Source organism: Taurulus bubalis (genome assembly GCF_910589615.1).
Source record: "Taurulus bubalis genome assembly, chromosome: 8".
In the NCBI taxonomy this organism is placed as follows: Eukaryota; Metazoa; Chordata; class Actinopteri; order Perciformes; family Cottidae; genus Taurulus; species Taurulus bubalis.
This window is the reverse complement of record NC_136596.1, coordinates 28130808-28202896: the sequence shown is the minus strand read 5'-3', so window position 1 is coordinate 28202896 and position 72089 is coordinate 28130808. Positions and strand designations below refer to the sequence as shown.

At 44.4% G+C, this 72089-nt stretch overlaps 3 protein-coding genes across 6 annotated transcripts; all 3 read left to right on the top strand.

The window, feature by feature from the left end:
* Nucleotides 1-15502: 15502 nt before the first annotated feature.
* LOC306740754 (ectonucleoside triphosphate diphosphohydrolase 2-like) lies at nt 15503-22566 on the top strand (the record flags this gene model as incomplete). Its single annotated transcript, XM_079222983.1, has 9 exons — nt 15503-15622; nt 17166-17283; nt 17645-17795; nt 17940-18099; nt 18879-19106; nt 19928-20200; nt 21520-21639; nt 21847-21981; nt 22150-22566. 9 exons carry the CDS (start codon nt 15503-15505, stop codon nt 22354-22356), a joined length of 1512 nt encoding a protein of 503 aa, XP_079079109.1. The 3' UTR covers nt 22357-22566.
* Nucleotides 22567-26992: 4426 nt separating this feature from the next.
* Nucleotides 26993-33200, top strand: nelfb (negative elongation factor complex member B). Of its 2 annotated transcripts, none has more exons than XM_079222059.1 (13): nt 26993-27145; nt 28119-28279; nt 28361-28460; nt 28606-28836; nt 28919-29104; nt 29197-29309; nt 29382-29484; nt 30433-30528; nt 30694-30836; nt 31128-31234; nt 31601-31742; nt 31882-31990; nt 32781-33200. In XM_079222059.1, the coding sequence occupies exons 1-13, from the start codon at nt 27044-27046 to the stop codon at nt 32958-32960; spliced, it is 1773 nt and encodes a 590-aa protein (XP_079078185.1). In that variant the 5' UTR covers nt 26993-27043; the 3' UTR covers nt 32961-33200. The 2 variants fall into 2 exon arrangements, with proteins under 2 accessions (XP_079078185.1, XP_079078186.1); XM_079222060.1 differs by having other exon boundaries at nt 32776-33200.
* A 4025-nt stretch (nt 33201-37225) lies between these two features.
* On the top strand, nt 37226-50238 carry LOC306739618 (arrestin domain-containing protein 1-like; the record flags this gene model as incomplete). 3 transcript variants are annotated; one of them, XM_079221653.1, is made up of 9 exons in its annotated part: nt 37226-37343; nt 39364-39474; nt 39823-39873; nt 42415-42569; nt 42688-42870; nt 43639-43815; nt 45487-46015; nt 47645-47762; nt 49287-50238. In XM_079221653.1, 8 exons carry the CDS (start codon nt 37226-37228, stop codon nt 47686-47688), a joined length of 1368 nt encoding a protein of 455 aa, XP_079077779.1. In that variant the 3' UTR covers nt 47689-47762; nt 49287-50238. The 3 variants fall into 3 exon arrangements, with proteins under 3 accessions (XP_079077779.1, XP_079077780.1, XP_079077781.1); XM_079221654.1 differs by having other exon boundaries at nt 47645-47766; XM_079221655.1 differs by lacking the exon at nt 47645-47762.
* Between the last annotated feature and the right edge of the window lie 21851 nt (nt 50239-72089).

Here is a 72089-nt window from a genome sequence, read left to right as displayed (position 1 = left end):
GTGACTGAGTCAAGTGTTGTAGATGAACACACGGCGTACCTTTACCTGGCTGTGACCTCAGCGAGGTCCGCCATCACCCCGTGTCATCGCTCCTCTGAAAGGCCTTTCACAGCCAATGGGGGCCCAGCTAACTCTGCTCCGGGCACACAGGCATCTAGAGCCTCTCAGAAAGCCATCAGTCACATGTTCCACAGACATAATGACATAAACAAACAGGGCCTGGTGTTACTTCAACAAAGAGGAGGGGAAACTGCCATCGCATGGTGGTCGTGGTGATGTGGGGATCAAGACAAACACATGTCTGCTATCATTCTGCTCCGAATGAAAACCATTGAAAATGTTCTGTATGAAGTGTATTTTATTGTAATAATATTGTTGTAATAATGCTACTGTTGCACAGAGTAAAGGGAGGACGTGTGTTACCTGTGCGGGGGGGGTCATAGAGGGAGGAGTGTAACAGGACACTTTCAAAGACAGCACTTAAACACTTAAAGAAGCACAAGTGCGTCTCTTGTTTCTCTCACCTGCGAAGCCCCGGCATCAGACCAGAGCAAGTTGCTGCAGAGCATCACGGCGGCTGCAAGCGCAGGAGTGGTTTAAATGCACCGGCATTAGCTCCCATATCACCCCTGAATCGTCTCCATTAGGCCTTAACGGGACGGCATTAATGGGCTTGGAAGGCTGTGTCACACGTCTGCAGTTGGCGGTGGTGGAGCGGCTTCTCTCAGTGGCTGCTCTGATAACAGCGTTTGATCTGCTTTGGTTGAGTAGAAAGCAAACACTGGTGGGGGTCAAAGGCGTTCCAGTAATGCCATTAGCCCATTCTGGTGGGTCACAAGGGCATGAACTAATGCGCTGATGACAGTGGAGCTTCAAACAGGCGTTAGCACACTATTATGCAGCGAATAATTGCTATTTAATTATACTCTAATTGGGTAAAGCTATTTTCATGATAAACATGTCACCTAGTGGGGGGGAGGATTAAGTACCATGTATCTGCCAAGAGAAAAGAGGCAGTTAAGGTGACATGCTTTGTCAGAAAAGAACAAAGGGTTTCATTTTAGATTTTAAGTGCTGACACAATTAGTCCATTGACATAAATTGTATCAACAGTTTTGATAATGAAGTGTTTCTTTCATTGAATAAGCAACACGAGGAGTCAGCCTCTGTGGTACCTTTAGCTTAATGCGTTAGCAATGTGTTAGCATGTCATAAACCAAACTACAACGTTGACCTGATGACTCCATACATCTTCGGGAAGCAGAATGTTTGTACAGGATCTCATGTCAAGCCAATCCATGTAGAGATATTGTGGTCTGGAGTGGTGTTGCTGCCAATCTCTGATATTTTCTAGACCAAAAAACTGGAAGATAGTTGACAGTTTAATTGATAGCCAAAATGAATATTAATTTAGAAACCTTTCAGTTTGTGAGGACCCCTGGAAGCCTCTGATGTCCGGTCACACAGGTTGCTGTACTGTTCACACCACTCAACTTACTGTCTCGCCATCAGGTGTTGACGTCGTTGTGGTCTCAACTACGCCTAACGTTAAGCCTTAATATAATTAAACAGGATATTAGCTATGGAGACCAAACCTGTTATTTCTTTGGGCATTTCAACATGGAAGTCTATGGGATGGACTCGCTTTAGGAGCGAGCCTCAAGTGGCCGTGTGATGAACGCCAGTTTCTGATATTTCTACGTTGGCTTCATTTCTCGGCACCTGAGGCCACTTGGTTTTGATGAAGTGGTCGGCACACATGTTCACATTGTAGTTTCCACATATTCCCCAAAGCAGGTCAGTCACTGTGGTATGTTTCTTTTCATGCAAACATCCAACAACAACTGCAGATGCAACACACAGCACACACAAGAGGCCGCCAGGGTTCCCTTGTCCAGCGCTCTCATTGGCCGGAGCTCCTCGACACGTCCAGATATTTAGCACGCTAGATATGTGGAACACGTGTGTCCGAGGCATTTGAGAGACTCTGGACGCATCTTCGGACAGTCCACACACACAACCTACGCGGAAATGCCTCTAATCTGGGGATTAAGTTGGGGAGTTTAGGACCGTCAGAGAACACCAGGGCTGAAGTTGTGTGAGCAGTCAATTGTAGTGAAACCACAGGGGCTCTTACCAATGTTTATTCATCCCAATGTCCTTATCAGAATGTTCCTCAAGAGGATGAGCTGCAGGCGAGGCGCTCAGGTTCAGACAGAAGGGAGCAGTCAACAGCGGAGCAGAGATAAAGCCGGAGATCTGACAGCGGATATGGTTACATGTCACTCTGATGGCTCCCAGCATTCCTGAGGACACGTCTGCCTGGACCTCACCTCAGCACTGCCCCCTCTCTCAGGCTGACAGGCTGGGGAGCAGACACAGGGGTCCACAGCAGGGTGTGTGTGTGTGTGTGTGTGTGTGTGTGTGTGTGTGTGTGTGTGTGTGTGTGTGTGTGTGTGTGTGTGTGTGTGTGTGTGTGTGTGTGCTCCAGTCACACTCCAGTAGAAACAGAAGCTCTCAGGGTGCAGACAGCAGCTCGGTCACAGACACAGAGAATCAGACACTGTTTGTCTTTTACACCAACGAAGAAGAAGAAGACATACGAGGAGGAAGAAGTAAGATGTTTCAAAATAGATGATGGCTTCTATTCTGGCAGTGATCATTGAATAAAAAATATTTGATTGTATGATTACAGGTTTTACCCAATAATTGCGTTGCGGATGTTTCATTAATAACTGGAATGAGTACATATGGAGGAGGGAGGTTTCCAGCTCCATCGAGATGGATAAGCGCTCACACACACATCGACACACACTGGGAAATCTTAACCGTGACTAATGTGTTCAGCGATGTTCCTCCCACTTTGAGCGCGTCGCCTCCGGACCGTTCCTCCTGCAGAGCGGCGTGGGAGCACAGCTGAGCCTTGGGATCGTTTTAATGTGCTGGCGCTCACTATGTTTGATTTATAATTATAACCAAAAGTACCAGACCCAAGACCAGTGTGTTGCTGCAGGACCTCAAACACCAAAACATCCACTGCTGCCACAGCAGATTATGATGTTTCAAACTTTAATGCACAATCTGTCATTTACAGTTTATATATGTATTTTACTTTAACTTACAGAACACTTGACTTGTTTCTAGAAATGTTTTCATTATCTTAATGTTGATCATTGTTGATTTTTATCTATAGAAATGTATACATTTGTACATACGTTATCTGTCCAGCAGTGTTTCCTTGGTTCTGTTATTCGTATGTCTAAGTACATCCAGAGAGATAAAAAACAGAGTAGAATTCCTTGTATATGTTTCTGATACTTGAGCAGAAACTTCCCTCTGAATGAGAAGTAGAAGCAGCACTTAACCTCTCCCCTGAAACCTGATGAAATATGTAGAATCACAAAGTCTTCAAAGAGAGAGACAGACCCATCCATTGTCTCCACGCAGCGCTGAGGCCAGAATGTGAGCCTCCACTGTGTGTGTGTGTGTGTGTGTGTGTGTGTGTGTGTGTGTGTGTGTGTGTGTGTGTGTGTGTGTGTGTGTGTCAGGGCTACAGGAGCTAAACCACATCTGGAACCTTCTGCACTCTCCGATGAAACATTCCAGCTGGAGCTCCTGGTGAAAGGTATTAAAGCACAGATACCGACATCATCATGTTGATGAGTCATATTAGTTCAGCTCTATTTATTGTGTCCACAGCTTTCATACCAATGAGGGTAGGCTGTGAGAGAAACACCACAAACTACATCCTGCCAAATTAAATTACATTAAATTCAGTTTATTTTGTAAAGAATCACGAATTACAAATGTTCCTCAGTGGGCTTCACAACCTGTAACCATGATGGTACACTGAAGCAACACCTCTTTCCTCAGATCAGTTACACATGGGAAGTAATGGATGATATCATGGCCTTTGAGGGAATGAATGAATATATACTTTATTAATCCCCAAGGGGAAATTTGGTGTCGGAGTAGCAGCAATTTACAGACAAACAAAAAAACAACAGGTATGAAAGATATATACAAGAATAATAATAAAAATAAAAATAGCTTTGATGAAAGATATGTACAGCAAAAAAAAAAAACAGCATTAATTTAGGAAATTAAATGAAACTACAATAGAATAATAAACAATAGAAGTTAGTGATAAAAATATATCGCAATGACCAAACAACAATATATCAGAATCAGAAACCGTTTATTTACCAGGTGTGTTTACACAAACAAGGACTCTTCCTTGGCGGAAAGTGCAGACATTAGACAAGACAATCAACAACAACAACAACAACAGTGCAACAGATATTACATTAAGTATAAGATAAAGTGCTCAGCAACAGATACCATGTAAAGTGTATGTTAAGTAAATGTTCTATCAGAGTCTTCATAGCGTCGGCCCTTGACAGCATTGCCTGCTTGCTGCTATCCAGCGTTCACTAAAGGGTTAACCAGCCGACTGTTCCAGTCCAGCCCATAATACCTGTGGGAATGAAAGCAGAGTGAATGTTGCCGCTCCGTTATTACACACATCTGTCTCTAGTCTCTAGTTGTGTAAGCCCCTAAGAAAAGTGCAGCAGCATGCAGGACAGTGGTGAACTCCCACACATGCACACACACCCTTTCTAACACATTCCGGAAGCCGCTGAATGACACCCTGTGAGGTACTGTATCTGTCAGCCAACACACCCACTGCAGGGTCTGACCGCCTCAATACACAAGCGCACCTGAACCGTGAAAGGAAGGTGAACATTAAGTCTACTTTGGGGCATTAAGAAACCAGCCTGTGGCTTATCTCCCGGCTGGAACGATGCCTTCCCCTATCTGACACACGAGGAGGCAGGGAAGCCCTCCTGAATGGGAAGCAACATGGCCCTTTACAAAGACCTGTTAGGAACAATTAGTCCTGAGTGCCCGGGGTTTGATTTGACCGTCTAATTGCCGGTTCGGGGTTGAGAGAGTGTGTGAGGCGGCTGGGAAGGCCGGGGAGCTGCGAGGCCCCGGGGGAGAGCCGCTCACACAATGGCAGCCTCTCCTTCACATTCAGCTTCCACAGAGTGGCTGTGCTCTAAAGATTTAATCCCACATTCAGCCCCGACGAGAAAAGTCATTCATATTGAAAAGGTGGGCACAACACCGTTTCAGGTGCCTCCCGTCTACTTCCTACTCTGAAAGGGGTGGGAAAAGGAACGCCAGTGTAATATGTGAACGTTGTTCTTCTAGCAGATGGACCAGGACACCATCCTGACTGAGTGATGAGTGGTTGACACACACAACAGTAACAGGATGGCACTGTGCTGCAGGACTGCAGGAGGCGGGTCGAGCCTCATACTTTCAAGAAGTCCATCCTCACATACCTACTCTTAGCATCACCTGCTTTCTGCTCCTTTAATCACGGCCGGCATTCCTTCATGCAGGTTACAGCAGTCTGTCCTGCAGGTAAGAGGGGAAAACAAAGGTGAAGCCATGCATGCAAGCTGTGACTGAATACCACTTCACTTTGAGCATGTGCATGACATAGATGCATTCGTATGGAACCCAGACTGACTCACTGGTCTTGATGTTTGACTTTAAACGCCTGTGTGCATGGCGTGCTTCTTTCATTTAGAGAGAAGTTAAGGTTTTGGACAGTTTGGGTCTTATTTTTGTAATTTGGTCATTTTACTCAGCAGATCTGTGATAGCTGCAAACATTCCTCAGATGGGTGAAGTGAGATTAGTCTAACCCCAACGGTAACATGATAACCAAGCTGTTGACAACCTCCATCACACAGCGGCTTCCTTCATCCAACTGGACCGATCCCATAGTGAGCAGCCTCACTGTGAGGATCTCATGAGGGATCATGAACCATGTTGGGCGCTTCACTTTTACCATTGAACAAAGTAGTTTAAAACCCAAAGTGCCCGTGCCCCAAAACGTGTTCATTTAAAGGAGATTTCTTGTTATGATCACATTCAGTTGTGTGTTTCCTTGAGGATTATATTCATGTTTAAAAAAAAAAATATTGTGACTTTTTTTGGACGAAGTCGCAATGTCACAATTAAGTCCCACGTTGGTTTGTGGACCGTTTTAGTGCCACCATCTTGGTTTTGGGCTGCAGAAGTGACACGTAAGCGGTTTGCGAAATACAAAAAACACTGAATAATGTTTAGGCGACCAGAATGTTCAATTAACTTCCATAAAGTGAAAACACACCGTGAAGGGGTTAAAGCTGTAAGACGAAAACACAGACAGCTCTCAGATCTAACAACGCTGTGGCAGAGACCTGTCAATCACCTCGTAGCCCCGCCCTAAAGCATCCCTTGTATTATGGTCTGTTTGACTCCAAATGACCATAATTTACTAAATGAACATCATGCTGTATTGAAGAAGACTTGAAACTAGAGATTGAGACATAAACTCATGTTTACAATGTTTACTGAGGGAATACATCAAGAGAAGTAGAGTCATTTATATAGACTTCTATACAACCAGAGGAGTCACCCCCTGGTGGCCAGGAGAGAGAATGCAGCTTTAACACATGAAGCATAGACTTCTATACAACCAGAGGAGTCGCCCCCTGGTGGCCAGGAGAGAGAATGCAGCTTTAACACATGAAGCATATACTGCTATACAACCAGAGGAGTCGCCCCCTGGTGGCCAGGAGAGAGAATGCAGCTTTAACACATGAAGCATAGACTTCTATACAACCAGAGGAGTCGCCCCCTGGTGGCCAGGAGAGAGAATGCAGCTTTAACACATGAAGCATATACTGCTATACAACCAGAGGAGTCGCCCCCTGGTGGTCAGGAGAGAGAATGCAGCTTTAACACATGAAGCATAGACTTCTATACAACAAGAGGAGTCACCATCTGGTGGTCAGGAGAGAGAATGCAGCTTTAACACATGAAGCATAGACTTCTATGCAACCAGAGGAGTCACCCCCTGGTGGCCAGGAGAGAGAATGCAGCTTTAACACATGAAGCATAGACTTCTATACAACCAGAGGAGTCACCCCCTGGTGGTGAGGAGAGAGAATGCAGCTTTAAAGTACTTCAGCAATGCCTTCACCTCTCAGACTCCCGGTCTGCTGAATGTCAGTTAGTTTGTGATAAAACACAATTTTGTTTACGAATATGTGATAAATCACACATAATATAAACTGAAGTGTTCATGGTAATAAAGGGGTAATCCTAATATTTTGCATTGTACTGCCATACAATTTAGGAACTTCTGAGAGACCAATTAAAATATGTAAATGTAATGTAATTGCGGGACTACTAAAGGAATATATGATCTAAAAGAGAAAAATAAACATCAAAGAAATTCAAAGTCACTTGTAGGATCCAACAGTAGTGTGTTGTACATTTCCCAGCATGTAACTCAATAGCATCTCTACCGTTAGACCCTCCCACCCTGATAAGCATCCACGTCCTCAGACAATCCTTCTTTGTTCTCGTCACGTTTCAGAACCGAAGGTTGCTGCCGGACTCCCAGGCTGCTGGCTGGAAATCCTCCTCTCCTTCAGAACCAGAACCATTTATTAGTACGTTTGACTCTGTGGAAGGTGCACAGCAATGAACATGGACATGGAGTAAAACAATGAAATAATAAAAATAAAAATACGACAAACAGATATCAGTACTGTTCCAGAGCTCAACTGGTGGTCAAAGACTCCACAGGGTACCTTTCATTTCATCTCTCACCACATAAAAAACACGAGGCAACATTTACATCAAGCTACCCTATTACTGAGCTGCTATACATGTACAAACACATCGTTATAGTGACTGTAGTTCATCCCCATTGTCGTTGACTGAGTCAGTAACTTCTACACTGTGCTTCACTGTAAATGACTTCCTGGTTGAAAGGTATTATACAGATAAAGCCTCTCACAGTCTGAAGGGCTGCTGAGCGGTTCCCCCCAGTGCTTACTGCACATCACCATGAGAAGAAACCCTTTGATCCATATGATGGTGTCATAGTTTCAAAAGGTGTGTTTATAGCACCTCATCTGATTGCTCATGCATCTGGTCTCTTGTGTTATTATCACTGATAGAAATTATTACTAAAATATGACAGGACTAATCCTTTAATTACAGTCCAAGAATTAATTAGGAGACCTATTATTTGACTGTTATGGAATGAATGTCCCACTAAGCCGTCCCTCTCTTGACATAATCTCCTCCAGGTTCTCGCTGCAGGCCATATGTAGCCCAAGGTGTGCTGCGTTCACAGAGCAAGCCCTAAAGGCCTCCATCACCTCAGTGGACAGAAAAGGTCACTTCAAAGCAGCGACCGAGTCACAGGAGCAATAGAAGCCGGGACCGACAAATGCAGCGGCTGTAAAACTTAACAAGGTGTGAATGCCCTCTGAGTGCCCTGCTCCTTCATCTGCAGCCAGGCTGTGGAGCTTCTCAGGGCTCGCGCTACACTGCAAAAAATGTTGATTCTGACTAGATGTCGTCTTTTCAGTCGTGATGAACGACTTGACGCACTCCCATTCACATCCATTAAGCTATTGCTCATTGTGGGGTTAAAAGCTTGGCTAAATGGAGGTTTCCTGATCAGATGGAATGCTCAGAAGATGTCACCTCATCACATTTAATCATCCACTCACACCTCCAGCAACGTGATTAACAGCCGTTATCTATCCGGAACGTCCACTGGTGAAAACTTTGAATGTGTGAACCAAATTGTTTTCAGCAGCTGTTCAACTACAAATGTCAACCTAATGGTGGCGCTAGAGGAAACATCAATGATCACCAACGGAAGTAGGATTCATCCTCTGGGGAACCTGAATATCTGGACAAACTTTAGTGGAAATTCACCCAATAATTGTTGAGATATTTCAGTTTGGACTCAACACTGACTGAGTGACATCACTGCAAAGGAAACGTAAAGAGAAGTATAAACTGGTTAATGATAAGTGTCATAAATATAAACTGGTTAATGATAAGTGTCATAAATATAAACTGGTTAATGATAAGTGTCATAAATATAAACAGGTTTATAGTAAGTGTCATGAATGTAAACTTGCCAACAGTATTGTCACAAATGTAAACACGTGAGTAAGTGTCATAAATATAAACAAATGTATGGCAGGTGTCATAAATGTAAACTGAATGATGGTAAGTGCAACAAATATAAATTGGTTTACGGTGAATGCCATAAATATAAACAGGCTAACAGTAACTGTCATTAATATAAATGTCTCACCTCATAGAGGAGTCCCGTTATATCTATATGATGCCATCATTAGCTAACATCACCACCGTAAGCTGCGGCTCATTCTGCATCAAAATAACGCCTCAAATGTTTGTTTTATTGCTCATGTATACAATTTCTTCATGTGAAGAGGATGAATGTGTTATTTCCTCTTTAACAAGTAGTCCAGGCAATCTGGCCAATGTAATCATCCAAAATGGGAAAAAAATGCAACAGAATGTATTTGGGCACTAAGGTCTGAATAAGGTCTATAAGAGGTCCTGAATAAAAACAAATTTCCATGACCATTGCATCCAATCAAGTCGTAACCTATTCTAAATGATTCCTTAAGTCCAAAAACCATATAATAGCATTTTAAACAATTCAAATATCTCTTGTGATGGTGGAGATGTGAGACTATAGGCTCGTTCGAGATGAGCCAGTTCTGCGCAGAATCGATCGGCGGCGATCGGCGCGCAATGCATGCTGGGTAGATTTGTGTCCGACTTGCTCCCGACTTGCTCTGACGTCATGCACACGTGGTCAACGATACTCTCACGAGACCAAGCCGACCGTCGATTTCAGAGGCAGGCGCTGCAGTGGCTCTCCTCCGACTGCTTGGCCCAGTGCATGATGGGAAACGCCTGGCTCTCGCCACATCAGAGAGCTGATTGGCTCTTAGATCTGACAGCAAACACCACGTGCTGTAGAAAATCCTTATTTTATCTGTAGTTGTAATACTTAACGCTGGATTATTGACTATTCGTCTCATGTTTTATCTAAAAACACATCTTGTGTGGTTGATAATACAAAATCGTATTTTCATAACACATATCTAAACCAGTAGTAATGTATTTCACAGGCAGACATAAAAATACCAAATGATGCAGCTACACATTCATTTCTACATAAATATATATTTATAAACACATATAATAAATCCAAACGTGATATGTAAACTACAAGTAGACAAAAGTTTGGAACTAACAGGAAGTACTTTTTTCCGTGACTTCCTGTGTTTACTTTGAAGGCAGCTGACAACTGTCCGACTTGATTGCAGTTTTTTGTCAACGCCTCCTGCTGCGGCTGCTGCTCTCGTCTGGATTCCAGGCGAGGCGCAGCTCTAAGGAACGAACCTATTATAGATGTATGGCGGCCATCTTGGATTTTTGCATATTTAACCTATTTCCACAGCAGTAATGTCTTAGGACTTTTAATATGCTACCCAGGACACTTCATAGAAGTAAATGAATAGAATAAATTCAGTTGCATTTTTTTCCATTTCAAAAGTTGGTTTGCTGGACTAAAAAGCAGCTTGATATGGTCTTCAACGTCACAAAGGTTGAGGGCCTTTTTTTTTTTTTTTTACAGTGCAGCGGCTCCTGGGGGAGGAGCGAGTGTTTGGAGAGGAAACATCAGCTGGCTGCTCAGACCACTGGGCCTGGACACTTCTGATTTATCTGTGTATTCCAAAATTATGCTGCCGACCTCTTCACCTCACTGCCATTTGTGTCACCCCCCAGGTTCTGTTCAGGCAATCACCCCTACCCCCAAACCCCCAAACCCCAGGCCTCAGAGGCCACCGCCCACCACAAGCTGCCGCGTCATCAGTAAACACATACACCTGGTGAGAGAGCAATACGAGTCGTGCTCCTAGTCACACACTCAGAGAAACCACGCTTTCAACTAACTTAATGACATCATGGAAAGGATTTCCACACCATTAAACTGCTTTCTTTAAGCAATAAGCAACTATGTTGGTCCAATATAACTGACTTGAGTCCGATCAACTCAGTTTATTAGAGTTAGTCAAACCTAATGTACTTGTGTTTACAGACGCTAGCTAGCTAACTAACAGCTGAAGACATGTATGCACTTAGATGGACCTTTATATGATAATGGACCTGCTTACCTTTAGCCAACGTGTGTCTTCTCAACAGTCTTCTTTGTAAAGACCTTTGCCTTGACACTCGATTCTCTCAGTTTATCTCAACATGAATGGATCTAATAAATGTCTTTGAACTTCATGCAAATCCTACATGACTGAATCACGTTCACATTGGAAACATGAATGAATATCGTTCTAAATACATGTTTCACTGTAGTAAATGTAACAGCCAACCAATCTCCTTTTTTTTAGTGCAGAGGCTTTATGTCACCTCTACTCAGCCCTCAGGACCGGGCAGCAGGTTTCCTCTCTGGTGTTTTGTGTTAGCTTCATAATGCTAAACAACAACACGCGCTACTGAAACAGCTTCTAGCAGATTTATTATATATGATGATGAAAGGCCTTTTAATATCAGATCTAGTTTAATTTCTCAGTCTCAATCTTCAGTGTGGTGAGTGTGTGTTGTGTTGTAATAAATGATAGAACAGTTGGGACATTATTTAATATTTAGTTCATGGAGTTGTATCAGTAAACTCACACCAACATGTTTAGGAGAACAATTCTATGTCCTGTTGTAACGGCCTTTCAGAAACTAGACTATAGCACCCTCTAGTGGATGTAAATGTTAAGACCACACCATCTGAGAAAGGAGCCACCTATAATAACATAAACCGGCACCAGTACTGAAGCTGTCAGACGCTTCCATTCAGTCCAGAGGAAAGCAGAGGAGACAGAGTCCACGTTTTCTCTGTGTTGCATTAAACACACACAGGTTTCATCCACGTGTTTACCAGTCATTTTCCTTTGTGGGACCTACCAGTAAGGACACACTAGTAAGGACCCACCAGTAAGGACACACCAGTAAGGACACAGTAAGGACACACTAGCAAGGACACAGTAAGGACACACCAGTAAGGACACACTAGTAAGGACACAGTAAGGACACACTAGTAAGGACCCACCAGTAAGGACACACTAGTAAGGACCCACCAGTAAGGACACACCAGTAAGGACACAGTAAGGACACACTAGCAAGGACACAGTAAGGACACACCAGTAAGGACACACTAGTAAGGACACAGTAAGGACACACTAGTTAGGACCCACCAGTAAGGACACAGTAAGGACACAGTAAGGACACAGTAAGGACACACTAGTAAGGACACAGTAAGGACACACTAGTAAGGACACAGTAAGGACACAGTAAGGACACACTAGTAAGGACACAGTAAGGACACAGTAAGGACACACTAGTAAGGACACAGTAAGGACACAGTAAGGACACACTAGTAAGGACACAGTAAGGACACACCAGTAAGGACACACCAGTAAGGACACAGTAAGGACACACTAGTAAGGACACAGTAAGGACACAGTAAGGACACACTAGTAAGGACACAGTAAGAACACGGTAAGGACACAGTAAGGACACAGTAAGGACACACTAGTAAGGACACAGTAAGGACACAGTAGTAAGGACACAGTAAGGACACACCAGTAAGGACACAGTAAGGACACACTAGTAAGGACACAGTAAGGACACAGTAAGGACACACTAGTAAGGACACAGTAAGGACACAGTAAGGACACACTAGTAAGGACACACTAGTAAGGACACAGTAAGGACACAGTAAGGACACACTAGTAAGGACACAGTAAGGACACAGTAAGGACACACTAGTAAGGACACAGTAAGGACACACTAGTAAGGACACAGTAAGGACACAGTAAGGACACACTAGTAAGGACACAGTAAGGACACAGTAGTAAGGACACAGTAAGGACACAGTAAGGACACAGTAAGGACACACTAGTAAGGACACAGTAAGGACACACTAGTAAGGACACAGTAAGGACACAGTAAGGACACACTAGTAAGGACACAGTAAGGACACACTAGTAAGGACACAGTAAGGACACAGTAAGGACACACTAGTAAGGACACAGTAAGGACACAGTAGTAAGGACACAGTAAGGACACAGTAGTAAGGACACAGTAAGGACACATCAGTAAGGACACAGTAAGGACACACTAGCAAGGACACACTAGTAAGGACACAGTAAGGACACAGTAAGGACACACTAGTAAGGACACACTAGTAAGGACACAGTAAGGACACAGTAAGGACACACTAGTAAGGACACAGTAAGGACACAGTAAGGACACACTAGTAAGGACACAGTAAGGACACAGTAAGGACACAGTAAGGACACAGTAAGGACACAGTAAGGACACACTAGTAAGGACACAGTAAGGACACAGTAAGGACACACTAGTAAGGACACAGTAAGGACACAGTAAGGACACAGTAAGGACACACTAGTAAGGACACAGTAAGGACACAGTAAGGACACACCAGTAAGGACACAGTAAGGACACACTAGTAAGGACACACTAGTAAGGACACAGTAAGGACACACTAGTAAGGACACACTAGTAAGGACACAGTAAGGACACAGTAAGGACACAGTAAGGACACACTAGTAAGGACACAGTAAGGACACAGTAAGGACACACCAGTAAGGACACAGTAAGGACACAGTAGTAAGGACACAGTAAGGACACAGTAAGGACACAGTAAGGACACAGTAAGGACACACTAGTAAGGACACAGTAAGGACACAGTAAGGACACACCAGTAAGGACACAGTAAGGACACACTAGTAAGGACACAGTAAGGACACAGTAAGGACACAGTAAGGACACACTAGTAACCAAATCACATTGTTATGAAGACATAGAAAACCCTTTTCATTATTTGTTTGCATATCTTAGACATTCCAGTTCCCTTCACTTCCTCAGTTGTGAGGATTTGCAGCTTTTCTTTGTCTTGTGTCAAAGTCAGATTTAGTTATTTTTAGTTTGGTTTTTGGTTGTTTGTCATCTTAGCCTTGTTCTGTGTTCCCATGCTGAACAGGAGTATCTAGTGAGTAGACTGCTACACCTGGACTATTTATATCCCTTTTATCTAAAAACGTCTTCAATATCTTCTCCTCTTCTTATTGTCATTCTACAACAGGGTTTCACACACACACACACACACACACACACACACACACACACACACACACACACACACACACACACACACGGCAGCAGGAAGTGGTTGGCTGGTTTCTTTCTTCTGGAGCAGCGGCTCACCGTGTGACGATGCCCTGACGCGCCGTAAAGCCACTCATATGGAAACGATATGCAGAAGCAGTATCTTGAGTGACAGAAGCAGTTTACCCGCTTCAGGAAGGCGACGCTGAGCACACATCAGTTATAGTATTGTTCCAGTCCCAAAGTGAACGCTATAGCTCCAAACATGGAGGTCTGATCACAGGAAACTATTGAGCTGTTCTACTAAGTAACAGTGATGAGAGGACATAGGAGCTGGTGCCAGAGCGCTCTCTATCAATAAGACAAAAATAAATCATGGTTGATTCAGGAAGATCAGACTTACCCTCCTGTGTTACCAGTTTCTGTTGAAATGGTCAACACCTTTACATGCATGGTCACATCTCTGAACTGCATCCAAAAGAGACGGGACAGGAAGTTACATGAGCATCAACACTGAACTTCTACCACTGAGAGGGTATCTGGTGGTTTTGGCAGCAGGAACGATGTCATTGGCACCAAAGTCTCACCACATCATGAGGACAGCAGCGCTGCTCTCACTCCTTCCTGTAACACACGTCAGCGTCACGTCTCCGTTCCTCTCCACACATCCAGACACTCATGATGTTCAGTCTGAAGAGGAACTGACCTGAAGCCTGCTGGGACTCTGACATACAACAGCTGACATGTCCCAGCTCTGCCAACAGCCAATGAGCTGTCATTGTGAAATGTTATAGTAGATATCTAGTTTAATTTTAGTATAAATACTGAATTGCATTGAACGTTTAGAGAGGATTGAAGAAGATATGCCATTAGAAAATAGTATATGCCACAAAAATACTTTTGCATTGTGATATTTTGAAATAACAGAAAACTGGAAATGATCATTATTATAGAATAAAATGAATGATGATATAAAGTGGATTCATGTTCAGAAAGCACGTGATAGTCCCAGTGATGGTTGACTGCTCATATATATACTGCTCTCTCTCTCTCTCTCTCTATATATATATATATATATATATATATATATATATATATATATATATATATATATATATATATATATATATATATATATATATATGAAAATATGGCTCAATGAAAATATGGCTCCATCAGCAGCCGGATCTCTTATATCTACGTTAAGTGCGCGCGCGGTGCGGGCAGGAGACAGGAAGCGAGGCTTCTTACCAAACCGTGAATGCATCAAGACTCAGCCCAAACCCTGCAGTCAGCTTCTCCTCGCGCTGTGTGTCTGAGGCTCTGACTGCGCACTCTCCGCACTCTCCGCACTCTCCGCACTCTCCCGCGCGCTCCCGCACGTCTCCATCATGGCTCCGCGCTGCAGCCCGCACGCCGTGCCGGCGCTGGCGCTGCTGCTGCTGGCCGTGGCCGGGATCCTGCTGCTGGTGCTCCCGTCCAGAGAGAGCGAGACCCCGCCGGAACACATGGTAATGAGATAATCATATTATATATATATATATATATATATATATATATATATATATATATATATATATATATATATATATATAATATGATTATCTCTACTTAATTTAATATATATTACACAGTTGTTGTTGTTGTTGTTGTTGATTGTCTCGTCTAATGTCTAAAGTTATGCACCTTCCTCAAAGAAAAAGTCCTTGTTTGTGTAAACATTCATGGCGAAGAAATGGTTCTGGTTCTGATCACATCTCCTGTATTATGGACTGAACAACATTTTTAATGTTCTTTGACTGAAAGTGACTTTTTGAGGACAACATCTGATATTTGTTTTCAAGCCTTCCTTTGCTGTGCACACCATGACGTGTGGTTCATAAAAGTGTGTTTTTCCATATGCAGAGGTTTTTATTCATGTAATTATAATAATACACAAGTTACAGTAAGAAGAGAGTTTAGATTAGGTTTACTGTTATTATTCTAAAGTGTGTTTATTATTATTATTATTATTGTTATTATTATCACTATTGTAAAGTGTGTTTATTATTATTATTATTATTATTGTTATTATTATTATCACTATTGTAAAGTGTGTTTATTATTCTAAAGTGTGTTTATTATTATTATTACTATAGTAAAGTGTTGCTGCGGGTCCAGAGAGGATCCAGAGAGAGATTGCCATGTTCATAAAATGGCCAGTCATGAACCATGTGTCCTGATATGAACTTCCTAATTTGAACTTGAACCTTCTTGACGTGCGATAGACGTTTATCCTCAATCATTTAAAGGTGCGTTGCAGGAATAAGTGATTCAGAGCAGACAGAAACAAAGAGTGTGAGGTTCCTATGCTTTTTCTTTTATTCTTTTGAGAGCATTACTCATGTGCTCTTCCTTTTGTTCATGTCGCAGACACTTAACAATGTTTTTAAAAGGCTACAGAAGTTGGTCTCATTTGTGTCTTTACCCTTTGTCTATAGAATAATGCTTCAATAGAACGTGATGCTCTTTGAAGTTGACATTAAACAAGATAAAGGGAGACAACGTCAACATTGCTGAATGAGTTAAGGCACCACAACACATAACGTCACAGAAAGTCAAATAGCAAATCATTAGTTCGTACTTTGTAGTCTCATGCCAGGAAATATGTTTAGAAAAGTGGGTTAGTTAGCCGTGAATGTCATGTGAAGAAGAGCGTTCAGCGGATGTCTGGGTTGAGTCACTTCCTGTCGATGCCACAGTAACTGGTGCAAACACAGTGGTTACAACTGCTACTGCAAATACCATCAAATGTACATTTCTCCTGTGGCTGTGGCTCAGTGAGCAGGTCGTCCTTCAATCAGAGGACCGGTGGTCCAATCCCCATCTTCGCTAGTCCATGTCCGTGTGTCCTTGGTGCGAGACGCTTAACCCCAAACTGCTCTAGCTGTGCCTCCGGCGTGTGGATGTTAGTCCTGATGGGCAGGTCCGTCCGGACTATGCAATGTGGATCCTGTTTTGATAGAATGAGATATGGATGTATGTTTATGTCATGTGGTGCTTTGTCTGTTTCAGTATGGAATAGTTCTGGATGCAGGCTCGTCCCACACCTCCATGTACACCTACAGATGGCCGGCTGACAAGCAGAATGGCACCGGTATTGTTACCCAGCACAGCGAGTGTAATGCAAAAGGTGAGCCGCTCCCAGTGGCTGTGAGAAGGCATAATGTATTTATTGAATGGTTTATTTCCAAGTGATCTGCAGCTCGGTAAGTGAGGAACCAGAACAGAGCCGTTCAGTCCAAGCTGCAGTCTCACTTTTACTTCCACGTCTTTCTACAGAAATTCATATCATAACTGTGCCATGCTTCACTTCCTCACCATAATGTTTGGGCATTTTTAGTTCCCCAGTTGTTTCTGTTTGTTTCCAGAGTTTCCTTAGAAACAGCATCCTTCATCCAGAAGCTCCTTCTTCCTTTATGACAGGGAAGTTCAGTGTTTGAGGTCAGGCTGAGTTCTTCGTAAAAGTCAAACTATGTTCTCTTTCTGTCAAGGTGGAGGGATCTCCAGCTATGCAGGGTCTCCTGGTGGTGCTGCGAAGAGTCTGGAGGTCTGTCTGGAGCAAGCTGTGAAGGATATCCCCAAATACAGGCACCACCAGACTTCACTCTATCTGGGAGCGACTGCAGGCATGAGACTCTTGAAGTAAGTTCTCTATAGTAAACTATATAGTGCACTAATAGCCTTACCACACTCCCCATCAATGATGCATTAATACATTGAAATGGATTGTAATTGGAATAGTTTAATATGCATTTCCTTCCTCATTTAAATCGCTATTCTTTACAGGATAGTCAATGCCACAGAGTCCCAGCGGGTACTGAAGGAAGTGGAGAACAAACTGCGGTCTTACCCTTTTAAATTCAAAAACGCAACCATCCTGGAAGGACGGGAGGAGGGCGCTTATGGCTGGGTCACGGTCAACTACTTACTTGAGAACTTTGTGAAGGTGAGCTTCCACTTTTCTCTTCAACACATACAACGTCACAAACACTGTTACATTCAAACCTCATGGTGGAGGAATTCAAAGCGAATTCTAAGAGGACCCCAGTTCAGACAACTGAGGGAGCAGACTGAGGCATACAGAGAAAAGAAGAAGAAGAAGAAAACGGAACTAAGAACAGTATGGCACGAGAAAACTCAGGCAGGAAATCTGACAAGAACTCAAGCAGGAAATGCAGATGGCGTGACAAGTGATGGAGGGAAAGCACTCAGACTAAATCCAAAGGGAGAGCACATGTAGGAACAAATCATTTCTCGCCATACGTTGCCGGTGTGAGTTGCTCTTAACGCTGGTGATGTGCTCAGTGAATCGTTCACATGACTTGTCGATCAATCCCATCTAAAGTTATTATAGCTGTCCCAAACACAGACTCTAAGCCTTTACTCCCAAACAGATGCGTACGCGGACACCATGGACTCGTGTAGTTCTGTTCATATTGTCCCCTTGGAGGACGCGCTCCACGCATGCCGATGGGTCAAGACAACTGGTAGCGTAGCTTATTGTAGCTTAGCGTAGTTTAGCGTAGCGTAGCTGCGGACAGTCTGTCACCTCATCTTGCCCTAGATTCAAGTTGGTTGCACGTATAAAACGTCCCACACACTGGGGCTTTGGAAGTATATATAAGTGTACGTTCTCCTCGGATTTAACTCTGTTCAGTAATGGAATATTTCTATTTTCCTACATGGATTCAAATTGTTATGCCTTGACCTTTTCTTGCCATTCAGTACGGTTTTGTCGGGCGATGGCTGAATCCAGGCAGAGACACAGTTGGAGCTTTGGATTTAGGCGGAGCTTCCACTCAGATTGCTTTTGAGACCTCGGAAGAGGTGGAGAACAAGGACAACGTGATGGAGCTGAAGCTGTACGGACAGACCTACAGGCTGTACACCCAGAGCTTCCTGTGCTACGGACAGGACCAGTTCCTGCAGAAACTGCTGGCTCATCTTATCACGGTACTGTGAAAAATATGGCTGTTCTTGAAAAACATCAAGATTTGTACAATTCTGTTTCATCAACTGTGAGGTCAGAGTTCAAGATCAGCTCAATAAAATCATACATGGACATATAAAGTCACTGTCTGGCTGCAGTGCACATGAGTGGCCAGGGTGAAGTGTGTACTCTCCACGGCTCCACCAACCTGCTGCAGCAAACTCAAAGGAATAGTATGAGACTTTGGAAAATAGGCTTTGTTGCTTTCTTGCAGAGAGGTAGAAGTCCATTTAATATGAAGCAAGGGCCAGCAGCCGTTTAGCTTAGCATAAAGACTAGAAACAGCTAACCTACCAACACCTGCACCTTTCTGGAGTCTCCACTGATTGCCAGGCAATCTCAAAGTGATGACTTAACTCCAGGAAGTCCCTGCTCACGGCTAAGAGATAGTCTGGTACCACAAATTGTTATAACACACTTTGGGATGTACTACCAATCATACAAAATGGCATTTCCTAAAACAACCTAGTACTATAGAAGCTGAGAAATGATCTATATTGTTATATGTTAAGTGCACTTCATTATTTGGAACTGGTTGGTTGTCAATCCAAACGTAAACCTGTTTATTATAAATTCTAAAAGGTTGTAGATGAGGCTGTCAACGTAAACACAAGCTTTTTACTGAAACACATCATGTTTAATTCCACACAGGAAGTATAAATACTCTGAACTGCTCGCACATTGTGAACATGTATTGATTCAGTTTACTTGGAACTATACTTCATATTCTGCCTATTCTATTTACCAGAAGACCGTTTCCCTTTGATCTGTTGGGCTCTTCCAGACTGCAGGTGTGACGCCCCAGGTGGCTCATCCCTGCTATCCACAACAGTTCAACGTCTCCATCAAGCTAGGGAAGGACGTCTTTGATTCTCCGTGTACGCGGAGCTACAGACCAGCCCGGTTCGACCCCCAGATGAGTGTGACCGTCGTGGGCACAGGAGATTACCAGAGCTGCCTGGACAACATCACACAGCTGTTCTCCTTCGACAACTGCACTTACTCAAAGTGCTCCTTTGATGGAGTCTTCCAACCCACCCTGAAAGGAAGCTTCATGGTGAGGGAGGCTTTTAAACAGGAGACCAAAAGACCATCGCTTTACTCACAGACCACACATCTGATGTTCACCTTTGGTATTCTTTTTTAATTCCTTTTTTACATAATTGAACGGTTTTGCTGAGCTAAGTGTTGTTAAAGTTTCAATGTTTGTTAATTCATCACAGCACACTGTATATCTACTTAGCAGCAAATGTCAATATGTTACATCGTCACCTTCCTAAAATAATGCCCCAAGTCATTTTTTCAGGTTTTTCAGAAAACACAAAAAACTTGACCAAATGTAATATAGTGCACAAGCTGCCTCTAGACACTGAAGTACAGGCATACTGTAATACCGGTCAAGTTATGATTACTAATATTATGCTCCAGTGAGATTTTCATTGACAAAAATGCTTGCTTGTTAGCCTTGCTTGTTAGCCTTGTAGCGTTATGCTTCGTCCACGCAGCATTAGGGCTGTAGGGATGTCAGTTTGAAATATTTCAATAACTATTGGATGGATTGCCATCAACGGTGCATACATCCACATTTCCTTCAGGAAGAATAATAATAACTTTGGTGACCCCTTAACTTGTAATTTAGCCCAATTTATCAGGTCACAATAATTGTTTTTCCAATACATTGGTTTATGACCAAATATGGGCAAATCTGATGAGGATTTTAGCATTGAATTTTAGTACTACCTGTAAAATATCAGCATGCATTGTCTTTGTGAGTATATTTGAATGCTAGCATTAGCATTTAGCTCAAAGCACCACTGTGCAAATGTACAGGCTCACAGATTTGCTAGCTTAGTCTCGGTAGGTCATTCCACTGTAAACCCTGTCGTTGACTACTCAGACATGAACCTGGGAGTGACCCTGGATGGGGAATTGTCTTCCATACATGGACGTAGTATCTCCTGTAGAGTCCTCCTGCACAACATGAAGGATCCACTTCTTTCTCACGGCTGTAAGGAGTCAGTCCTGGTGCTGATCATCTCCAACCCCCTCGACTCTGGAACCCCTGCGTCTGCCATCAGACCTCAGAAAGAAATCCAGAATGCCGCTGTCCATCTGGTGTTTAACTTCCCAAAGGGGTCCCGCACCACTCTTCTTCTCCAATCACACTGACCAGCACAGCTTCCCAGTATAGATGGCAGTATGTTGTATCCCACCCAGTATTTGCTGCCAATTGTTTTGTTACTATATTATAAGATTCATTATTTGAACGACTGTAAATCCAAACAAGATGTTTTCCAATATGTTCGTCTGAAAACTAATCTTCCCTCCAGAAGAATGTGAGACTCTGATTGACTCAGTTTCCCATCATCTCCACAGGCATTCTCTGCCTTCGTCTACACCAGTAACTACATCAAGCTCCTCACCAGCATCCCCATCACGTCCCCCAGTCGACTGAAGGAGGCCGTTCGACTCATCTGCAACATGACCATGTCTGAGGTACTCTTGAGAGCGCATCCCTTAATGAAGGACTCTCAAACATGTGCATGTTTAAAACCACCAAATACGTCATTAGACTCAATTCAAAGAAATAAAACACAACGTATCTGGATGTTCTAGAAATGTCTTCAGTGATGGGAGACAAGACCACGCAGGTTGAGATCTCATTAAAATACAAATCCTAACCCAATGCTTTTCAACTCATAGATGACTAAAAAGACAAAGGAGAAGGAGAAATACATGAAGAATACATGTGCCGTCTCCAGTTTCGTCCAGGTCCTCTTACTGCAGGGCTACCGTTTCGATGATCACTCCCTTCCCTCTCTCTCTTTCCAGAAAAAGGTCAGAAGTGAAGTAAATCGACTAAACGTGTTTATTTATCATTTGCTGGGATATGAGTCGGTGTTCAAACTGTTGACAACTATCAACAGCGCTGTCTGTGGACCTAAACCCACAGGCGTGTCCATGGTGTGTTGTGGTTTCAGTGGGTCCCCTTGTGTCTTTTTGCAGGCTGGAGGAGCGTCTGTAGGCTGGGCTTTGGGGTGCATGCTGGACCTGAGCAGTATGGTGCCAGCAGAGAGACTAGGGCTGATGAAGGCTCTGCCGCCAGGGCCCTGGGCTGGCCTTCTCTTCCTCTTCATCACCCTCCTCCTCGTGGCAGTGGGATACCTGCTGATGATCTACAGAAACACAAGAGCTAAAGAGGGCATGGTGTAAGAGAGGGTCACACACTTCATATTCCACTTGGAGAATGCATATGTCTATCTAAAATAAATGTATGTGTGCACTGCACCACTGTGTATGGAAGGGAAATCAGCAACGCAGTAAAATATGGTCTCCACTATTTTCTTTGCAAATCTACTCAGCCTTCTGCTTGCTTGTTGAGAGCTTGTGTGTAACTTCAAACTCCAGAATAAACCAAGTTATTTGAAATTGTTTTGTTTTCTTTAAGTAGACTCAAGACGTCCATTAGGGCGGTGCTTTCTCTGGGCTCTTGAGGGGACGGCTGTTGCTCCAATGGGAAGATCCGCAATCCGATGCCCCGTATGTTGAAGCAAGGCACCGAACACTGAATATGTGAACGTGAATTAGTTAGTCCTGACGGGTCCCATAGTAGCCCCACTCATCAGTGTATGAATGGGTGTTCTAATGAGTTCTCAGTTGTGATCGTAGCAAGCTCAGTATTTTCTTCTTTTAGTTATTCATTTGAATCAGCTGATTAATGTCATGTCTTTGGTATAACCAGGACTAGTTGGCCCACTCTCCGCTCCCCAGTTCTGTCCTGCTGTCAAATCATAGAGTGTTTGAGTCTCTGGCAGACATTTTGAGCCCTTTTTTAACCCTTTTTCCGTAAATCAATTCATTTCAGTTTATTTTATACAGCCCAACGTCACAAATACAAGTTTGCCTCAGATTGCCTTGCAATCTGTACACATGACATCCTGTCCCGGGACCTCACATCGGATCAGGAACAACTCCCCCAATAAAGATCGTAAAAACCCTTTAAACCCTTTAGAGCGTTAACTAGTCTCTCTCTCAGAGCGTTAACTAGTCTCTCTCTGAGTGTTAACTAGTCTCTCTCTCAGAGCCTTAACTAGTCTCTCTCAGAGCGTTAACTAGTCTTCTCTCAGTGCGTTAACTAGTCTCTCTCTCGAGCGTTAACTAGTCTCTCAGTGTGTTAACTAGTCTCTCTCAGAGCGTAAACTAGTCTCTCTCAAAGTGTTAACTAGTCTCTCTCAGAGCGTTAACTAGTCTTCTCTCAGAGCGTGAACTAGTCTCTCTCAGAGTGTTAACTAGTCTCTCTCAAAGTGTTAACTAGTCTCTCTCAGAGCGTTAACTAGTATCTCTCAGAGTGTTAACTAGTCTCTCTCTCAAAGCGTTAACTAGTCTTCTCTCAGAGCGTTAACTTGTCTTTCTCTCAGAGAGCTAACTAGTCTCTCTCAGAGCGTTAACTAGTCTCTCTCTCAAAGTGTTAACTAGTCTCTCTCAGAGTTAACTAGTCTCTCTCAGAGCGTTAACTATTCTCTCTCTCAGAGCGTTAACTAGTCTTCCCTCAGAGAGTTAACTAGTCTCTCTCGGAGCGTTATCTGCTCCCAGAGTGTTAACTAGTCTCTCTCAGAGCGTTAACTAGTCTCTCGCTCAGAGTGTTATCTAGTCTCTCTCTCAGAGCGCTAACTAGTCTCTCGGTGTGTTAACTAGTTTCCCTCAGAGCGTTAACTAGTCTCTCTCAGAGCGTTAACTAGTCTTCTCTCAGAGCGTGAACTAGTCTCTCTCAGAGAGTTAACTAGTCTCTCTCAAAGCGTTAACTAGTCTTCTCTCAGAGCGTTAACTAGTATTTCTCAGAGTGTTAACTAGTCTCTCTCAGAGCGTTAACTAGTCTTCTCTCAGAGCGTTAACTAGTATCTCTCAGAGTGTTAACTAGTCTCTCTCTTAAAGCGTTAACTAGTCTTCTCTCAGAGCGTTAACTTGTCTTTCTCTCAGAGCGTTAACTAGTATCTCTCAGAGTGTTAACTAGTCTCTCTCTTAAAGCGTTAACTAGTCTTCTCTCAGAGCGTTAACTTGTCTTTCTCTCAGAGCGTTAACTAGTCTCTCTCTCAAAGTGTTAACTAGTCTCTCTCAGAGTTAACTAGTCTCTCTCTCAAAGTGTTAACTAGTCTCTCTCAGAGTTAACTAGTCTCTCTCAGAGCGTTAACTATTCTCTCTCTCAGAGCGTTAACTAGTCTTCCCTCAGAGAGTTAACTAGTCTCTCTCAGAGTGTTAACTAGTCTCTCTCTCAAAGTGTTAACTAGTCTCTCTCAGAGTTAACTAGTCTCTCTCAGAGCGTTAACTATTCTCTCTCTCAGAGCGTTAACTAGTCTTCCCTCAGAGAGTTAACTAGTCTCTCTCAGAGCGTTATCTGCTCCCAGAGTGTTAACTAGTCTCTCTCAGAGCGTTAACTAGTCTCTCGCTCAGAGTGTTATCTAGTCTCTCTCTCAGAGCGCTAACTAGTCTCTCGGTGTGTTAACTAGTTTCCCTCAGAGCGTTAACTAGTCTCTCTCAGAGCGTTAACTAGTCTTCTCTCAGAGCGTTAACTAGTATCTCTCAGAGTGTTAACTAGTCTCTCTCTTAAAGCGTTAACTAGTCTTCTCTCAGAGCGTTAACTTGTCTTTCTCTCAGAGCGTTAACTAGTCTCTCTCTCAAAGTGTTAACTAGTCTCTCTCAGAGTTAACTAGTCTCTCTCAGAGCGTTAACTAGTCTTCCCTCAGAGAGTTAACTAGTCTCTCTCAGAGTGTTAACTATTCTCTCTCTCAAAGTGTTAACTAGTCTCTCTCTCAGAAAAACTGTATTCACCGCTGACATTCTCATGAAAAGTCATTCCCCACAAAATATCAAAGTTTACACCAACATGTTTGGTAACTGTCAAGCTTGAAATGACAACTAACGGTCGCGCAATTTAAATCTAGCTGTTATTTTTAAGTGCCACTGATATGGAACGCTCTAAATGTAAACAGGCTGTACAGTACTTTACGGCTGAATAAACTACACCTCGTGACTCACTCTCAACCAATCAGAATGCTTGATTTGATCTACCTGTATTATAAATATTATATATTTATAAATGAGTGATGAATATATATATATATACATATATATATATATATATGTATATATATACATATATATGTATATATATACATATATATATGTATATAATATACATATATATATATATATGTATATTATATTTATATATATATATATATTATATATATTATATTTATATATTTATATATATATACATATATATACTGGTGGCACCTCTCTGACTACTGGTGGCACGTCTTTGACTACTAGTGGCACATCTCTAGGGGTCTAGGGGTCAGACTATTGCCACTAGTCAGAGAAGTGCCAGTAGTTGTCACAGGAGTCTACTGCTTAACTTATAACCCGCTTCACAAAGACAGGGGGTTGAAATGGAAGCAGGTTTTCGTGCTTTTTTGGAGATCTCAGAATATTCTGCCTTGGTTTTAATCCAGAACACCAGCAGAGTTGAAACATACTTAAGTTTCATTTCTGGGGTAATGTAACCTCCTGACATGTGTCAAGAGGTTCCGTCTGAGGTTTTGCACAGACGGATGTATTCGGTCAAAACATTTCAACAACAAAAATGTCATTCACTCTTTCTGTGCGACCAGGTACTAAGGGAACCACGGACCGGTACCGGGTGGAATGAGCATCCCAGTAATTTTCAACCCAACTCCTTGTCCTTGGTCATGGAGCCACAGCAGAAAAAACTTCATCATTCTCAAAAGTCTGACCCTTTGCTTTTTTATTAACAGCATGTACTTGTACTTTTACATTTAATATCAGAAAATTACTTTTGATACTTAAGTACAGTAAATATCAGATACGTTAAGACTTTTACCTCAAATTCTAATAGGTGACTGTCACTTTTACTGGAGTCATTTTCCAGTAAGGTATCTTTACTTTTAGTTTGGCTTTGGGGTAATTTATACACCACTGCTGACACCTAATACTACATATAAGGAGAGCATAAGTGGAGATATTATTCAACTTGCACATGTACAATTTCATAAAGTGTCAATAAGAGACGGCAAAATACATTTAAATACATTTAGACTAACATGTCAGTGGTTCGGAACGAGTGCCGTTCGCTTGCCGCTGTCCTGACAACTAAATGACGCCTGCCACAGACTTACCACCAGTGGCGGGCCGTGGATTTTTTAACTTGGCCTGCAGTGGATCAGCAGTTAGCAGACCGACAGGCAGGAGGAACATACAAGACAGCAGCTGTGCAATGAGAAAATAAGCTAATAGGGAAAAATATTTATAATGTTGTAGTGTATTTGTGAAAAACAATTACATTATAAAATATATATAACTTTTAATTATTAATTTAAAATTAAAAAATACATTATAAAATAGCTATAACTTTGTGATTCTGTTTAGGCCAGCAGAGAAGGCTTACAGGCCATGACAGCCACCACTGCTTGCCACAGACTTGCTACTGTCAGTAATCACACTCACTGTCTCTCCTTTTCTTTCCGCAGAGCATGAACAAAGCACCGAACACACTGTGGTTGGTTAGTTATGGTTTGGTTTGTTGAAGCTAGATATATGTATATATATTTTTGTTGTTTTTGTTATTTTATTTAGTAGTGTTATTTGTTGATAGGGCAAGTGGTAGACATCCTGATCCACACTCCCTACCAGTAGGTGGCGGTAATGTACTAAAAAAACTTAAAGAAGAAGAAGCACGGAACACATCCTCCGCGGGTGTTTCTGACGGACTGTTTACGCAGCTACAACACCGGAAGTCTCCTTTTTGCGGCACAGAGCGTAATGTGTTGGAGTGTTGTGGAGCATCCTTCCTCCATCACGCCGTGAGTCCGCAGAGGGCACCATGTTCGCGGGGCTGCCGGAGCTCGGCATCTCCAACGGAGAGGACCTGAAGGAGACGCTTACCAACTGCACCGAGCCGCTGAAAGCCATCGACCAGTTCCAGGTGAGCGCACGGGTCCTCTACCGTGACGTGTGTTCATGGCGGAACATTTAGGAGTAACGAAAACCACTTAAAATGTCTGAGACTGCTCGTGCTTTTATCTTGAAGAAAGCCGCGTCGCTATTGGACGTCATGAGTGACGTCAGAGTGGTAGATGGAGAGCTAACCGCTGTACAGCGACTACAATGAGAGAGACAACGATGCTCTGAGCAACAGAGGAAGAGGAGAAAATAGCAGTCGTTGTTATAAGTACTTGGAAGCTTCGATTTAAACGGGAACAGCTTCCGGTTCCTGTGTCAAGAGTTTCACAATAAAAGCAGCCGAGGACGAGCCGGAATTCACTTTAGCAAAAATCTTCTTCAGACAATGGAGCCAGAAGGTTAGTTTAGGGTTAGCACTGTTGGAACATCAGTTTAAGTAATCCCAGTTTAAACCTCTTCACTCAGACAAGGGCTGGTGGGATGTGATCCATACGATCCCTGGAGTGATGAACTCTGCTAGAGGATGTTGTGTTTTCTTATGTACCCTTAAAGTGATATCAGAGCTACCATTAGCATAGCAGCCAGTCTGATCTACAGCCAACAAAAGACTATATCGTTTAACATGACGACACAATAAAATAAAGCACTTAATTTTAGAACAATGAACTGAATATCCTGCAGCTTTATATTCAGGTGTGAAGTGATGTCAACCAAAAAAAAGACAAACAGACTTCAGTCAAACTAAACTCCAAAGCAAGTGGCAATGTACCGATGTTCAAGATGCGAGATTAGCCGATGATAATCTCAGATGTGCACACTTTCTCTGTAGATGCCACATTATTCTAAGCCATTTGAATGATGTGTCACACGTCTTAATTACGTTGTGTTCTAGCTGATATCAGCCATTGCAAATAAGCATGGAAACCTGTATTCAGCTGTCTCTGACCAGCCAGAACTCACCCCCGGTGAGTCTTTAACGCCACACGTGTCCGCAGATGGAGAACGGCATCCTGCTGCCGACCCTGCAGTCGGCTCTTCCCTTCCTCGATCTGCACGGAACGCCTCGGCTGGAGTTCCACCAGTCCGTCTTTGACGAGCTTCGAGAAAAGCTGATGGAGCGAGTCGCCACCATTGCAGAGGGCAAGGAAGAGGACAGGTGTGCCACTGGTGGTTTTGAACATTGAGTAATGCTTTGAAGGAACCAGCCTGGATGCTACTGTGCTTTGTTCTCCTTCAGGTACGGGAAGCTTGAAGAGCTGCTGGAGAAGAGCTTCCCTCTCGTCAAAATGCCGTCCATTCAGCCAGTGGTGATGCAGGTGCTGAAGCATCTACCCAAGGTACGTGTCTTCAGGGCCACTGCTGGTTATCTGAATGGCCGGTGGGCCGGGTCTCTACTCAAAATATTTGATCTGAGAGGAATCCAAAGGCTTCGAAACTTTGACCGTTGTAGCCCTTCATCTTCATCACATCTTCCTCCTGCAGGTGCCAGAGAAAAAACTGAAGATGGTGATGGCTAACAAGGAGCTGTACAAGGTGTGTGCGGTGGAGGTGAAGCGGCAGATCTGGCAGGACAACCAGGCTCTGTTTGGGGATGAAGTGTCCCCTCTGCTGAAGCAGTACATCGTGGAGAAGGAAGCGGCTCTGTTCAGCAGCGACCTCTCCATCCTGCACAACTTCTTCAGCTCGTCTCCCAAAGCGCGGCGCCAAGGCGAGGTGGGACGTCTCTTTAACATGAACCAAAGTCTTTGAGAGACGTGGATCTCTGTGGCGCCGCTAAGCTTTCCTCGTGTTCCAGGTGGTGCTAAAGCTGACTCAGATGATCGGGAAGAACGTGAAGCTGTACGACATGGTGCTGCAGTTTTTAAGAACCCTCTTCCTGCGAACGCGGAACGTCCACTACTGCACTCTGAGAGCCGAGCTGCTGATGTCTCTTCACGACCTGGACATCAGTGAGATCTGCTCTGTGGACCCCTGTCACAAGGTAAGGACCGGCGGTGACAGGAACCGAACCACTGAAGCGCTCTGCGCTCCAGCATTCATTCTCTTCTGTGTCTCTGCCGTGTGCCGTGACAGTTCACTTGGTGTTTGGACGCCTGCATCCGTGAGAAGTTTGTGGACGGCAAGCGAGCCAGAGAGCTGCAAGGTTTCTTGGACGGAGTGAAGAAAGGACAAGAGCAAGTCCTCGGGTAACGGACGAGAGGCTGGTTTCTGAACGGAGCCGTTGATCATGGATGAACTTACCTTTCTGTGCGTTGCAGGGACCTGTCCATGATCCTGTGTGACCCGTTTGCTTGTAACACCCTGGTTCTGAGTGTCATGAGGAACCTGCAAGAACTGCTGAGTCAGGACGCTTTACCCAGGGTGAGCATAGTGGGCACGAGGACTCTGTTCTAAACCCTCTATAACTTTGTTCTGCTTCACTTTATCCAAGTCAACCTTTGCAGAGAGAATGTTCACATAATGTGCTATAATTTGGGTTAGTGAATGTTCACATATTGAGCTATGATTTGGGTTAGAGAATGTTCACATATTGAGCTATGATTTGGGTTAGTGAATGTTCACATATTGTGTTATGATTTGGGTTAGTGAATGTTCACATATTGAGCTATGATTTGGGTTAGAGAATGTTCACATATTGAGCTATAATTTGGGTTAGTGAATGTTCACATATTGAGCTATGATTTGGGTTAGAGAATGTTCACATATTGAGCTATAATTTGGGTTAGTGAATGTTCACATATTGAGCTATGATTTGGGTTAGAGAATGTTCACATATTGAGCTATGATTTGGGTTAGTGAATGTTCACATATTGAGCTATGATTTGGGTTAGTGAATGTTCACATATTGAGCTATGATTTGGGTTAGAGAATGTTCACATATTGTGTTATGATTTGGGTTAGTGAATGTTCACATATTGTGCTATGATTTGGGTTAGAGTTGGACATTACAGATGCATCATTTCAAAGAAATATTCATCCTGAAAGGCAGACCTGAAACCTTTTTTCTTCATTTACTCTTAACCAGTGACATATAGACTGATATTTACACATCTGAACAAAATCTCACACGTGTACCTTTTATTATAACACCAACATTATTCAAATAGCCCTAGTGGTTGCAGAAATACACCCTTTTTAGTTCGGGGATGATATTTTCGAGGAAAGGGCCTAAAAATAGGTTGTTGTTCAAATGGTTTTAAAGAGGACCCAAACCCCGATGTCTTCCTTTAGGTCCATCCATCCAGCTCTCCCTCTCTTTCCACTGTAGAGTTTCCCCCCTCATTGTAATGTTGTATTGTTTTTGAGCAGGACAGTCCAGACCTGATGCTGCTGCTGAGGATGCTGTCACTAGGTCAAGGCGCGTGGGACATGATTGACAGCCAGGTCTTTAAAGAGCCTCGTCTGGTGCGTCCAGTATACACCTCCTGTGTTCTTCATCGGTTCATAAGCTCTCATCAGACCATCGTGTAATGTATTGTGTGTTTTTCAGCCTCTTCTGGTGCGAGGCCAGATGAGGGTCATTGCATTCAAACCATTGAAATAAACAGACTTTCCCGTGTTCCTCCTCAGGACGTGGAGGTGGTGACCCGCTTCCTGCCGGCCATGATGTCAGTGGTTGTTGATGATCACACCTTCATTGTGGAACAGAAGCTTCCCAGTGAGGAGAAGAGCGCGATGTCGTACCCCACCGCCCTGCCGGAGGCCTTCAGCAGGTAAAGAGCTGCAGGAGGAGAGAGGAGGACGTCACCAAGGCCGGACCAGTGTGCAGCCTAGTTATCATGACTACTATAGAGGCAGCTCTATAATAGGACACTGTCATGTGTGCAGCATTTAAGTCCAAGACAAATGTCCCAACTGGGACAGTAAAGTACATTTTGTTATACTATAAGCATCACAGGTGACAATTAAGCAACAACAGACGACTTATTTTCAGGGACGTCCCATCCTCAAGGATCTACTTCCCGCTGTTGGCCAATGATGATCAGTGTTGTCTTATCCCTCAGGTACCTGCAGGAGAACAGAGTGGCCTGTGAAATGGGTCTCTACTACGTCCTCCACATTGCCAAGCTGAGGAACAAGAACGCCTTGCAGAGGTTACTCCCTGCCCTCGGTGAGTATCGCTCCTAACCGTAAGGATCTCTGAACAGGCATCACCAAAACCACAGCCTCTCAAAGGATGCACCCCGAGCCCAAAATGCAGAAACAATACTGTACAATTACTGTAGGACTCGTCAAAGGAAACGTAGACTAGTCTGCGTTACCTTGACTAGTCAAAGTAATGGTGACTAGTCAAAGTAATGGTGACTAGTCAAGGTAATGGTGACTAGTCAAAGTAATGGTAACTAGTCAAAGTAATGGTGACTAGTCAAAGTAAACGTAGACTAGTCACCATTACCTTGACTAGTCAAAGTAACCGTAGACTAGTCAAAGTAACCGTAGACTAGTCAAGGTAACGTGTCTCTGCCGTCCCCCACAGCGGAGACCTACAACGACATGTCCTTTGGGGACATCTTCCTGCACCTGCTGACGGGACACCTGTCCCTGCTCTCTGACGAGTTTGGATCAGAAGACTTTTGTTCAGTTATCTTCGACGGCTTCCTCCTTACTTCTTTTTCCAGGTGAGCTGATTCTAGCCCGTGACTACAGGCATGCAGGTGGACATGCACTCGTAGCATTACCTTCTGCTTTGTTCTTGTTGCATTTGGCTCAACCCTCTCCTCCATATGACCGTTTAGCTTCTGTCTAAATGTCTTCCAGTAAAGAGAACGTGCACAGACACGCCCTGCGGATGATGCTGCACCTCCACCACAAAGTGCTGCCGTCCTACATGGAGACCTTGATGAAAACGCTGGAACCTCCAAAACAGGTTGGCTTCATTTCTACATTCAGCGTAGAAATGAAAGAGTTGTAGTGACGGGTGACCAGGAAGAGGTCTTTGAATCCTGCACTTCCACAGAGCCAGAGCATCATAGCCCGACAATTACAAATCACAGTCTGCACACGTAGACATCCTCTGTCCCGGGACCTCACATCGGCTTAGGAAAACCCTTTGAGGGAAGGAAAAGAGAAGACGCCTTCATAGAGCAACAGAGGAGGATGACAGGAGAAGAGATGTCATGTGACCAGAATGAACAACGCAAAGAGTTACAGCACATTACATGAAATATAATGAGTAGTAGGATGATGATTACAACTACCAAAAATAACAGCAACAGTAGATCTAGTAGAATGATAATGATAATAAAAGCAATAATAGCACTGCCAATAATAATAGTAATGACACTAATACTAAACATTTACCCACTTTTTACTGTTTACACCCATGTGTGTTGTCTTGAATGTCTTTTTATGTGTGTGTGTGTGTTGTCTTGAATGTCTTTTTATGTGTGTGTGTGTGTGTGTGTGTGTGTGTGTGTGTTGTCTTGACCGTATTGATGTGTGTGTGTGTGTTGTATTGATGCCTGACGCTCTGTGTGTGTGTGTGTGTGTGTGTGTGTGTGTGTTGTCTTGGTGTGTGTGTGTGTGTGTGTTGTATCGATGCCTGACGCTGTGTGTGTGTGTGTGTGTGTGTGTGTGTGTGTGTGTGTGTGTGTGTGTGTGTGTGTGTGTGTGTGTGTGTGTGTGTGTGTGTGTGTGGCCTGGTGTCCACAGAGCAGCGATCCGGTGAAGGAGCTCTACACTCAGCTGACGGAGAAGCTGGACGCCCAGAAGAAGAGCCCCCCGGCCCCGGAGGAGGCTCCGCCCCTGGACCTGGGTCTGCACCCGGTGCCGGCTGCGGCCTCCACCCCCACCACGCCTCTCTGAGCCGGCAGAACCCCAGAGTTCTCCTTCACTGACTGAATGTACATGCAGCCTCCGCCCGGCTCCTCTCTTTCAAAAGGACGTTTTACTACTTGTGCTTTGCTCTGTGACTCTTTTCACGGCGGTTTATAATCTTTAGATGTTTGTCTCTGAGAGGCTCTTCCAGCTCTGACATCGCTTTTTCTAAACTTTGTGTTCTAGCATTATTGTCATGATGTGCATATTCTCCTCATGTCTTTTGGCTATCGGTGTGTGGATTGTGACAAACCTGTAAATAAATGATTCTTTAGAAACACAAAGTGGTGTCTTTGTGTTCCAGATGCACTAAATGTCCAGTGTCTATAGACCTCAATGGGAAAGTGTGTGTGTGTATAAACCTCACTTTGGGTGTGGTGTCGGGGTATATACATACATACATACATACATACATACATACATATGAGACAAATACTACTTCTTTTATCTGTTCATTTCTCCGTTCCATAAGAAACTAAAGAAGTGTTTTTTCTGTAAAGAGGGACCAAACATGTTTGGCCCTGTTGTGTTTCCATTGTGATACAGAAACAGGTGTCTTCATTATGTCAGACTGTACATCAGGAGCAGCTTGAGGCCTCGTGTACGTCCTGCTGCGTTAAACAATCTGCTTCAGACGGCTCCTAGCTGCTGGACATAAAGAATGTCTTGCAAACGGTGAACATGGTCAAACTCCTGAATCCTGTGAATCTTTCCTGTCAGGCTTTGCCTCAAGGGAGCGACCCATAATGCATAGCGCTGTGCTATTATAATGACGATGACAGTGTATATTGCGCCCCTTTCCCACAGCATCCAGCTCCCTTCCACCCTACACACACACACCTCACTTCCTGTCCAAAGCCCCGCCCCCAACATGTCCCTCACAATAAACCATAAAGGAAAGAACTGAAGAAGACAGGGAGGCCTGGGTCCGGATGGATCAGCTCAAGGCGTCTGAAGTCCTGTGCAGCCGGCGGGTTGGTAGAGTGCCACAGCTGGGGAACACGCTCTACACGGAACCAGACCCCAAGACCCCAAAACCCCGAGGACCTCCACACCTAAAGGCTCTGATGATGCCTCTTCCTCGACTTCTTGTGTAATATTCTAAATGCAATATCCCCTCATAACTTTATTCCACCTCTCAAAATGTACAATATTCCCATTTAACTCTCCCCTTTTCCCTCTTTTCACAATCCAGGAACACTCAGGACTAGCCTATTTATTACTGCTATTAAAAAAAGGAAACTGTATCTCATACCTTTCTTGTACATATTACCACCTTGTGTACATTTACCACCACATGCAAGTGTTTTCATATTTTATATTTGTTCTCTTTCTTGTTATAGTGTGTGTTTATTTCCTAAACTGTTGACTCAGAGTCCTGCACAACCTCGTCTTCACACCTCAGACTTCACCACAACTCAAAATGGGTGAATGACGTCATGTAGTGTTAAAGTGTTTGAGTGGTCTGAAGACGAGAACATATCTATATGAATACAGTTCATTTTCCATTTACCATATCAACATTTCATATCAGGACTTCCTTAACTACAAAGACCGATTCAACCTTTTGGTAGCATTGGCTTGTTCAGTCCACTAGAGGGCGCTGAGGACTGGACTGTAGAATGAAGTCCAGCAATGGTGAAACATTATTATTATTATTATTATGGTCACTTTGTGTGCTTGACTGACTAAACTATTTTTTAAGTTATCTTACTAGAGAAAGCAGATGTTGACAAACTGCACCATTTGCAGTTTGAAAGGTAATAAATCACAATATGTTATTATATGCTATATTTAAGCAATAAGGTACGAGAGGCAGTACTGTGTCGTGCAATAATGTACAGTTCAAGGGTGTTGTTAGGCCCGACGCGCAGCGTAAATAAACTACACCTCGTGACTCACTCTCAACCAATCAGAATGCTTGATTTGATCTACCCGTATTATAAATATATATATATATATATATATATATATATATATATATATATATATATATATATATATATATAGGCTATATATATATATATATATATATATATATATATATAGGCCTATATAGGCCTATATATAGGCCTATATATATATATATATATATATATATATATATATATATATATATATATATATATATATATATATATATACATACAAAGCGCTGGGCGGACGTCATATATATATATATATATATATATATATATATATATATATATATATATATATATATATTATATAGCTGGATGCTGTGGGAAAGTGGCGCAATATACACTGTCATCATCATTATAATAGCACAGCGCTATGCATTATGGGTCGCTCCCTTGAGGCAAATATATATATATATATATATATATATATATATATATATATATATATATATATATATATATATATATATATATATATAGGGACGTGCACAGACATTTTGGGTGGCAGGTGCTCAGACCAAAAAAAGTGCACCCATCGCCAAAATTATTTATGACATAAAAATAAAAAACACAGTAGGATATGTTTAACTTATATATTTATTTTTGTTAACAAACTAACTCAAGTGATCAAATTGAATACATAAATGAATAAAAGGCAACTTTCCGTGTCCTCTCCTGACCAGGAACAACAGCAAAGGAATGTTGAGCCTCTGATCTCTGGCGCACCTTGAAGCGTCTCCTCACTTCTCCTCAGACCTCGGTGCTCGCTGTGAGAATCACACATCGTCAGCGCGAGGCTGTGCAGCGGTCCAGGCTGCGGTCCAGGCTGCGGTCCAGGCTGCGGTCCAGGCTGCGGTCCAGGCTGCGGTCCAGGCTGCGGTCCAGGCTGTGGAGGCTGCGGTCCCTGCTGCGGTCCAGGCTGTGGAGGCTGCGGTCCAGGCTGTGGAGGCTGCGGTCCAGGCTGTGGAGGCTGCGGTCCAGGCTGCGGTCCAGGCTGCGGTCCAGGCTGCGGTCCAGGCTGCGGTCCAGGCTGTGGAGGCTGCGGTCCAGGCTGTGGAGGCTGCGGTCCAGGCTGTGGAGGCTGCGGTCCAGGCTGCGGTCCAGGCTTTCTTCCTGCACAGCGCTGGATTAGAGCAGTGACTTCACATGCTGGTGCTCGTTTCCGTGCAGAGGACGAATACCAAGTTAATCGCATTTTTGTACATTTTTTCTAGCTGTGAATTCTCGTGAGATGTATAAACAGAAATTCAACATACTTTCGAAATTGTCTAAAAGGCATTTATACAACAACCAGGGTAGGAAATTTACATATTTTTTAGGGGGCAAGTTTTGCCCCCACTGACTGAAATCCAGGGGTATTTCAATACAAATTGGGGGCACTTTTTGAAACTTGTGAAAAAACATTGAACCTTTGTTCAAATAAATACATATACTTATTTAGGCTTACCGTAAATGAGCAATTGTCATCAAATGGCAACAATCCGACTATTAGGCAGTAGTCTACAGATTCAAAGTGTTTTTATTAGATTTTTTGAACAAAAGAACAAACAGAAAACATAAATCAGACAATCATATTACATTTTATTCTTATTTCTTTGTGGTAATTTATTGTTATTACATTTTTTAAACGACTATTAACAGTTCTAACTTGTTTATAGTCGTATAGTCGTTCGTTCGAGCTGCTTCTCGTCTGGAGCCCAGGGAGCAGCAGCGGCAGGAGGAGTTGACAAAAAACTGAGATCAAGTCAGACAGTTTTCAGCTGCCTTCAAAGTAACACAGGAAGTCACAGAAAAAATGACTTCCTGTTAGTTCCGAACTTTTGTCGACTTGTAGTTTACAGATCACGTTTGGATTCATTCATATGTATCAAAACACATATATCAAACACATTTGGGGGGAATTGATGACCGAAAGAGTAATTTTTATTCTTAAATATTAATGGGCGAATTATTAAAATGTTAAAGATTGCGACATTTTCCAACAGGTATAAAATGTGTGCTATTACCTGTGTTTAAGGAATGTCTCTTTCTAACAAGGCGCAGCTACACAACACATGCAACCTGTCTGGAGGAGCTCCAGATGCGTTTCATATCCACACGTTTACATCAGTGTCACAGAAATAATATTCAATATTTTAAAGTGAATTTCCCTGTGGGTTTCCATGTTTCCTGAGACTTTTCATCAGGAATAGACGCTCAATGTTTATATTTGAACTGAAAAGATTTGGCTCTTCATCTTCATCATCCTCGTCATCTTAGACACGTCGGTGACGTCAGGCAAAGGGCGGGGCCAGACAGGTGAACGCGCATGTTGTCGCGCGCTCAGGTGAGCTGCAGTCACTCTGCGCCGCGAGCAGGACAACATGGGGAAGGTGCAGCAGTTCCAGATCACGTTCCAGCCGAACAAAGAGGTGTACAGCCCGGGGGACTCCATCTGCGGGGCCGTGGCCTTCACGCTGGGACAGCCGCTGCAGTGTAAAGGTGAGCGGGACACCTGGGGGCCGCTGGGCGGACAGGTGAGCGGACAGGTGAGCGGACAGGTGAGCGGACATGGCGCCCGGCGGTGAACGCGGAAGTAAAGGTTTCACCAAGATGGAGACCTGGAGCTGCGGTGCGGCCTCTGGGCAGGAGAGAGCTCACCTGGACGGGAAGCTCACCTGTGGGCATGACGCTGTGTGCTGATGGGTGGAAAGCGCTTTTTGTTGATGTCATCGTATGATAGTTACTCTACGCCATAACGTTGTTGTGATATTCCTGTGGGTCGCAGTGAGATTATTCATAACGTCACAGCTCCTCCCACAGAGATGTTTGACCACACATCAAACATGGACTTTGATTTTGGGGGAATTGAATTCTTTAAAACGCTATATTGTTTGTTTGTGTGTTTTATTCAATCATTACAAAGTAAAGCCACGATGAAATATACAGAACAGAAAGACTGAAAGGGTAAAAGCATAATGCTTATATATTCCTATCCTAAATTAATATCAATTAAATCAGATAATTAATTCAATATAAAGGCAAAAATAGAATAAATAAATAGGTATATATATATATATATATATATATATATATATATATATATATATATATATATATATACTTAACATAAAGCGTTCTCCTCCGTCACGTCCTCGGGCACATTGTGTATTTCAGGTGTTCAATGTGTATTTAAATGGTTATTTTGGTCCACATGTTGGATAAGTGTATCAAAACAAAACACTTCATTGCACACACATTGTGTCAGAAATGAAAACATGTTGGAGACGTAGTCTGAGCCTTAATTATGTCACGATGTGAACTCATGGACTGCTGCTCATTCACATCTCTGTGCGTCCTTCATTACATTTAATGAGTTGCTGCTGGAAGTTATTACTTCATTAGAAGTGACGTTCTCCTTGATGTCAGAGTCACGGCTCTCTCTGTGTTGACTTGCTGAGAGCAGCTTTGGGGCGTTTCTGTGTTCCTGCGGCCCGGTGGCGTTCCTCTTCAGGTGGAGCCGGTTAGACGAAGGAAACGAGCAGCAGTCTGAATCATGAGGTCATGAAGTGGGTTGGGCCCTGAGGCGTGACTGCCAACTATTGACTTGCATCAAACATGTTTCAGTCGCCTGTGTTGTTCACCTCCGACACAATATGATGAGGTCACTAGAGGACCCTGAATTTAGTTGTTATTAGGGCTGTGCAAGACCGTTGATATAGCTAACTATGTTTTAATCCTGTTTCAACCGGATCTAAAAGAAGTTATTTTTAGATTGAAGCTCTTCGTCGGCCAATGTCCCAACATGGCGGCTCACACTGTGCAGTGACTACTGAGGACTCACAACTTTACTACATCTCTGTGTGTTGTTTTGGCATCCATATCAAGTTAAGAGAGGTCAGACACTATGGGAACAAGACTGTGCAGAGTAATGTGATGAGTCCTGATCACATTGCAGTGGTTTGTTGCTGCAGTCGGGACTAAATCTGGTCCAAAATCCAAAGATGCATTTCGTCAAGTTGTTGTATTTCTGTAATAAGTTCTTCCTTCTCGCTGAAGACCAGCAGGAGTCAGACTGCAGTGTTCTGTGAGGCTGGACGGGTATTCTGTGAACATGACGTTGTGCCTTTTAGGATCTTTTCCCCACGACGTTTCATGTTCAGACAACAGTTTGTGACGCTGTTGTAACATTTCAATCAGCTGTTTGGCTCTAACTGTGGAGAGAACGACTCACCTGTCAGTACTTTAGTTACTACTGGACTCTGTCACCTGTCTGTAGGGTCACTGGGTTGTGGTGGGCTTCTCTTCTCCTCTTCCTCTCCTCTTCTCTCCTCTTCCTCTCCTCTTCCTCTTATCTTCCTCTTCTTTCCTCTTCCTCTCCTCTTCCTCTCTTTGGTGAAACTCACTGCCCAGACAGGAAGCGAGTGTCTGCCTCGTCACATTGTTTGCTAATGAAGTGGTTTCAGGGTGCAGCTGCTTACAAAATGGCTAACACTCAACATCTGTGTATTCTTCTTTTCAGCCGTCAAAGTGAACTGCAACGGCTTCTGCGGCATCACCAGTAAGGAGAACGACACGGCCTGGACAGAGGAGGAACAGTATTTCAACAGCACCGTCTCTGTTGCAGATAAAGGTGCGCTGCCGGACAATAGAAACGCGTTCTACTGATCCATCGATCGCCCAGAGTTTGACCCATCCTGTTGGTATTGGATGGGTTCATATAGAAGAGTCAGGTCACGTCGCTCAGTGGGATGTAGCCTTCACTTGTGAGTTGGTTTACCACAAGAGATGTCACCATACACAGGGAGAAAACTATCACACACTCAAAGGTTGTAGTCACATGTCATAGCAATGAAGTGATAGATAGTGGGAAAGATAATTGAAGTGTAAGGACTGGAGTAGGAAGGTTCCCACGTCTCCTGTGTTCACTGCAGCGGCCCGGAGGCTCAGCAGAGTGATCTGTGCTCTTTGTCTCCGACAGGAACCCTCAAACAAGGACAGCACACGTTTCCCTTCAAGTTCCTCATACCAGGTAAGTGTGTGTGTGTGTGTGTGTGTGTGTGTGTGTGTGTGTGTGTGTGTGTGTGTGTGTGTGTGTGTGTGTGTGTGTGTGTGTGTGTGTGTGTGTGTGTGTGTGTGTGTGTGTGTGTGTGTGTGTGTGTGTGTGTGTGGACAGACTTGTCCTGGCATGTTGATATTTACTCTCCTTCTCTTGTGGTTCAGCAGCAGTGGGGATTTGGCTCTTGTTCATCTTTCACTGGGGCTTATGAGTGTTGTGTGAAATATTGCACTGACGTAAACCAGCCAATCAATACAACAATGGAGCCAATGACCATGTGCAATAGGTCACTTATTTTAAATAACCAACAATTATCACCACTCTGCAGTTCCTCTCAGCTGCCCGCAACAGTTGAGCCTTTTTTAGCTCATTGTTTTTGTTTAAGGGCCATTGAGCTGCTTTGTTTCTCTCATTAGCAGCAGCTGTCTTCAGGTAAAGCTTTGATGAACTCACTGTACAACACCTGGTCCACATCCAACTGCAGACACACACAGCTATTGTCTAGCTGGAACACAGTGGAGCACTTAGCAGCTAAAGAGTCATGTTTCTCTCAGGAGTTGGTGGAATGCTCATGTTAATCTGTGTCTGCTGGATGGAAATGGACTTTACTTTTATCGCACTCTTCCTTCAAAAGAATCTCAGAGTGCCACACATATAATAAAAACAAATAAAACCGATTCAAAGATAGTTAAAGCAACCCATAAAAATAAGAATGTAACAGCTGACGATAAATGAACTCGAGGTAAAAAATGCCTTCCTGAATAAAAAGATTTTTAGGCCAGTCTTAAAAGAGTTCGCTGTCTGAAGTATCCTTTGAATAAATGAAGTGAGGGTGGTGTCCCTTATGCCGACGTTTCTCCTCAAGATTTCCATCTGCCACCACCACCTGTCACCTGATCTCCAGCGTGTGTTTTCCTCTGTGAGGCGCTGCCTGTTGACGTCTGACTCTGAAACAACATGACATCATTTAGACTGTGGGGAAATATTTTTCCAATAAATGATTAAAGGTAATTACAAAGATAACTGTGCTCCATGGAAAACATAGTTTTGGTCTTTTGGAAATACGATGTGTACCTTGTGATGTCTGAGTAACTTCCTAAAAGACTTTAGTACCAATCCGTCCACTCTGAGTTTCTTTAACTCTTCTTTTAAATGTTGTTCGGCATTTTTTGTCACATTGTGATCGTTGGTTCACTTCGTGATCGTTGGTTCACTTCGTGATCGTTGGTTCACTTCGTGATCGTTGGTTCACATTGTGATCGTTGGTTCACTTCGTGATCGTTGGTTCACTTTGTGATCGTTGGTTCACTTTGTGATCGTTGGTTCACTTCGTGATCGCTGCATACTAGTACACATTGTCCCTCACTTCCTGGCTACACGTTGTTGCCATGGTTAATTATGCGTGTTTACCTCTGTTAGGCCACTGATCTGCTGGAATTCATATTTCCAGGTAAAGCTTCTCCTTCCTGATGAGTAGCAGCACAGAAACTGAAAAGCAGCCCAACCGGTCTCTCCACTGGTCTTACATCTGACGTGTGTGCTTTAAACATGCAGGTGTATCGGGACACTTTAGACACCAATGCTTTTCTACGGTTTTTTGTTTGTCATTTTGGCCTTTTTGGATGGAAGGGTCTCAAGGCTGGAATGAACCCTGGAGGTTGTGGTTATACGTGCCGTCACCGCCTCACAAGGCCGTCCAAGTCTGTTTTCTTTCATGTTTACATGGAAAAAGTCAAGAACATAACTGGTTATTTGTTTTGAAAGGGTATGTGTCATAGGGGCGTCTGGAAAATGTTTTTGTTGTTCAGCCTAGTCACATTGTTCTGTACTAAGAGCAGTAATTCATGTCATCACAATCCTGTTCCCACAGCTGGGTTTTGTGCGGTGCCTTAGCAGGTGGAGACTTTCTGTTTCTGAGTATGATGTCATGGCTCGCATTATAGCGGTTTATATAACAAAGTTTCATATTACATGATATACATGCATGCATGCATACATACATATTAGTTGAACCTCACACACTATCAACAGGGCGGTTTAGAAGCAATCTAACGGCACCATACATTACATTTATATAACCACAATAAGATATATATTTTAGGGTGATCGTGTTATAAATGTGAAGACATTAAAAGCGTCATTCCAAAATATCAATATAAATTTGAAATGTAAAGATGGCTTAGTCTGCATGCTGTGTGTTGAGAACGTTTACCTTATGATCACCAAAACCAAGCCTCACGAAAACATAAAACCTTGCAAACATCCCATAATATCTGAGATGCCGATTGGCACTGGACTTATCTTATCATATGTCCTCTGTGTGGCAAAATATGAGAGGTAATTTACTTTATCATTTACGGACATGGCAGATTTGTATGTTTAGATCACAGACGACCTCCGTTAATAAGACACATTATGAAAGGTCTCCAGGTGAAACTAGTCGTGTAATGACAGCTTTACTCTGTATTTGCTCTATGTCATAACACTAATACATATTTGACTTCTTTCCCATAGAATCTGCACCAACATCTTTTGAAGGCAACTTTGGTCGCATCGTTTACAGAGTGAGAGCTTTCATCGACACGCCCAGATTTGCCAAGGACTACAACACCGAGAAAGCTTTCTTCCTCCTCAGGCTTCTGAACCTGAATGAAGTGCCGGACGTATGGGTGAGACATCATCATGATCATGATGATGATGATGATGATTATGATAATTGTGTGTGCGTGCATCAATGTCAGTCGTGTTAAAAGGCTTCGCGTGGTTTCGCTGCCCTTCTCCATGCAGGGAATCTGTACTTCTGCAGTGAAGCAGCAGTTCACCTACATGCTGGTGAAGACGGGCACGGTGGTCCTGAAGGCCCAGTCCGACATGAAGGGTTACACACCGGGCCAGATCATCCAGGTGCTGGTCAACATCCACAACCAGTCTGGGAAGACCACCGGCAACATGGCCGCCAGCCTCATGCAGGTAAAGTCTCTAGTTCTGACCAAACCTGTGAAGAGCCGCTTACCTTCAGGCTTATGGACCCAAATGTACTGTGTCAAATCTCCCAATATAGGTAATGATACAATATGTTACACTTATTTGTAATGTGTTGCATTTATGATTTGATTACCGTTTTATTTTCATCTTTTTCTGTTGCGGATTACCAATGGATCAAAAGGCCATGTTTATTTTAAATAAAACACGGGAAGAATTCCCACCAACTTTATGAAAACATTAAATACCTTTTTGTAATTACCATAAAAGTCGGGTTACAAGCCGCTTCTACCTCCGGTGGGTGTCCCCGCTGTAGCTAGCAGCAGAGCTAGCTAGCAGCAGCGCTAGTTAGCAGCAGTGCTAGCTAGCAGCAGTGCTAGATAGCAGCAGTGCTAATTAGCACTGCTGCTAGCTACCCGCTGCTGCTGCTGCTACTGCCCGCGTCCCCTCTGCCCGAGTCGGGTGTCGAGCCGGGACTGGTCTCGCTACCTTCGGTGGTTGTCAGGGTGCTAGCAGGAGTGCTAGCTGGCTACGGCGGGGAGCTAACGGGGACAGTGACCGAAGGTAGTAGCGGCTTGTAACCCAACTTTTACGGTAGATTGAAATAAAAAGTTTTAGTAGAAATGCAGAAACGCTTGAATCACTGAAGCTTCAGATAGCAGCCGGTACCCGGTCTGTCTCTTGTGTTCTTTAGATGAAGTGCCTTTGTGTCACCTTGTACTCGCTCAGGAATGTTTATGTCACATGTGCTTTCAGAGGGTTACCTATGAGATGAAGAAGCCCACCCACGATGTGAGGACGATAGCGGAGGTGGAGGGCGGAGCGGTGAAGGCCGGTAAGGAGTCGGAGTGGAAGGAGCAGATCATCGTTCCTCCTCTTCCTCAGTCCTCCCTGGCTGGTTGTGATCTCATAAAGATTGAATATTATGTCAAAGTAAGATATTCTCATCCTCTGTTACACTTTCAGCACCATCTTCTTGAAAAGTAGTCACAATGAGCACATGTCAGCCCGTTCTCATTAGGGAGTCACAACGATGAGGCTTTGTCTGATGCACACGCTCACGGCGCCTTCAGTGTCCGGATGAGACGTCTGAGGGACTTCTGTCATGTCACATGGACCGGATGAGCATGTCGGCATTTTATATCCACATGTCCGAGTCTCTAATGATTTCACTTTGATCCAGTTTTAGGCCGTAGCTTTATGATACACTTCTAGATCTTGGTCCTTTTTTAGCTTCATCTTTTTACTGGTAAACGTGTTTTAGTCATTGGATGTGGATGTTAAAGTTATTTTAAGTCTCGTGTTCGGCTAGTACCCTCACGGGAAAATTAGAGAACACGTCCTTTGTCTCAGGACCTTCACATTGATTCAGGAAAAACACACTATATTAACACCCTGCCTCATCTCAGGTTGCCGTCACTTAGAATAGTTGCCCCCTTCTTTTGAAATGTTCAAATCAGGACCATCACAGCACAGAGGCAGCTTTACTTACAGTAGTAAGTAGTAGAATGATAATGGGACACATCTTGACCCAAACAAGCCTTGAGATCGGTGCTACTTGGCCCGCCTGCGACACCTGATACGATGGACCACTGAATTCTTTTAACTTGATTATGTGAGCCTGCCGGCCTGAACCAGTGAACCAGTTCATTGTTTTTAACTGGTTCACCTCATAACGTTGTCAAAGACACTCCGAGGTTACTTGTGGTGTACCGATGACTCGGCTCTATTTGGCAGCATCTTCTGGTGACATGAGGCCAATTAACTTTTAATTAATTTCAGATACAAAGGCCTGCATGATTTTACAGATCACCCGGGACCGAAACCAAAGTACAGATAATTGGTTCAGAGGCTCAGGGAGAGAAACTGACTGCCACAATGAATGCAATGGGACTCGAGCAAAACATCAGAGTGGTTTCAACTCATGAACAGATAAAAAACAGCATATTATCATAAATCATTTATTTATATTGCGTATTATTAAGTGGGATTTGTATATAGTGTCTTATGTACTTTATTTTACTGTTTTACCATGATCAATGTATTCAATGTTCAATCTTCATTTGGTGAGCATGAGTCTCTCCATGTTAGTCTTGTTTTTGTATAGTCAATCATTTGTAACGCACTTTGAATTGTATTTGATTAGTTTGAAAGGTGCTATAGATAAAAGTTGATTTTATTGGTTAGAGCTCTTTCGGCCATGCACCTCCTTGTGTAAATATTGTGCAATTTCTACATGTTAGTTTCATAGTTTATATCCGTGCCCGAATAACTTTTTCAAAAAAGTCACAATGGAAATCTGACTGTCAGGCCTATTTTATTATTTCTGTAATACTTCCAACAAGTCTGACGTGAATGCACATTACTGTGTATATGTAATGTTCATCTTAACATACAATAAACAAAGGGAACGTTATTATTCAGGAGCTCAGAGACACTGGTCCCTGGTGATGTGTAGACTGTATAGTGCTCTCTAGATGTGCTGCTGACACCATATACTGTGTTATGGTACATTATGACTTTTGGTTTTGAAAGAATGAGAATCAAACACAAGGGTGTGTTCCTCCAGGAAATATAAGCTTCTCTTTTCCTCTGCTTCATCAGGTCAGTCTAAAGTCTCCAGACGTCATGTTGGCGTTACCCATCCACATCGGGAACGTCTCACTAGATGAAAAGCTGCACCCTTCCAAAAAAGCAGCTCCTCCCTCCACGGTTGCGGCCGAAGATGCTGGAGCGTCTTCCTCCACTCCGAACGCCTCCAGCAGCTCCCCGGCTCTGCCTTCTCGCCCGGGCCCAAAGCCCGCCCCCCGTCCCACCCCCCGCTCCAGGATGTCCTCCCACAATTCCCCCAGCGCTCCTCCAGCCGAGGCCCACCAGGGAGCCGAGGGCGACGGCTTCCCCAACAAGCGGCAGTCTCAGCTGGTGTCGCCCAACGCGTTCAGCTACGCGCCCGGCCTCTTTTTCCCTCAGAACCAGCAGCACAATGGACCTGGCGCTGCAGCCGGTGAGCCTACGCTCAGCGGGTCGCAAGGAGCCACGGCACCGTACCCTTCTGAGAACGCTGCCGGCTCGGTGGCAATGCCGACGCCACTCATCCTGCCTCCAGACTACAGCACCTCCACTTATCCACAAGGTCAGTGGGCCGCCGTCGCTCTGCAGCATCCTGCTGCTCCGTGTAGACGGGATGAGGTTGTTCCGAGAGAAGAACCGGCTGTAACATGGTCATTATTAGCTCTACGTTTACGGGGAAATGACAAGTAATACAGAACACAGCGAGGCATTATCACAGATATACACGCAGTGAACAATTTCTACTTTAAAACCTGCACAGTCTACATGGGCCACAGTGTCTCAGTGGTAGAGCGAGGTCGTCCTTCAATCAGAGGGTTGGCGGTTCAATCCCCAGCTCCGCTAGTCCATGTCGATGTGTCCTTGGGCAAGACACTTAACCCCAAATTGCTCCCGTAGGCTGTTCCTACGGTGTGTGAATGTATGAATGTTAGTTAGTCCTGATGGACAGGTGGTTCCTTCATGGTAGCTCCTCCCATCAGTATGAATGTTAGTTAGTCCTGATGGACAGGTGATACCTTCATGGTAGCTCCTCCCATCAGTATGAATGTTAGTTAGTCCTGATGGACAGGTGGTACCTTCATGGTAGCTCCTCCCATCAGTATGAATGTTAGTTAGTCCTGATGGACAGGTGGTACCTTCATGGTAGCTCCTCCCATCATGGTGTGAATGTTAGTTAGTCCTGATGGACAGGTGGTACCTTCATGGTAGCTCCTCCCATCATGGTGTGAATGTTAGTTAGTCCTGATGGACAGGTGGTACCTTCATGGTAGCTCCTCCCATCATGGTGTGAATGGGTGAATGATGTCATGTCGTGTTAAAGAGCTTTTAGTGGTCAGAAGGAAAAAGTACAGTCCATTTCCCATGATAATCTTTGGCTTACCTTATGAAGTGACCGCGCGTCATTCCAGAGCTTCTGTATCTTTGTCCACCACTGCAGAGCTAAGTAATGTGTGGCAGCTTTGCTGTCATAGATTAATGATATTGTGCTATTTTAACTAATGATTGGGCCATTGAGAGGCCCATTGTAAAGTGCTTTGGATAAATGCAGTGCATCTATTTCTGCACACTGACATGACACCGTCTATAGTCTTCCTCTTCAGCTTTGGATATTTGTAATCCATTTCATTCCCACAGCTCCTTCAGCATTGCACAACACTGGTTTAAACCTTTTAGTCCCTTCAATGGGTTAAGAAAACTTACATTACAAAACTGTATATTTCCTATATTTTCCACATAGTAAGTCAATTTTGTTAAACTTTCCCTCCATTCTTACAAGATCCTGACAGGATCTCACTTTACTTTAACTGTTGTCACTTCACTGGTGATGGACGCCCAGATAAGAGGGGACCAAAATGCTGATATATACTTGCTATGAGGAATTAATTTGCCCTGGGTTTTGACTCTCATGCGACACACAGGTTGATACCAGACTGATGAAGGTTGTTTGGGCTTCAAACTTTATTTAGTGTTCAAAGTTCATCTCGTAAATTGTAGTTTGTGGCGAGAAACTCCAATAAATCCAATTGTTTGAAGGAGATGTTTTCTGACACCAATTGCAATTCCAAATGGTGAACATAAGAGTAGAAAAACCACAACATTTAAACAAGTAAAACAACAAAGTATAATCCAACTAGTAGCTGGATAAAAGCAAACTAACGGTGTTTTGAAGTGTTCTCTCTGCTCCCCTCAGGTCCTCCAGTAGAGCGCTCTGCAGGTTGGGGCCATAGTGGCTAAAAGCGGCCTTGCTGTGGGTTTTAGACCAGACCCAGAACCACTAAGAGGAACTACCACAGGACCTGAGGGATCTAGTGGGTACAAACCTTAAGACCATGTCAGACAAGTAGTCGGGGGCGAGAGCATTCACAGGGTTCCTACGCTCATGGAAAACCTGGAAGAGTCATGGAGTTTTAAAATGGTTATTTCCAGGCCTGGAAAAGTCCTTGAAAAAAATGAAATCCCAAAAGTTTAGTAAAAGTCATGTAAATGTGTTATATTCATGTGTTCATGACGTTCATTTACGCTGAGTTTGAAATAATGAATATGCTTTTAAAAGAAAGACTCAGAATATAAGCAGGCATACATACAGGCATCTATATAAATGTTTATTCTTTTAATCAAACTATTGTCTCATTCATTTGAGTCATTTAAGGTTTACTGTATGCTTTGAATTCTCATTTAATAATGAGAATTCAAAGCATACAGTAAACCTTAGTTTAAATACTACATTTTCTCACTTTTTCATGTATACGCCCAGATTCCACTAAATGTTTGGTCATGGAAATTTGGTTTAAAGTCATGGAAAAGTCATGAAATCCATTGGTCAGAATGTGTATAAACCCTGCATTTAGTGATTTGTAGGCTATTCAAAAAATCTTAAAATCTATATATATTAATCAGTGTTGGTATCGCTAATTTTTTTTATTTTAATTGTAATGTTCTCCTAAAGACATGCTCCACATGTCCATCAGCTAAAGACCAGATGGTGGAGCCAGAGGATTAGGTCTAGGTCCTTGTAGTAGAGAGGAAGGCCCTTGTAGTGGAGAGGAAGGCCCTCGTAGTGGAGAGGAAGGCCCTCGTAGTGGAGAGGAAGGCCCTCGTAGTGGAGAGGAAGGCCCTTGTAGTGGAGAGGAAGGTCCATGTAGTGGAGAGGAAGGTCCATGTAGTGGAGAGGAAGGCCCTCGTAGTGGAGAGGAAGGCCCTCGTAGTGGAGAGGAAGGTCCATGTAGTGGAGAGGAAGGTCCATGTAGTGGAGAGGAAGGTCCATGTAGTAGAGAGGAAGGCCCTCGTAGTGGAGAGGAAGGCCCTTGTAGTAGAGAGGAAGGCCCTCGTAGTGGAGAGGAAGGCCCGTGTAGTGGAGAGGAAGGCCCGTGTAGTGGAGAGGAAGGCCCGTGTAGTGGAGAGGAAGGCCCGTGTAGTGGAGAGGAAGGCCCTCGTAGTGGAGAGGAAGGCCCTCGTAGTGGAGAGGAAGGCCCTCGTAGTGGAGAGGAAGGCCCTCGTAGTGGAGAGGAAGGCCCTCGTCGTGGAGAGGAAGGCCCTCGTAGTGGAGAGGAAGGCCCTCGTAGTGGAGAGGAAGGCCCTCGTAGTGGAGAGGAAGGCCCTCGTAGTGGAGAGGAAGGCCCTCGTAGTGGAGAGGAAGGCCCTCGTAGTGGAGAGGAAGGTCCTCGTAGTGGAGAGGAAGGTCCTTGTAGTAAAGACACAGCATCAGTCAGGATGTAGAAGTCTCCGCTCATTCGGCTCACATGTGGTCATCTGGTGGATTCTTGATAACATCACATGGAAAATGTGATATGTACTTTGTGTAATAACCAGCGGATGATGACTGTCTGTTACAGAGGCGCCTCCTTCCTATGATGAGAGCTGCAACACATGAAGTGGATGAAGAACCAGCAACCTCCCACCAGGAGGTCATCATTTCATCAACATGCTGTCCTGCATGTTAAGAGGTTGTAACAAACTTGGACAAAACTATTGAAGACAGGAATGCGTACGCAACCAGCTATGATGAGGTTAATTTAAGTCTCAATCTTTTCTAAGTAGGAGAGTCAGCATGATTGAAATGAAGTGTATTGGACCTCTGTTGCCCAGTGAACCATCCTTCACTCGTCTAGAGGAGTTATTCCATCAAACCTCGGCCGAGCAACCGTCTGTCCATTGATGGTCAACTTTTAGCACTTTGAGGAAAAGGAAATAGGGGAATTTGCTAAATGTAATTTCACTTAGATGGCGTCTGTGATGTCCAGTTTAAAGGTTTTATGAAAGCTTGTGTAAGACCTCTCATCTTAAGTCTAATATACTTTTTTTCAGAAGCAAATAAGAAATTAAGCTTTTTGGAAAGCGGTGAAATCATCTCTATTCTTCTGGGATATTTTTCATTTATTTTGAGTTTGAATATCAGAGATTGAATGGTTTGTTTTGGAAAGAGCTTTTTTATATGTCTTTGATCAGTTTTTAACTTTATGATCATGAACAATCCAGTTATTGCTATGTATATCTTTGGAAGAACATAATGCATGATCAGTTTAGCCTCTGACTATTCTGATCTGTTTGCTTCATGCTGTGTGCTGATGAGTGTTTAGAGAATGTCGCTGCAGTCTTCTACTCAGTCTGTCACTCTGGTTTCTTTTAATAGTTAAAAGTGCAACGCTCTGATTTGAGGTTTTTTGGCAATTCTTGATGTAGTTTGCATCATGTAGTTAAATCAATCCAACAAGACAACGTTTTATTTATTTATACTTGAGTGTTTTTCCATCAGCTGTCTGGATACAATAAATCTGTTCAAATCACCGTGTGTGTGTGTGTCATATTTCTGACTCTGGCAGTGAGAGATTGTTTCATGAGCACAACGCTGCCTTCCGATGTTTTTAAGTTGTGTTTTTAAAGGGATGTAACTTAAATAATTGAAACTGTGCATATTGGTAGCATGTCTGGATATGTTAACGTACTTGTTTGGAGCTCGGGAACAATAGTCCATCAAGGGAGAGTAGGGAGAGAAGGAAAAGCCCAGGTTCAAATCCCGACCCCGGCAGGATCAAGGTTCATGGTATTCATAATAAAAGTCCTTGTGTCCGTTTGAATTTATTCAAGATAATGACTTGTGGAATTAACTGTTATAGTAGTATCAAATACAAGTTCCCTACTTTACTAGTGATGTTGACTTAAAAGCTGTATCCAATGCAATTACCTGTTAATACTAGGGATGGGTATCGTTTGGATTTTTTCCGATACCGGTGCTAAACCGATACTTTTAAAACGATACCGGTGCCTGAACCGATACTTTTTTATTGCCAAGGCAATTTTTTGTCTTCAACTTGAATAATATATTAACTGTTTAAAGGGAGGGAATTGTTTATGTAATCACAGAGCTATACAACTATGAAGGGAGATGTTTTATCCACAGGGGTGTAGAAGAAGGGTTAAATCTAGGAGAACAACAGCCGAGCCACAGCTGTAATGACACTCAGGCCCACTTACGTAAGCGTAATGTTCTTCTCTGTACACAGTGCATGGTTTTGGCAGAAGTTAAGCCTATCTGGGAAGTCACGGTGACCGGGCCCACGGCCTAGCTCCAAGTAAGGAGACACGAGGGGGGGAATGCAGGCCTCGATAACATCATGCACTAACATCTGGAAGCTGATTGGTGGATATGGACAACAACACTCCAAGTAAGGTTAAGGGGTCACAATAACATCGCTTTCCAAGAAACGGATGGCTAGAGGGAGGGGGGCCACGGGTCACGTTGCAAGAAAAAGTAAGTGTTCAGGCGAAAGGCTGTTGGTTCTGGCTCAAGTGTCAACGAGGGACTGATGAGGCACAATTGGGTGGTTATGACGAGGTGATTTTGGGGAGCGCGAGTCAGTTGGGGCATTGCAGAACGAGGGGGAACCTATACTCTTGTGTCTGTTGCCAGCCGGAACCAACCGTTTGTTCATGAACTTGCTGTTTGTGAATAAATTGACGTGGAACACTTCATCGACCTGTGTCTGTTCGTCTTTGATTCCTCGGGATTTCCTGAGTGAGCCATCCGTAATCTTAAATTTGGTAGTTACTGTAATGGAAGATTTTCCTGTATCATATCTGTTAAAAAGGAATGAAGTCTCTGAATCAAAGTTGTCTTAAGTCTTTTTATTCCTGCAGGAAGGAAAAGTATGTCACAGCTACTGGCGCAGCCTGTAACACAGAATTCTCAATGGAGCAACAGTCATCAGCCCATTTTATAACACCATGAGGTCTCCGCCTCCACCCCCCCAATGAAAGAAACCAGAGTAGCTGAGTCTGTTCGAGAAACATGAACCCCCCCCCCCCCCCCCCCACCCGTTTCCCACCAACAAAACTTACATTCCCTTTGTCCTGAGGATCAACACCTTATCTGTTTACGACCCCTTCATATACAAGTGGAGGAAGATCAACAAGTTCTCTGACCCCAGTACTTTCCCATCTCCTGCCTCGGCAATTTGGTCCCTCACCTCTGAGGGTCATCTAAGGTTCAATGAAGACTATTAAACCCACCACATTACAACACTATATTTTCCCATTACATTACTCAGAGTCGAGAGCGTTATCCATCGGCCGGGTGGGGCCTTTTATCAGCAAAATAGGCGTTTCATTTACTACTCCAGTATACTATAAATATAACTGAATACATACAAAACACTTGACTTCAAACCTTTTAACTTCAAACTATAAACAATATATAGTTAAAAAAAGAACAGATACAAGCATCAGGTGGCCTGATGGGACCGTGTGCAACAGAACTCAGAAACTGTTAGATTCTACAAACTGCTGCTTTACTGGACTACACGTCATCATTCATATCAACTGGAGAGATTTGTTCCAGCAAGCCGAGGATGGACGTTCAAAAGCTCGTGTCTGCAGCGATCTCTGTGTGCGCGCAGAGTGTGGTGTGTGAGCGCTGGAAGCCCCGCCCCCTTGAGCCCCGCCCTCTTGAGCCCCGCCCCCTCGAGCCCCGCCCCCTTGAACCTCGCCTAGTTAATACACAAGTTAAAAAAAAGACCCTTTATTCAAGTTACTAACTATCCAACAAAAACACCAATATATTTTAATACAAAAAACTATCCTGGGAAAAAAAAAAGTCATAAAAGTCATAAACACAAAAGAGAAACCTTAGACCAGAATTATTATTCTTTTCTCACGGTCCTCTCAGGGCTTCCGTACTTCTTCCTTCTGGTCGAGCGTTGTTTCATCAACAGTTCAACAAGGAAACAGGAAATGAACATTCATATCTTAATGTGTTTTACCAGCTATGAATCTAGTAGTAAAAGTCAGTTTAAAAAGTGCCCTTCCTCTCTGAGGATGAGGTGTTGGTGCTTTCATAGCGTTCCTTCAGGGCAGCACCTGTGGCATCAGGGACGTCCATGTCTTCCCCAGGTCTTTTGGAGTCCAGGTGGATCAGGACTCTGGTTGGCCCGATTGTTGGATTTCAGACCCGGGGCCCTTGTGGTTGGGCGGCTGGTTGCCGGACCTCGACGGGCTCGACAGTTCGGGTCCCGTCCCGGACCCGACAGACTCGCCGTGCGTCCCGGCTGAAGCCGCTCCAGCCGTCTCCGCCGCGTCGGACGTTTGCCGAGACCGGGTCCGGTCCTCCGCCTCTGCAGCTCCTCTGCGCTGTGGGCCAACATGATGCTCACCTTCCTCTGATGGGCCAGCGCCTCGTCCTTGTCGTTCAGCTGCGTCACGATAACAACCAACTCTTTATCATTCATTTACTACTTCATTATGTTCCTAAAACCCTTTTTCAACTTTCACAGGTAAAATGCTGAACTACAATCATAGTCTGTCCAATATACCGTAAAAGTCGGGCTACAAGCCGCTCCTACCTCCGGTCAGTGTCCCCGCTGGAGCAAGCTAGCTAGCACTGCTGCTACTGCCCGCTCCCCTCTGCTCAAGTCGGGTGTCAAGCCTGGTCCCGCTACCTTCGGTGGTTTTCGGGGAGCTAGCGGAAGTTAACATACAGACCACATGCTACTTCTTCCTCTGAAGAAGCCCCACATCACCAAGACGGTATGAAGTGAAGGAACATGGCGACGAGGTAGAATCTGAAGACGTGGAGGAAGTGGAGGACTGCACTTATTATGATGAAAAGGAAGAATCAACTGATGGAAGAATCGGCGGAAGAGGACCCAGCTAGCTGGCTGCGACAGAAGAATATTTCCAGTCAAAGGAGGAAACATTGATCTGGTCTTCCATCCCTCCCAGTGACGGACGACGCATGTTGACAGCAGAGAGAGAGAGAGACAAGACACCATGGACCAACCGCATGTACAAGGTCTCGTATTGATGACATGAAGTCCTCTCTTGACCTGTTTCTGCCCACGTCTATTGAAGAAAAAAATACACAAAAGGAGTGATTTTTTATATATATATAGTATATAATAACTTTTATTAGGGAACTGGAAGGTAGTTCTTGGAAACGAGCCGCCCTCAAAGTACCTACATCTTCTCCGGCTGTCAGGCCTGGACTAAAATGAGGACCCAGATGCAGAGGATATACGTACAAGCGCACTTTATTGTTTTCTGATCCTCTTTGAAGAGTGAAAAAGCCATTAGGCTATGAAAAAACTCATACTAAGACCTAGCATAAATTGCTCGCGGACGATAACCTTCCTAATAAGAGAATACTCCAATAACGGGGACGACACAAAACCACTAGAAACAAAGAAAATCCTAAAACATAAAACGCTCCCGAAGGAGGGAAGAAAACAGGCTACAGAAACACAAAAATCAAATCAAAGCTAGACTAGAAAACTTTAACAAACGAAAAATTGCTCTCAAAGGAGGAAACAGAAAACAACTTTCGTGGCGAAGCACAAAAAACCTTTGGAAAATTCAACTAGGACTATGGCTACGGGCTTAGGTGCACGGACAAGGACGAAACGCTTTGGCACAAGACAAAGGGGAAACGCAGACTACACACTGCACATGAGGGTAATGGGGAACAGGTGGTAACAATCAGACGGTGACACATGAGGAAGGGCAAGTGACCTGAAACGAGAGGAGAGTTAGGCTTCAAAATAAAACAGGAAGTTACGAGACCAAACCCCAAGACACAACAACCTGTGACAGTACTCCCCCACCCCCTTCTAGGGCCGACTCCTGACGGCCCAGGCTGGTCAGGGTGGTCTCTATGGAAGTCCGTGATGAGTGTAGAGTCGACAACGTAGCGAAACGGGACCCACTGCCTCTCCTCAGGACCATATCCTACCCAGTCCACTAAATACTGTTTACCTCGGCCCCGGTTGCAAACCGCCAGCAACTGCTTGACCTTGTACACCGGACCGCCTTCTATCACTTCTGGGGGCGGCTGGGACCATCGGACTCTCCTTGGCGGGCTTGACCTGGCTTACGTGGAAGGTGGGGTGAACACGGAGGGATCGGGGCAGGCGAAGGCGAACTGCTGCACGGCCGATGAGCTTGGTGATGGGGAACGGACCCACGAACCGCGGCGCCAGCTTCTTGGACGGGACTTTAAGGTGTAGATCCCTGACGGAGAGCCACACTCTCTGTCCTGGCTGGTAGGCGGGGGCGGGTCGTCTCTTGCGGTCCGCAGTCTTCTTGACTCGGTCCCCTTGGCGAATCAATACCTGCGTGGCAGCTGCCCAGATGGCAGTGGCGAACCATGGCATGGGCGGAGGGTACAGACACCTCTGGCTCGTTGTCTGCAAAAACAGGGGGCTGGTAACCAAACACACACTTGAACGGCGACATACCTGTGGCCGAGGTGGCCAGTAGGTTGTGGGCATACTCGACCAAGACTAGGTGTTTGCTCCATGTCGAGGGATTCTGAGACACCAGACACCGGAGGCCAGTTTCCAGTTGCTGGTTGAGACGTTCGGTCTGGCCGTTGGCCTCTGGGTGATAACCCGAGGTCAGGCTGGCCTTAGCTCCGATGAGCCGGCAGAACTCCCTCCAGAACCGGGAGACGAACTGGGGACCCCGGTCTGAGACAATGTCTTTGGGAAATCCGTGAACCTTAAACATATTGATCATCATGATCTCTGCGGTGTTACCGAGAGAACGGAAGTCCCGTGACGAAGTCCACTGAGATGTCGGACCACGGTCTGGAGGGGATGGGAAGTGGCTGCAAAAGACCCATGCGTGACCTGGAGGACGTGTTGTTTCGAGCGCAGACCGAACATGCCTCTACATACTCCCGGACCTCCGGCTCCATGGAGGGCCACCAGAACCTCCGGGCGATAGCGAACATCGTTCTTCGAAGTCCCGGATGGCAGGAAAGCAGTGAGGTGTGGGCCCAGTGGATCACCTGTGGGCGCAAATCAACCGGGACAAACAAACATTTCTCTGGGCACCCACTAGGTGACAGAGCCTCACCATTAGCCTGCTTAACCTCATTTTCTATCTGCCAAGTCAGTGCTCCAACCGCACAGGTACGTGGTAGGATCGTTTCTGGGTCTTTGGAAACAGGCTCGGGGTCGAAGAGACGAGACAGGGCGTCTGGCTTGACGTTTCGGGACCCCGGCCTGTATGAGAGAGAAAAGGAGAATCGGTTAAAAAAAAAAAAATAGCGCCCACCTGCCCTTTACTCTGTCCCACTGATCTTAACCCAGTTGGTAGAGAAGATGTCATTCGGCACAGCAGCATGCAGGTCTCCAGCAAACATGTCACTTTTGTCCAAAAATGATTTCAATGGTCCATATTCAATGTGGTCTAATGTCTCCCAATTATATCCTTGGACATTTGATGTTTTTTTGCGAGAGATTTAGTTTTTCTATTCTTGAAGTTTTTTAGAGTGTTTTTAAAAGCCTTGTGTTTTGCTTCGAATCTCATGCTCCATCGCGTGGCAGCGCTCGTTACAACGATGCCGCGAAAGCAATAGTGACCCTCGAGACGGCAGTGCTGCGAGACTATGAAGACACTGCATGCCGTGCCCGCGAAACTGACGGCGCTCGAGACCGCAGTGCCGGGAAGCTAGTAACATTAGCGCTCGACACGAGCAGTGACACAAACCCATTAACCGTCAAGACTGCTGTGGCGGGAACGTTTCTGTCCTGTCATGTTGTATGGTTGCATTTCTGATTTCACAATATTGTAGCATACATTTTCTCAATACACAAAAAGACTAATTATTGTTTTGGCCTGTTGTGAAATATGCTGGACCGGTGACTTATTTCTCCTCACTTCAACCTGGTAACGGTCATGTTTAAGAACGTTTCAATGTGAGATAACGTTAGCTAACATTTAAACATTAGCATTAACCTATACGTCACCATCAGTTGAAAAAGAAAGACCGCGAAATAAACGATGTGTAGATAACTCAGTCAGGAGTGCATTGTGTTAACTCACAGAAACAACCCAGCCCCAGAGCTATTTCAGCACTGTGAGTGCTGAATGAACACCAAAACAACACTGATCAACTCAACATATTTAACACCGGAAAATTAACACTAAGTAACACTACTGATGTTGCTGTGTAGAAAGAACCCTGAGGTCAGAGCATAGAACCATGAGATCAGAGCATCAGGGCTCTCAAGTTTTTAAGACAGGTAAGAGTGACATATCCTCCTCCTCCTGAGGTCAGAGCATAGAACCATGAGGTCAGAGCATAGAACCCTGAGGTCAGAGCATAGAACCATGAGATCAGAGCATAGAACCATGAGATTAGAGCATAGAATATGGGGGCAAATTAATGCCAAAACTAGAGAGCGCAAATGAGCTCCACGAGAGCGCGCAAATCAAACAGCCGCGGGCGTAATTTACTTTGACGAGCGCTTTTACATCACTACGAGAGCAAAATCCCCGCTCGCCCGAGCAAAAGTTGCTCTCGCGCGAGCAAAACTCGCTCTTGTGAAGCTTTAACCTGCTCGCTCGCGTGTCTGTTACCTGCTCGTGCTCGAGTAGATTTTCTTTTTGACAGTAAGTGGGCGGATCCAGTCACCATCCATCTCTACATCTAATTGGTTACAATCCTCGTCTTCGGATTGGCTGGAATGCATTTCGCACCAGGAACAATGGCGGATGAGAAAACACAACTGAAAGTTGACGTTCTCTGAATGCTACTGTTGTTGAGTCACAAAATGTAATTTTAGGATGTTTTCAGGCGAGAAGTTAGTTGTTTAAGCATCAAATCTGTGGTCGGTTTGTCAAGAATCAGCCTTCTTAAAAAGATGCGCCGACGGGTTGAGGTCCTGCTCGCGGACCGTGAGCCCCGCAGCACCGGGCCGTCAGCGCTCTGCTGCCCGCCGAGAGCAGCCTGATCCCGGCAGGACTTTTTGAAATGATCCGCTGGCTCCGATGTCTCCGTATCGATTAAACATGAGATATAATTCAGTTTTGAGGATCTAACGAGCAATATTTATTATTTATTCACAGTAACGCTACATCAGTTTGACTGAGGGAAAGTTTAAGATTTATAACTTAAGATTTTAATTTAACTTTTACTTTGAACTACAACGGTGTCTTATTACTTTTGACATTAATTTGCCCCCATAATAGAACCATGAGGTCAGAGCATAGAACCATGAGGTCAGAGCATAGAACCCTGAGGTCAGACACAAACTAAATTGTAAAACATATTGTAGCAACCCTGTACGGGTGTCTGTTGGTGGGTACGGGTCGGTCAGGGGCCTCTCTCTCTCTCTCCAGCCAATCACAGGGAAGCAGCGTGCTGCTTGGTAGGGTTGCGGCCTGTGATTGGTGGAGTAGCGGGGTAGGCGGGTGGTTAAGGAGGAAGTGACGTGTGTGTTGTGTTGTTCATTGACCTAGTGTGGGGGATGCTACGTGCGCAACTGTTAGCGAAGAGCCTGTTGCCAATCCTGTGCCCATTGTTGCAATAAACCTGCAAAGTTACCGCAAACAACGTCTGCGAGTGGTTACTGTGGACGTTACACTAGTGTCAAAAGTGATTTACCAGACGTGAGTACGCCGTTGTGGCGCTAACCGAGCGGAGCTAGCGAATAGTTTACGAGCGATAATGGCCCGCAGAACAAAGATGAAGGAGGAGGAGAGAAGCATGGAGAGGAAGGGGCTGTTGGATGGTCGGACAGCGCGTCCGGGAGCTTCACATCAGCGACCAGAGAGGCGCGGAACCGCTTGAGAGAGGCTACAGCCAGGATGGCTAAAGATGCAGGACTGAGCCCCTCGCCGGTGTTTCCTGCCGTTTCTCCGGGGAATCAGCGCGACGACAGCGGCGTTCAGCGCACCTCTGCAGCCCCAGCAATAAAAACACCCAGATATTCGGGTAAGGCAGACTGGGAGGCTTTCCTAGCCCCCCGTGTCCACCACCGGGTTCTCGGGTTGCCGCCACGACAAGCACCGATGACCTTCCGGCCACAGCTCCGAGCAGCCGCGTCCACAATAGAGGCTTTGAACATGGTCCACTCGGGTTCCATGTCCCCAGCCTCTCTCGGGATGTGTGAGAAGTTCTTCCGGAGGTGGGAGTTGAAGACCTCCCGGACAGGATCCTCCGCCAGACGTTCCCAGTTCACCCTCACTACACGTTTGGGCTTGCCAGGTCTTTCTAGCCGACTCCCCCGCCATCTGATCCAACTCACCACCAGGTGGTGATCAGTTGGCAGCTCTGCTCCTCTCTTCACCCGAGTGTCCAAGACATACGGCCGCAGATCAGATGATACGACTACAAAGTCGATCATTGATCTCCGGCCTAAGGTGTTCTGGTACCAGGTACACTTCTGAGCCTCCTTATGCTCAAACATGGTGTTCGTTATGGACAAACTGTGGCTAGCACAGAAGTCCAACAACAAAACACCATTCGGTTCAGATCGGGCAAGCCGTTCCTCCCAATCACGCCCCGCCAGGTTTCTCTGTCATTGCCCACGTGAGCGTTGAAGTCTCCCAGGAGAACTATGGAGTCGGCAGGCGGCGCCCTTTCCAGGACCCCTCCCACCGACTCCAAGGAGGCCGGATACTCCGAACTGCTGTTCGGTGCATAAGCACAAACAACAGTTAGAGCCTAACTCCCCGTAACCCGTAGGCGCAGGGAGGCGACCCTCTCGTTCTCCGGGGAAAACTCCAACATAGCGGCGCTCAGCCGGGGTCTCGTGAGTATCCCCACTCCCGCCCGGCGCCTCTCACCCTGGGCAACTCCAGAAAAGGACAAAGTCCAACCCTTCTCCAGGAGCTTGGTTCCAGAGCCCACGCTGTGCGTGGAGGTGAGCCCAACTATATCTAGCTGGTACCGCTCCACCTCCTGCACCAGCTCCGGCTCTTTCCCCGCTAGCGAGGTGACGTTCCACGTCCCTAGAGCTAGTCTATGCTGCCGGCGATCGGCTCGCCCAGGTCTCCTGCCTGGCCCGCCGCCCGGTCTGCATAGCACCCGACCCCGATAATTCTCCCCGCGGGTGGTGGGTCCACGGGGTGATGTGTCTGTGTGTATATAGAATATATACATATTTATACTGTCTTCATTATATTATCCAAGACATTGCGCTGCACCTTAACTGCTTCTCTTTTGCACTCTGGACAGATGCAAAGTCCATTTCGTTGTCATAGTACTTGTACTATGTGCAATGACAATAAAGTGAATCTAAGTCTGAATTATTATGTAGTAGTCTATATTTATATTGTGATGCAGGCAGACATCTCTTCTTAACGTCATCAGATGAATCTAGATGGTAGACGTGAGGAGAGAGATGATTTTTTTTAGTTTGGGTGAAGTTGACCCTTAAAGCGACAGTACAGCTGTCAGATAAATGTCAGGTTGGTTTATCGAGAGCGTCACCAGAACAAAAGCTCAAACGGAGGGTTTGAACTGATCCCCGTCTGAACTCTCACGCCTTCTTATCTGAAGTCACACAACTGTTTTTGTTTTGTGTGCCAGAAATAGTTAGAAGCAGGTTGGCCACAGCCTCTCGAATCTTTCTGAAATCTCACAAGAGAAGAGGTTTTCATTTTAGACATCTACTCAGGAGGTTCTTAGGCAAACCAATCGGATTTCAAAGTTTTCTGGTAATAATGTTTAGTTTTTTTACTACTTGCAACAAATGTATTTGCTAACGTTAAGTATTGTGTGTGTCAAATCCTGATTCTTCCTCTGCCATAGAGCTCCATTATAAACACATCAGTGAGCCGCACTGGGTGAAGTGTTCCTTCATCAACATGAACACACACACACACACACACACACACACACACTGTAGAAAACAAATGGACCCCGCTGTTAACTCCTGCTTATTGCTTCATGACTTCACATCCATGTGAATGTTTTCTAATGCATTTCAAAACATAGCTTGTAAGCAGACTAATAAAGTAGGATTTTATGATCCGTTGAGAGGCATTAAAGGGCCAGTGTGTCTGTCGGCAGCTAGCGGTGAGGTTGCAGTTACCACCAAAAGAAACTCCTCCCATGTGCCAAACATGCAGCACTATGGTGGCAATGTAGCCAACACCAAAATGCAAATGACTTTAGAAAGGAGGTCTTCAACAGGGGGTCCGCAGATGTAATGCAGGGGGGGGTCGTGAATAGTATTACTTATTATTATTATTATTATTATATATATATATGTATATATATATTGTTTCCCCCATTTTTTTCCAGCACAAATGTGAATGTCTTTAAATACCCATTAACATGAATCCAACATATTGTAGCAGATGGATAAATATGGAGGCAGAAGATGTTATCTTTCAGTCAGAAATACACACATTCAGCGACACACAGACGCTCTCAAGCTGGCACCAGTTCACTAGCAGCTCAAGAGCAGCCTGGGCTGACATGACCCTCTGGGAAAGGGTTGTGCTCATCAGGGTCAGTTTCCACATGAAACAATTAAATGTCAATTTGAATAGCTTGTATGTATGAGTAGTATGCCATTGACAGACAATATTGATATTGGTATCAGTTGACAAGGTATGTCTATAAATGGCAGTGGCATGGCCACCCTACTGTACCATACACATGTTTAAAAAACACATGAACGTATGAACCAGTGTAATTGAATAGCATGCACTGACAAATGAGAGACAATTACAACAGGTTCATAAGATCTCAATATGAACAAGAACATTGCAAACACTTTAAAAAAAAGCACATGACTTGATTGCATACTTTCAAAAAGGGGATTGACAGAATTAGAGACATCCATAGGGATATATAGAGATACGGTTGTGTGGCTGTGAGGCAAGATGTGGGATACTGAGAACTTCATCAAACCATATAACAACACTTTCATTTGTATAAAATGTCTTGAACACAATTCTAAAGAGTTTGTTTTCATTAAGAGAGTTAGTGCAATATGGGGTGAAGTGTCTCGCCCAAGGACACGTCGACATGGACGAGCCGGGGATTGAACCGCCGATCCTCTGATTGAAGGACGTCCATGTTCTAGCACTGAGCCAGAGTCGCCCCAGAATATAATAATAAATGTATCCAGCAAAACAATGAATGCACATCTCAAAGTCAATCTTGGTTTAGAAATGTAAAAGTGAAAAACTGTCGACTAAAACTCTTCTCAACTGTACAGATGACGTCTGTACACAGAACAAATCAAATGAATTGCAAGTTTAGTGAAAATGTGTTTTCCAGAAAGATAAAACCCACATATATTTGTATTTAATGTAAATATAACATGCATTTACTTTACGCTTAAAGTGCGACAGCAGATTGTGATGTTTAAATGTATTACATTTACTGTCGAGTACGAGAAACACCGCTCAATATAAGACAATTCATCAAGAACGAGTATTGAAAGTGTCTGAAACCCTCCAGCCTGTCAAAGATTACTAGAATAGTACATATGTCATTTATTGTGTAATTGTTAGTAATAACTTGTTTGTATAATATTTCGTTCCAGACCATAACCAGCATAATCCATCTAATATGTTAAATCTAAACATTACAATAAACTGCATACAAATGAAATATTCAAAAGTTTACACTGAACTTGCAAGCTCTGTGACTACCGCTGCAGCAGGAAGGAGGGACTTGCGGTGCCTCTCCTTCACACACAAGGATGAAGGAGCTGTGCAGCGCTGCCTGAGTCCTGCATGGCGAGGTGTTGTTCATCAGGATGGGAGCTTAGCATCATCCTCCCGTCTCCCTCCACCTCCACCGTCTCCAGAGGACGCCCCGGCACGCTGCTGGCCTTCTTTACCAGCTTGTCCAGTCTCCTGCTGTCAGCTGTTGTGATGCTGCTGCTCCAGAAGACCACTCCGTAAAAGATGGCCGATGCCACCACCGAGTCAAAGAAGGTCTTCAGGAGCTCCCTGCACTCCAGAAGACCTCAGTCTCCTCAGCAGAAAGAGTCTGCTCTGTTTGTAAAGTGTGTGTGTGTGGTCAGTCCACACAGACACACCAGTGTTTTGTTGTTGTTTTCAGTTTAAATATCCATTTAATAATGACAGTGGTGCTCTAACCTTCATTTTTAACAGCAAATGACCAAAATAATGTGCATTTCTCACAGAATGTCCTGAACACAGATTCACTGGTATTTATATCATTTGTATTCATTTAGTTGGTGCTTTCTGTGGACTTGGTCTGGATCATGGTCCATGCCTACTACTCATTATATGAATAATTTCTGTCACATTCATGTAATGTGCTGTAACTCTGTTACGTTATTCATTCTGGCCACATGACATCTATTGCTTCTGTCCATCCGGGGAGAGGGATCCTCCTCTGTTGCTCTCCCTCAGGTTTCTTCCCTGTTAAAGGGTTTTTACTATCTTTATTGGGGAGTTGTTCCTGATCCAATGTGAGGTCCCGGGACAGGATGTCATGTGTACAGATTGTAAAGCCCTCTGAGGCAAACTTGTATTTGTGATGTTGGGCTATACAAAATAAACTGAATTGACTTTGTAAGAGTAGTACATTTCTGAAGCAATGGTCACCTTATATGCACATAAATATGTAAATATAGTAGAGCACCTATAGTCCCACCCGGTGTGCTGCATGTGATCAGCTGAAGACGGTTGAGATCCTTTTACATGCTCCGTACTGCAGCAGGAACATTGAGCATCCTAGTTTATTCTGAAATATACCTCCTTTCTCTTTGCACACAATTTAGTCACATTTTAAAAGTTTGGCACCTTTTAAAGGTTAACCTTTGGATTTGTAACATTTCTGTATCTCTGGTGCCACCTTCAGGCCAAACGTCACTTCACTACTTTATTTTAGTTGCCTTGGAATTTGCCAAGAATATCAATGTTTTGTTCTCTATTTTTCATCAAGTGCTCTGTCTTCCATATTCTTCCAATAGGTTTTATTAAATACGATCCCTTCACCACCAGCATGGCTGTAGTTTTATTACATTTAATGTTTGATGTTCAAACTCAAAGCAATGCTGAATGAAATATTGATTCACTGGTTTGCAGAACATCAGACTATGCCTTTTGAAATTAATTTAAATGAATCAGGTGTTGATATGGTGTGTGCATGTGTTTCAGGCTCAGTGCGCTCCCTCTCTCCTCTCTGAAGTTTATCTTCTCAGAACTCATGAATATGTGGGGACGCTTTAAACCTGGATTGATTTAAAGAAAGAAAAAGATCTGCTCTTTGCTCTACAAGTCATCCAGATGACTCGGTGTACATGTTGGTGGAGAGGTTTGAGCAGCATTGTAGCCACCGTCGCCATTTTCATGACACCTGCGACCGAGTCACTGTTCTAAAACCCATTCCCCACGTTAACTCGACAACACTGAAGCTACAATAAATCTCACAATACAAAAGTGACGCTTGAGTGTTTTATTGAATGAAACACCAAAGTTGAGACAGTGGCCTCTGGACGCCCGGCTTTCGTCTCTTTTGTCCTTTCTTCCACATCCATTCGGTCGGGTCCCAGGATTTCCAAAAGGCACGAGCTGCACGATGATATCAAAAACTAGAAATAAGGGAAAGAGGAAAGGCAGTTAATCACATCTCCAAAAGCAAAACACTAGAGAAGCCAGAAGCAGGTGATTACCTACCACAGAAGTTGAGGCCATCTGGCACTGAGTTAGAGGAGAGCCGGGGTCGATCTGCTGGAGGCGATGAGTTGATTGCAGGCAGGTGAGCAGGAACCGGGAGAGACCAGGAAGCGGCCGTGACACTTATCCACTGAAACACAGAAGAGCACTTCTCTCCTGCTCCCTTGTCAAGGCAACTCTGGAGGTAGGTGGAGTTCCTCTCAAAGGAATGAATACATATTACTTTAAGTACAACAGAGGGAGTAAAATGAGTCATCTCTGGATTATTAAAAGAAGCAACATTAAGAGTAGCAGGTCGGTTCGGTCCGGATGGCTCCCCGGCCAAAGTCGGGTGCTGGGGCTCAGCTGCAAAGAGAGGTGTGGGAAGTGGCCACGGGGTTAAGGAACACGTTACACACACATTGCCTACTTTGTCTTTACATCATAGACTACTTAAGTCACACTGTTTCCATGTCAGGAGCTCTAACTTACCTTCTTCATCCTCAGTGAACAGCAGCATCTCAGGTGGTGGATTAGGATTAAAGTGAAGTACGAGCATGGTTAGTAAAACACATAATTATCACATTATTTAAATTTAGGGAAAGCATGCATGCTCCATGGACAAACAGCCTTTTAGGCTTCTGGCCTCCCTTGCATATTATATTAATATTGATATATTTTTGTTGAATGTTCATTTGTATGTGCTATTGCAAAACAGAAGCTCATACTTACTTTTTTCATCCAGAGTAAGATGAGTTTAAGTGAGACAAAATGGTTAATAGGGAAAATAATCTTTGACGTATTGAATATTACAATTAATAATTTATTTGATAGACTTTACCTTTTTTTGCCATATTAAGGCCAGTTGAACCTGTGGAGAAAGACGTTCTCGAGGCAGATCTAGAATCAAAGAGACCTGGCAAACATATGATGAACACATAACATATAACATATAACATATGCTCAAGCAAGAGCAGCATGAGGAAAAGATTGAGAAGCAGCGAAAGGAGGAGGAGGAGCAACAGGTGGCTGCTCCTCCTGTTTTTCCAAAGGAGGAGGAGCAACAGGTGGAAAAGCAGGAGGAGCAGCAGATGGGAATGCTAGAGGCAAAGTGGGAGGAGCATCCCAAGGACGAGGAGCACCAGGTGTGAAGCAGGAGGAGGACGAGGAGCACAAAAACAACAGGTAGTGAAAGGAGGAGGAGGTGGGAATGCAGGAGGAAAAACGGGAGAAGCAGCAGGGGGAAGACAAGGAGCAGCAGGTGTGGAAGAGTGAGGAGCAGCAGGTGTGGAAGCAGGAGGAAAAGCAGGAGGAGCAGCAGGTGTGGAAGCAGTAGGAGCAGCAAGAGGAAGACGAGGAGCAGCAGGAGGAACAACACAAGGGGTAGCGAGAGGAGGAGGAGGAGGAGAAGCAGGTGGGAATGCAGGAGGGAAAGTGGGAGGAGCAGCAGGAGGACAAGGAGCAGCAGGAGGAAAAACACAAGGGGTAGCGAAAAGAGGAGGAGAAGCAGATGGGAATGCAAGAGGAAAAGCAGGAGGAGCAGCAGGAGGAGCAATAGGAGTACAAAAATAAGGGGTAGAGAACGGAGGAGGAGCAGCAGGTGGGAATGCAAGAGGAAAAGCAGGAGGAGCAGCAGGAGGGTGAGGAGCAGCAGGAAGAAGAGGAACAGCAGGAAGAGGACAAGGAGCAGCAGGAGGAAAAACACAAGGGGTAGCGAAAGGAGGAGGAGCAGCAGATGGGAATGCAGGAGGAAAAGCAGGAGGAGCAGCAGGAGGACGAGGAGCAGCAGGAGGAAGACGAGGAGCAGCACGTGTGTGAGCAAGAGGAGCAAGAGGAGTACAAAAATAAGGGGTAGAGATGGGAGGAGGAGCAGCAGGTGGGAATGCAAGAGGAAAAGCAGGAGGGTGAGGAGCAGCAGGCATGGAAGGAGGAGCAGCAGGAGGAAGAGGAACAGCAGGAGGAGGACAAGGAGCAGCAGGAGGAGGACAAACACAAGGGGTAGCGAAAGGAGGAGGAGAAGCAGGTGGGAATGCAAGAGGAAAAGCAGGAGGACGAGGAGCAGCAGGAGGAGCAATAGGAGTACAAAAATAAGGGGTAGCGAAAGGAGGAGGAGAAGCAGATGGGAATGCAAGAGGAAAAGCAGGAGGAGCAGCAGGAGGAAAAAAACAAGGGGAAGGAGGAGGAGAAGCAGGAGGAGCAGCAGGTGTTGAAGGAGGAGCAGCAGGAAGAGGAGGAGGAGCAGCAGGAAGAGGAGGAGCAGCAGGAGGAAAAACACAAGGGGTAGCGAAAGGAGGAGGAGAAGCAGGTGGGAAAGCAAGAAGGAGAGCATCAGGAGCAGCGAAAGGGGGAGCATCAGGTTGGAAAGCAAGAAGGAGAGCATCAGGAGCAGCGAAAGGAGGAGCATCAGGTTGGAAAGCAAGAAGGAGAGCATCAGGAGCAGCGAAAGGAGGAGCATCAGGTTGGAAAGCAAGAAGGAGAGCATCAGGAGCAGCGAAAGGAGGAGCATCAGGTTGGAAAGCAAGGAGAAAAGCATCAGGAGCAGCGAAAGTAACATAAGGAAAAGGAGCAGCAGGGCCTTGTTCCCCCCAGTAAGAAGGTGGAGGGAACTGCTGCTCGCTATTTCCCTTACCTGTAGGAGGCTGAGCCTCCTGAAGCCAGTCCCCACCGCCAGTGCCAACCGGGTAGGAGGGAAGCATCTCGGCAGTGCGCTCAGTGGCTGAGGAGGAAAACATGTATTAGAAAGTCCCCACTTCCATGATATCTAAATAATCTCACAGCTGTTGGAGTTCACCCCCTGATGGGGGAGAGAGAGACAGACAGTTCAGTAGCTTTGTACTCGTGGCAATCCCTTGTTTTCACTTTATATTCCTTCTTTAATTTCTATTTCAACCTTGTTAATAAAGTAAGACTTTGAACCGGGTTACCTATGTTGTTATTGTAGCCGAGGGTTCTGCGCCTATACTGAACAATAATAATAAAACAATAGCGCAAGGCTCCAGTCTGCACAAGACGACAAACACTTTATAATTCTTGAACATTTACTCCCCTCTTCCTGTTTTTCCCTTGACGATAAAAGCCCCAGACACATACACCCCGAACACTGCCAGTTAGCGAGCCGTTTAAGTATTCAATATAAAAGCTTACATAGTTAGGCAATACTGTAACGGGCATGTCATGTTAACCTGTTGTGTTATAAATGTTTTTATGAATGCTATGTTATAAATGTAATGTTCAGGAGGCCAGTGTAGCTGTGGAGCCTGTCAGTCACGGTAGCTCCCTGTGAGCATGCCAGTGGTTGTCAGAGGAGTGAGGTGGGGTGTTGTTGTGGTGCTATGAGCGTTTTGAGAGTGAGTCTATGACCCGGAGCAGAGGTGAAGCATGTTGAGAGGTTTTCACGGTGTTCACTGTCGTTTTGGCGCAGGCTGCGGCCCACAGTAGCCTGTTCGGTTGTTTCCTTAATAAACACACCTAAAGCTAAAGCAAGCTAACGTCTCGTCGCTTTCCTGCCCCAGGGTCGTTACAATACCATGAGCCGTGTTGTTCATGTCGTCTGCATGAACCAACACTGTGAGAACATGGACCAAGTATCTATGCGGTCTTTTGTAGTCCATCTTTGGAAAATTGTAGTTTGAACGCTGCAGACTTAGTGACGTCACGGACAGAAACGGCACGGCGGCCATCTTTTTTCCACATTTTCGACGGCAAATTTGGAAAATATGAGCCCCGCAAACAAAAATAACTGTATTTCTCCATCACGATGCAAGTGTTGACACATTCCACACGTTTTGTGCTAAAAATATTCCGGTTTGACTGTATAATTATTATTTTACACCGAAAAAACGTCAAGTGACCTAAAACTTTTTTTTTGCCAAGTAAAAGCCCAACATTCCATTTATGACGCTCCTTCTATTCAACATTTAACATGAATGTACAGATGTTATACCCCTTTGAGCATGTAAGAAACATAAATAAACACATTTGACATGAAATGGTAATATTTCTTACCTTAAAAAGTTGAGAAGCTACTGTGAAACTCTGGTCAGCAGGTGGTCCTCAGCGAGATTCTCAGTCAGCAGGTGTGTTTTCGGTTTTCTTCAGGTCGGTTCTTCAAACGTTGGTTCTCCAGAAGGTTTTTAGGCGATCAGGTTTTCAAAAGATTTCAGCTTTGCAGCAGAAACAAATTCGCAGGTTGACTCTTGTGAAGTTGAAGTGCGAAGGAACGATTGAGAGAATCCGCATGCTTTATATAGTCTCGGTAGAATTCGCCGTTCTGATTCCATGACGTTGACGTACGCGCGTGCTCGCGTACCTGCGTGCGCTACCGAGGGATGATAGACGATGATCTCCACGTGTCTCTGCAGAAACTCCAGCAGCATCTCATCCAAAAGACATGTCCTAACGATGCATTTGAACAACTTCATTCATGGAACAGTTAATAAGTTGCCACCTACCAGAGTCTAATTAAAGTAACAGTATATTATAATGCGGACTATTTCCTATTATCCTGATAAGAAATGTTCAACAAAACAGAATGATTTGGATGTTTAAAAATATTCTTTTATACGAGTTTATCACATTAATGACGACTTACAAATGTGTAAGTGCTGAAGGGGTTATAGTCTGGGCTCATAGCTCCACAATCTTGACTTTGAGGCTACAGCAAATATCTAAACTGTCTTTTTGAGATCCCTCCATCATTCAGAGATTATCACACAATCCTAAATGTCCATTTACCTTGGAATTAAGCTTTCATATTATTGACTTTGCAGTTCACAGACACCATTAACACATTGCTAAAGGAAATACTCAGAAATGCAACTCAAACAGTACATCAGTTTATATATTTATAAAAAGAACTGTACATCACATTAAGCCATACAATACATCACTAGTTTTACTGCAGCGTCAATGACGGCATGTAAAATGTACTAGCTAACATTAAAACTGCAGAACAAATGTGGTGGTGAATCCGGTCTCAGCATCATTCGTAGAGAGCTCCGTTCGCAGGAATCAGTGTTGTTAGGGGGAGTGGGGGTGATGGCCGCACTCGTTGCTGTAGAAAAGACACATTAATATAGACCGTGAATCTAAACACACTCTCACATCTTAAATGTGGGAACAGAAAACCTGATCCACACTAAATCTAAATATACCATCACTGAATGTTGTTTCCATGAAAGAAAGAGCGACATTTTCGGCACGTGTCAGTCAGGACAGCGGGAAGCGAACAGCATTCCTTCGGTGTTATGGAAATTAAACTTGTGCGAATGTGAAGTGAAATACTGAAATGTCTTTAAGCCTTTATTAAAACAGATACATGGAATAATGCAACGGTTAAGAGATCTGAGCCAGAAAAATAGTTCAGAGTTTTAGACACATTCTATAAGATTTGCAAAAATAAAATTGCCACTGGCAGCTCGTGGCACCGACTGACACCTATAAGGAGAGGACAGGTGGAGATGTTATTCGACTTTTATTTTCAAAAAAACGGCATAACCACTCGTCAGTGTCAAGGGAAAAAAAACAGGAACACGTTGGCATTCACCAAGTTGATCACCTACGACTTAAAGTAGGCCTAATAATGAGTGAAGACTGAATTCAGCCCTTTCTTGTGACGTTGTATTACAGCACTGTTGTGTTCCATGTAGCCTTTATTTATCAGTTCATTTACTGCCTAACTTGTGTCCAGTGATTCAAAGCAATCAGTGAAAGTGTGATTCTTTGGAACGTAAAAGTCTGTTGGAGGAATGACGTCTAGTGTTTGTCGACCAAAATCTTTATAACGCAACATGCTCATGCCGTGTTCACACCAAACGTGGCGCACATTTTTTCCGCCAACTCTGCCGAAAAAAAACGCGCGAGTCATAGTTGCGTCAGCCAATCGGCGTCCAACCTGCTTTGGACAGTTACCCAAGTATGTAGATTTAATCTCCTTCCATGTTATATCACTGATCGTTTGCTGTCTTTTAGTGTAGCGCTACTAAAAACTGTACAAAATGTGGATATATTATCTTTACAATAAATTACACACTTTTGTTAAGTTATCTCTGCTGTGAGCTAACTTAGCCTCACAGTTGGAAGAGAGCACTTGGCAATGGTCTGACATCATTTTTTAAACTGCACCAGATGAGGCCCAACCCTTCACTCTGGGGGAGCCGAAGGCTGGCAATACGTTAACATCATAGGTGAAAGATATTTCTGAAGGCCCACCTAGCATACGTGTTATGAGCTGGAAAGAGGAACCCAAATAAGCCTCTCTTCAAGCTGCAGCAGCATCAGCAGCATCACCTGTTGAAATGGGATCAGAAGTGTTAGTGTGAGCCTCACATTTCATAAACAGATAGTTTCAGGGATCAGTATGGCTTCTAGCAAAGTCAGCGACGGGACAGTGGTGAGTAATTGGCTTTCCAGATGATGTCAACAAGGCCTCTGTGATTCTACAGCGTGTCAAAGTCGTGCACTACACCAAAAGCGTAGTGAGAATCTGTGTAAATGTTAACCGTTTTGTCGGCAGCGAGCTTACAGGCTTCCGTAATGCTGCGTTCACACCAAACGCGTTGACAATTTCACGTGCGAGTAGATTTCATGCAAAGCCAATGCAGACGCGCTAGGTTGCGGAAAAGCACATTTTCCTCCGGGCGGCGCAAATTCGTGCGAGTTGAAATTTTAAAACTGCTGAAAAATTCGCGTGACGGCGAGTTGCGTAAGCCAATCAGAGTTGAGAAGCTCCGCCCGTCATCACCGCCGTCGCTGAATCAAACTGCTGCTGGTCCGCCTGAAGTAGCGCTGGAAGAGGCCGTCATTCAGACGCTGTTGTGGGTCTACGGATAAAGTTATGAACCCAGACACCATGGAGTTTGATGTTCCCACGTGTGTGGAATTTACACAACAAGTATAAAGCAGAACTAGTGGTTATTTCCATGGTGAATGGCGGAAACGGTAACTGTTTTTACGGAGATAAGCCACGCCCCCTTTCAGGCACGAGTAACATTCGCAACGCGTTTGGTGTGAACGCAGCTTGAGCAGAAAAGTGTGACGCCAACTTACCGCTGCACAGAGTGTCATCTGATGAAACTACAGCAAACCCAACCAACTCTCTCCGTCTGGCGAGCGAAACGCCGAAGCGTCCACATACAGCTCTAACGCTGCGTTCGGAAGGGGGGTGTCTGCAAGATCGGGTCTCGGTGTGCAGACCTGTTCAAGAGAAACAACAGTCATGCGGCTTCCCCTTGGCTGGAGGAGGAAGAAGAGTTGCAGGATTAAGGTCTGTGCATCGTTTTACAGTAACGTGAGACAAATCTAACAAGGTTGTGTGATTCTGCCAGCGCTGTGCAGAACGGTGAGAAGTTCTGAGTGTGCAGGATATGAGGAACCACTAGCGCGAGTTCACCATAACCCACATCGTCACGCGACGCCACGACAGCCTTCGCTGCAGCGGCCACTGCACACAGACACACGGGAAGGCCAGCTGCTACAAAGTCTAGTTTAGTAAAGAAATAAGCAACAGGTCGTTGTTTCCCCCTCCTGGTCCTGAGTCAAAACTGAGGTCAGGTAACAGTCCCTTTGGTCGACATACTGTGTGTTTAGGTAGTCCAAGTCTCAGAGCGGACAGCAATGCCCTCTTCAGGTCAATGGAAGCCTCAGTCCAGGTCAGTTTGTCATGTGCAGTAAGATGTTGACCATGAACCATGGAAGAGCAGAGTGTCTCTCTTTCTGACAAGTTTGGGATCCACCGTCTACAACAGGGGTGTCAAACGTACGGC

Excerpts from the sequence above, each read along its gene's own strand:
- nelfb (XM_079222059.1), top strand. The coding sequence starts at position 27,044 with ATGTTCGCGGGGCTGCCGGAGCTCGGCATCTCCAACGGAGAGGACCTG. Across the intron at positions 28,280-28,360 it reads GAGGGCAAGGAAGAGGACAG|GTACGGGAAGCTTGAAGAGC; the intron begins GTGTGCCACTGG and ends GTTCTCCTTCAG. Across the intron at positions 30,529-30,693 it reads TCTTTAAAGAGCCTCGTCTG|GACGTGGAGGTGGTGACCCG; the intron begins GTGCGTCCAGTA and ends GTTCCTCCTCAG.